The 71,345-nt window shown below is 49.6% G+C and overlaps 2 protein-coding genes and 1 long non-coding RNA gene across 3 annotated transcripts in view; 1 reads left to right on the forward strand and 2 right to left on the reverse strand.

The window, feature by feature from the left end:
- Positions 1 to 7,491: 7,491 nt before the first annotated feature.
- LOC135968678 (uncharacterized) lies at positions 7,492 to 12,601 on the reverse strand. The gene is made up of 4 exons (XR_010583616.1): positions 12,396 to 12,601; positions 10,672 to 11,656; positions 10,091 to 10,265; positions 7,492 to 7,715 (listed from the first exon to the last, which is right to left on the reverse strand). It is a non-coding gene; the product is annotated as an uncharacterized lncRNA (long non-coding RNA).
- A 30,202-nt stretch (positions 12,602 to 42,803) lies between these two features.
- On the forward strand, positions 42,804 to 44,826 carry KCNA10 (potassium voltage-gated channel subfamily A member 10). The gene has a single exon (XM_005542407.4). It carries the CDS (start codon positions 43,194 to 43,196, stop codon positions 44,727 to 44,729), a length of 1,536 nt encoding a protein of 511 aa, XP_005542464.3. The 5' UTR covers positions 42,804 to 43,193; the 3' UTR covers positions 44,730 to 44,826.
- Positions 44,827 to 68,321: 23,495 nt separating this feature from the next.
- LOC102124530 (chymosin-like) overlaps positions 68,322 to 71,345 on the reverse strand; it is a 9,100-nt gene continuing 6,076 nt past the window's right edge. The window contains 4 exon segments of the mRNA XM_065536508.2: positions 68,322 to 68,541; positions 69,301 to 69,399; positions 69,950 to 70,112; positions 70,900 to 71,013. Of these exon segments, the coding sequence (XP_065392580.2) occupies positions 68,404 to 68,541; positions 69,301 to 69,399; positions 69,950 to 70,112; positions 70,900 to 71,013 (514 nt within the window). The 3' untranslated portion in view covers positions 68,322 to 68,403.

A 71,345-nucleotide genomic window follows, 5' to 3' on the forward strand; every position in this document is an offset into this window, starting at 1 on the left:
CATGGGCATTAAGCAGAGTTCTTGAGGAAGTTAGGGGTACAGTTTCCTCACTATCAGGAGGACCACAGGTGACCTGAGCACCGCACCCTGCTCTGACTCCTTGAGGTGCCCAGTGCTGGTGAGGGGGATGCGAGCAGAGTGACTGGAGAGAAGCCCAGTGGCCCCAGACTCTCTTCAGTAAGCCCAGCTGAGCCCTCTTCTCCCTCATTGGCTGCCTCCCAGACACCCCAGGACTGGGCCTACCAGGGCTTCGCTAAGTTCCTGCTAAGTTCCTGCAAGCTGCTCAGCTACCTGCCGTTGGCATAGGTCTCTGCTTCTTCTGAGAAGATTCTGGGATATTGTCTCTAGTCCTGCAGGGTGCCAGTCCAGAATCAGCCCTGATGGGCAGGCCTCTTCCACACAGACCTCCACAAACATTCCCAAGGAAACGTCCTCTGGGTCAGTTTCTCCCTCCTCACAGATGAGCAGCACGAGCTCCTGCCTGCAAGGAAAGAACTGGATGGTGCTGCAGAGGAGAGAGCACTGGACAAGCAGTCAGAAGACTTGGGTCTGAGCCATGGCACCACTAGCCAGGCAGGGACCAGAGCCTTCATTTTCTTGTTTGAAAATGAATCATAAGGGTGGCACCTCCCCAGCCTACTCCACGGGGCTGGAGGGCACCCCAGGAGATCGCACAAAAATGAGCTCTCCACACAGAAGCGTCATTTTCGCCAAATCCAGTTCTCCCACAGCCCTGGCTGCAACCAGGACCTCAGCCTTCTTAGAAACTGACAACTCGACAGCCAAGGTGACAGGCCAACCAGCCGTGTGATCCATGTGATCCGGCCCCAAGACCAGAGGCTTTTTATATTTTTACATTTGTCCTTCCAGGACATGTGGTGTTGGGAGCAGCAGCCTCTGCAGGGCTCCCTCCCCACCTGCCTGCCTGCACGTGACAGCTCTGATCTGAGGTGAGGGAAGGAACCAAGATGGGGGTAGGAGTGGGAGGATCTGGAAGCCCTCGCTGGACCCAGGCAGCATCTGGGTGGCCGCCCACCTCATCGCTGAGCTGGGAGCCTCACCCAGCACCGGCAGGCTCCTGATGTTCTGCTGGGAGGTTCCCAAGGGCCTGAGTGATGGGCACATGGGAAGCTTCTCCCCCATGCGCTCTCCAGAAGCCCGCCTCCTCCAGCCCTGGGATCCAACCTCTCGCTGCAGAATGGAGCCAGATCCACAGACAGACGGTGTTGCTACTTCTCACTTGCTGGCCACCTTCCTCCCCATGAGAGAGCTCACGGCCCTCCGCAAACTTTCAAAGTTGGCAACTCTAGTGTCTTCCAGAGGAGAAGAGAGGGAAGGGAGAGAGGACAGACCTAGAGGTCTGAGTGTGTGGAGGAGAACAAGGCTGGAGACGTTGCAAATCATTAGCAGACAATGCTCCCTTTGAGTAAGCCCAGCATTTCTCAAAGGAGCGCTGCTTGCCTCTGGAGTGAGATGACTCTTGGCTGTGCAGGCCTGGCCTTCCTATGGGATACTTAGCTTCCCTGGTCCCAGGCCTTTCATGCAGCACTGCCCCTCCCCTCCTCCCTCCCTGCTGTACTATTACAACCACCACCCCCCATCCAAATTTCCAATCGTCTCCAAGGGTACAGTACTGACCCCTGAAGAACCAACCAGTGGAGCCGCCCCAAGCAGGGACCCTGCCTTGCTCTTTAGTACTCATCCCATCAACCAAGTGCACTCAGAACGCACCCCTACCCACCAACCAGCTGACTGACCCAACTGTCTGACCCCAGTGACTGTTGACAAACCTCTGCCTATCAGCCAGGCTTTTTTTTTTTTTTTTTATAATTTTTTTGGGACAGAGTCTTACTCTGTCACCCAGGCTGGAGTGCAGTGGCATGATCGTGGCTCACTGCAACCTCCATCTCCCAGGTTCAAGTGATGCTCCTGCCTCAGCCTCTTGAGTAGCTGGGACTATAGGTGTATGCCACCACGCCTGGCTATTTTTTGTATTTTTAGTAGAGACGGGGTTTCACCATGTTAGCCAGGCTGGTCTCGAACTCCTGACTTGAGGTGATCCTCCCACCTCGGCCTCCCAAAGTGCTGGGATTACACACGTGAGCCACTGTGCCCCACCTATCAGCCAGACTTTAACTGACCAAGTATCTGCTTACCTGACTGGCAGAAAAAAAGCCAGATTTTTCCAGAACAAGAGTTCCCTAATCCTGATGCAGATCTGCACTCAGCCATGTGCTCTGGGGCGACAGATCCTCCACCCTCTCACAAGGTGATCTCACTCGCCCTGATTCCCCTCGGGAGTTCTCTGCCAACCCCCTTCAGGAACAGAGATCATTACCTCTGGCTCCAAGTCCCCAGGCTTTCTCCAATAAAGCCCCACTCACCAATAGCCCATCTCCTCCCCTGACTCAGCACCCTGCAGCACCTCCATTCTGCTGCCTCTATACTGACTTCAGGGATGTGTCAGAATGAGTAATGATCCCCAGCACCTCCCCTGCAGGTATGAACATGCGGGAGCAGCACTTCCTGGGGTTTCACTGGGCAAGATGGGAAGCGCTTTCTTCAGGTGCCCCTCCCCAATTCAAGCCTAGTTGGCTTGGCCTTTGTGAAACATAAAAGCCCTCTCCTATCTACCTTCTCTCCTGCCCAGACCCTGGCAAGTCCTGGCCTTCTTCCACACATGGCAATGTTCATCCATCAATCCCTTTCTCCACTCATCTATCTGTCTACCTATCTGCCTGTCTCATCAACAGTCCATCCATCTCTCCATATATCAATTCATTCACCCAATATTCAGTATTTTTTGTGCAACAATGATGCCACACCTGGCCATGGTCAGTGAGTCTCACTCAACTTGTCCCTTAGGAGACTCAACTGGTCCCTTATTTAAAAACTTTAAAACACATTTTGTCAAAATGTATCCCTAGACACCTATTTCTTCCATTTATTCAACACACATTTATTAAGCTCCTACCATGTGCCAGGCACTGTACTAGAGGCTATGGGTACAAAAATAAAGGAACATGGTACCTGCTTACCAAGAACTTACAGATTGCTGAGAACATAAACAAGTCAACAAGCCATTGAAACAAAGCATGATCCATTTTAGGATCATGCACAGCACAGTGTGCCAAAGAATGGAGTCGCAGGGAGAGCTAGCACCTACCTAGAGCTCCCCACGTGCCTGGTACTGTTGTGAGTACTGTACATGCATTAACTCATTTAATCAGAAGAGGGGCACCTATTCCAGGAGGTGGGGAGAAGTGATAACTGAACTGGATCAAGAAGGACAAGCAGCAGCAAGTAAGGGGAAGGAAGGGGAGGGGGCAGTTCCAGACAGAGGGAACAGTCTGTGCAAAGGCAAGGATGTCACAGTGACTGCAGCATAGAAAACAACTGAGGGAGTGGCAAGAGATGAGGCTGAGGACAAGGGCGAAGGTCACATTCACTCTTTCCCCAAACATTCCTTCACCACTGCGCAGAACAGAGAGAACCCCAACCTCAAGGAACTTACAGTTTAGTCTTAGTGGAATGGCAGAGGTCAGTGCACATCGGAAGCTCCTGTGAGTGGTTTGAAAAAGCCCCTGGATGATTCTGAGATGTATCCTTCTCCCAGGCTGAGGATGATTGTATTAAATGGTCTCAAAACTCGCTTCTACCTCTAACTTTCTATAAAAGGTTATATTAGAGAAAGAGATCAAATCATCCTGCCCTAGAAGAATCTGAGGGGCCAGCATTGGTCTCAGAGGTTGGCCAGGTGCATCGGACACTGCTGGGGGCCCTTCCCTGCCTCCATCATGGGCGCATCACCCAGACCTCCCCTTCAAAATGAAGGCACGCACTCCCACAGCTGCTGGGAGTATTGGCTGCTGACAACTCACAGCTGAGTCCCTCTCTAGGCACTGCCCTCCACTGAAGGGAGCAGCATCCCCTAAGTTTATACCCCAAGGGCAGCCCACATCTAATAACTGATCAATTAGAGGACATAAAGGCCTTGACTTCCCAGCCTTAAATAGGAATCTCCTGGAAGGGCCATCCCAGCTCCAAAGCTCCTTGTGAGATCAACTGAGACCTCTGCTGCAACTGCATCACAGTACAACCTCCCCCTCTGCCCCATCCCACAGATGATGACACCAAGCGCCCTCCCCTACAAACCTCCTGCTGCAAATCTCTGTCTCAGAGCCTGTTTCCCTGGAAAACTGACCTATGACCAGGGGCCATACTGAGCTGGGCCCTATGCTGATGCAGCCTTGACAAGCCTACTTGTTTGTTTACCCTCCCAACCAAACTCCAGTTCTGACTTGACAGCCCCAGGAAGGAGACCTGCTCACTATTTCTTACACATCACTTATTCTTTCAGGATCTCTATATACCAAGCACTACCACCAAATCTCTCCTACTTTCCACTGGTTATAAATTTGGCTGTCACGGTCTGAAGCTCCATCATCATCACCACCACCGTAAACCTCTTTCCTAAAAAAAAAAAAAAAAAAAAAAAAAAGCTGATTCCTCCCTCAGGAAACCTTCCTAGACTACCTTCTCCTAAATTTGAGGAATTTAGAATCCTGGAGGACTTGAACTTCCAGCTGTTGTTTTGAAACATTTATGTGTTTATAGGGGATATTTAAACCATGCTTGTGGGTTTCTTGAAGCCTATATTTTTATATTTCTATGTCCTCAGGAATGTGTACTCTGATTCTCCAATAAAATGAGGAGGGGTGGAGATCCCCCAAGATCAAGGTCTTCCTTCATCTGTGTCTTCCCAAATCCTTCTGCTTGGCAACCACTTGGCTGCTTACAGAAGTGACCAGTGCAGCACCTGATGACAGCTCAATCACAGGAACTACAGCAACCTACGTTAGCCCTTTGTTCCTATCAAAGGCTGGTATGCACGGCCTCTGCAGAACCTCTGGTAGGGGGCAGGCAGGACAACTATCATGATCTCCATCTTACAAATGAAGATCCTAAGATCAGAGAGGTAAAGTGACTTGCTCAAGAACCCAGGCCTGCTGACTCCCCACCCAGGGAGTGGGCAGCCCAGTGCTGGCGAAAATGGCAGCACGTGGGAGCTCAGGAATCTGGTCTGCAGTCACCCAAGGGCTGGGAGATGCTGGCAGGCACTTGCGGGGGCACCCCAACTGCCACTCTTTTCCCAGATGGCCATGTACAAAGAGCCCTTTCAGTAGACACAGTCACCAGGGAGGCCTGGGGAGCTACAGCTGCAGGAGGAACCTGCAGAGTCCCCTAAGGACAGCATCAGAGGCCCGGCCCATCTGCAGAAAACAGGGATGTGACCAAGTACATGGGACATCACGGCACTACTCAGCAAAGTCTCTGGCCCTTTTTGGCCTTGTCCAGACCCTTGGGAGGACACTGAGGGGCACCAAGGGCTTACAGCATCCCTGGCAGCGGGACTCCAGAATCTTACTGAGCTACGAAGAGGGGCGGGAGAGTGCTGGGTCAGGACCATTCTCTGGCATGAGGCCCAGGAGTGGGCAGGCATTTGGCCCTGGCTTGTGGAGGAGCCATCAGAGCAGCTTCTGAGAGCTCAGGGCTCTCATCTCTGCTGCAATAAGGAACACTGAAGGCTCTGTAGCCTTGTCCTGAACTTGACTTAAGGAGCCTCACCTTGCCTTTAAGGACTTTAGATAGGACTGGAAAGACACTAAGGTTAATAATAATATAGTTAACACTTACACGCAGCACTGACCCTGTGCCACGCTCTACCCGAGCCTTTATACACAGCGAAATTCATGAAACTCATGAAGCTTCGGGGCAACCCCATGGGGCAGGTACATACCCTCCGGTGTAGGCGAGGAACCCAAGAGGCAGGGAGGTGGGATAACTTGCCCAGCAGTGCCCAGCTGCGCCCAGCTACAGGGGGAAAGAGTAGGGTTCAAGCCCAGGCAGGCTGTTCTCTTCTCGTGGTCTGGGGTATGCTTGCCCTAAAACTCAATGCCTAAGGCACTCTCTCCTCCCCCGGCTGCACATACAGGTTATGGTGATGAGATTCGGACGGCAATATGGATCCCCCCGTCCCAGGCAGCAGAGGCCCCCGGTTGGTAGCCTCTGGTCTGGCCTGCCCCGGCTGCCCGCCGGAGTCCGTGACCAGTAAAGGGCATCCCAGGCGGGCTCCGTAGAGCGGGCGGGGCATCCCAAGAGTGCCGCCCGCGGCGTCGTACTGCCCTGGCGCCCTCCACACCGCGGCGGCCGCCCACTGGCACCCCGGCCTCCCTTTGGTTGCAGTAGCCATGACCTGCTCCAGAAGCCCAGCCCTCGGAGGACTGCGGCAGAAGGCAGGCAGCTCCGCGGGGACGCGGGGGCGGTCGCCGGCTGGGCTCTGCGCGGGTCGGCGCCCCACTCTTTCCCACGCAGTGACCTCTGCTGGTCCGACTGGGCCTGTGCAGCTGGGAAGGCGCCTCCAGGGCCCCCACAGCCTCCCGCCGATCTCCTTCCCCAGGCCAGCGAGCGAGGGCCCAGGTTTATTTCTGCAGGGCTGCAGAAAAGTGGAGCCACGTGGAGAGACTCAGATATACCGGCTTCCGCAGCGGATAGGCCTGAGTTCCGACGGCCCCAAACAATACAAACGCTTGTGGAAGCCTCTGAGAGCATCGGTCCACTATTCTCTACAATGGGAATGATGATTCCTAAGCCCAGGGTTATTTCAGGTTGAATGTGGCGAGGTTTGTTAAGGTTCCGACTAATGCGTGGTGGTCATCCCAACACAGGCAAAGACCTAGCCCAAAGTGCGGGGGCTGCTGATCCAGGCATATGGGGCTTCCAGTCCTCCTGCTCCTACAAGGTTTCCTCCCCCTACATAAGGGTACCCAGAAGGCGGAGTCCTCAGACAGGTCCTCCCAGGAAGGTTCTCTCCGCACTAGGTGGACCAATTCTCTAGATGAACTTAGGTAAACTAAGTTCCCTCTCTGGGTTTCTCTCTCCCCATCTCTTAAATGTGGGGGATGGATTTGTGGTTCCCAGGTACTAGACCATCAGTATCCAAAATGCCTCTAAGCTCTTTACTAATCCAGATTCCTAGACCTCCACCTCCTGGGATTCTGATTCAGGTGATGGTTGTGGAGGCTGGGAATTTGTATTTTAACACCCTCCCCAATTTACTCGGATATCCAGCCAGATTTAAGAACTGATTTAGATGTTCATAAGGTCTTCTCCTGCTCTAAGATTCAATAACCTTAGACTTAAAGAAAAGGCCTGGATTGATGCCCAAGCCCTAGTCTCCGACCTAGAGCAGGTCACCCTCCTCTCAGAAGGACAGCTCAAAGACGTTTCTCCCTGTCTACTTGTCCTTGGGAGGATTTTGGAAAATGACCCCTAATTAATAGACACTCAGTTGCCCTCGCAAAATTCGCTTCCCTTGCCTTTCTTGGTGAGAGAATTCCAGTTTTGTTAAACTATCTCTTAATCAGAGAAGGTGATATTAATTCTGATTTATCTCAGCCAGTTGTGGTAATTCCATTTCCTTGCCAGCTATTTATTCAGCAATCATGACGTGAACCAGTTTGGGCCAAGGAAACATGAAGGGAAGTTTATGGAAAGGGGTGGGGATTAGGAAAGGTTACTTTAAAACAGATACAGGCCAGGCACGGTAGCTCAGACCTGTAATCCCAGCACTTTGGGAGTCCGAGGCAGGTGGATCACTTGAGCCAATGAGTTTGAGAACAGCCTGGGCAGCATGCAGCATGGCGAAACCTTCTCTACAAAAAAAAAAAAAAAAAAAATATATATATATATATATATATATATATATATATAGAGAGAGAGAGAGAGAGAGAGAGAGAGAGAGAGAGAGAACTTAGCCAGGCATGGTGGTGAATGCCTGTGGTCCCAGCTATTCAGGAGGCTGAAGTAGGAGGATCACCTGAGCCCAAGGAGGTGAGGGCTGCAGTGAGCCATGATCGCACCACTGCACTCCAGCCTGGGCAACAGAGTGAGACTCTGTCTCAAAAAATAAAAATTGTTTTAAAGAAAAAGAAATACACTCCCTCTTATTTACTCAGATAACTCATCACTGGGCATGATGTCCAGAACTTCAGCAGTTATCTTTCCAGAGTGTGGGGATAGTTTGAGGACAAAACCCCTAAGCAGAATGGAAAACTGGAAAGAGCCTATTTCTTTCATTGCATTGTAAAGCTGCTGACTTAGCCAACATTGGAGCCATTTTTCCTCCGAGGCTGGGTTTTCTATTACAACAGAAAGATCCTCACTGATGTACTCATCTTCTCTAAAATGCTTTGCACAGTAATTTGTGAACAGGTTTTCTATACTAGGAATCATTCATTCTTCATCCAATCCATCTCATTCTCAAAGCCTATCCATTTATCTCCTCAATAATTCTCAAATTCATTCATCTTCCTACATCTCCACTAACACCATCACTCTGGGAGCCATTGCACTGGCCTCACAACTTGTCACCAGTGTGCACCCTTCCCTCTTCCCAACCATTGTCCACTCCAAGTCAAAGTGTTGACCATGTCACTCTCCTGCTTCTAACCCTTGAATGGCTTCCTGTTCTTCTAGGACAGAATCCATACTGTCTGCAGCCTGCAAGGGCCTGTGCCATCTGCCTCTTCCCCACCTCTTCAGCCACACCACTGTGTGTTGTTTCCCCCTCAGTCTCTGCCTTCCAGCCACACTAGCCTCCTTAGCACTTCCCAAGCCATCTTCACTGAGGAGCCCCTGACGCGAGGTACCCTCCACCTGGAATTCTCTTCTTCACTCCAGTCTGCTTCCCCACCCCTCTCAAACATCACTCCCTTAAGAAAGGAATCCACACTAGACCAGGGACCCCTGTTCTCCCTGCTAAATTTTCTCTCAGCCCCCTGAACTTTGCCTTCAAAACATTCATCCCAGTCTGAAATTATCCATCTGCAAGATTATTTGGCCAAATTCTGTCCCCTGTCTAGACTATAAACTTCACAGCTCCAAGGACCCTGTTTTTCTTCCTGGTCATTTAACCCTAGCACTTCTCACTCTACCTAATAGCATAAAGCAAATACAGAATACATGCTTGTTGAGTAAATAAACAACTCTCACTTTTCCAAACAAGGATGGTGCTTATTTTCAAACTCCACCCCAGAGCTGTAGGCAAATAAACTCCTCTTCAGAACAACTCTGTTCTATGAAATCAGAGAAAGTAACAACTGAGACGCAAAGGTTTTTCAGATAAGCAGACCAAGGTCTCAAATTTTTCAGATAAGCAAACCAAGGTCTTGGGCAGTCACTGGATTGTCAGCAGTCCTTATGCATGCTCTTTCTGCCAGGTGCTGCTCAGAGCCGAGGGTCTATCGATAACTAGGGCACGGTCCCTGCCCTCACAGAGCTCCCGTCTGGTAGATTTTCCCAATGCTTTCCTCCTTTCTGCCCTCCCCTGACCCAGTTCTCCATCTGTCCTCAGAGGCACTAAAGGCAAGGCAAATGTGACATCAGGACATCATGGGGCCCTGTTCCCGCTTGAGGGCGACTTAGGGACCTGCTGACACTCTGGTTTGGAAGGACAGAGAGGTGTCCACTCAGTGCTGACAAGAGGCCAAAATGGGAGGCTTCTGGCCACCCCCTCTTGCCTGTTAGCCAAAGGAATAAGGCATCACAGAGTGTTTCTGATGTATAATGGATGTATCATAATTGCCTCAGTTTCTCCAGGGCACCTTTCTTCCTCAGAAGCAGGGATTTCTAGGAGATAGTAGACGGAAATTCAAGCTTCATTTCAGAAGAAGATAAAAATTCTATAGCGTGTTCCTCAGTCCCCACCTTCAGTGCCTCTGTTCTTCCGTAAGTAGGGGCCAACTTCACTGGCCAGAGTGGAGCCATCAGAACCCCTCAGACTGAGGTCAGAACGACAGGAAGACTGAGGAGGAGCTCAGGCAATGGGTGGGGTTAAAGAGTGACGCTGAGGTCAGACAGCTGGCTGGGTCCCACTCTCATGAGGGAAGTACCAGGAAAGGGTTGAAGATGTGGAGCTGAGAGATCCCCGGACATCTCCCAACCATAGACTCTTCAACTGGCGCAGTTACCCCAGCCTGGGCACCACAGTTCAAGCTCCTGAGTCCACCAGGGACTTTCTTTGCCCTACCTGCCTCAGATGTCCCCAAGGAAGATGCCCCATCATCAAAGAAGCCTCCCACAGATCAGCAGGCACTGAGGGCTGGAACCAAAGGGAACGTGACACTGGAGAAAACGCCATGGGCTCCTTTCCTTGAGACCTCAGGTGATTAATCACTGCAAGGTGAGCTGGGGGTGGCAGCCAACTGGGAGAGAAGGAAATTGGGAGAGAAAATTCATTCAAGAAAAGAGGTGCTCTGTAATTTCCTAAATGTATTCTCTCTCCTTTCTCCCTCCTCCTCCCTCCCACTCCCTCTTCCCCATCTTTTCTCCTTGCTTCCACTCTCCCACCTTACTCTTCCCATCTCTCCCTTCTCTCTCTCTCCTGTCTCTTCTCTCTCTCAGCTTTCCCTTCCACACAGAAAGTCTTTATACAATTAAACTAGGACGAAAATGTTTTTCAAGGCTTTAAAATATCCTTGTTAAAGAAATTCACTGGGAAGCAGAAATTGTGCTTAATTTCTTAGAAAATAAAAAGCATATGGTAGAAATTGATGTTGTTTCTTCCCCTCCTCCAGATCCCATGCCGAGGAGACCACATCTCAGGCTCACCTGTCAGCCACATCAGGCAGGTGGGGCCAGGATGGTGATGGCCAGACACAACTTTGTAGTCTCCCATCTGCCTTCTATCCTGCAGTCTGCTTGACAGGTGAGTTCAGGGACATGGAAAATGACTTTGAACATCTGTTTGCTAGAGAAAGAAAGGAACACTGCCTCCCATCACCTTCAGGTAGTCCTTCTTCCCTCACCCTGGGCCAGGGCTTCAGTTAATCCATGTGGGGCTAATTCATCATCTCAAGGATGGGTGTTGCCACTCAAGCCCTGATCCCTAGGCCCATAGAGCAGCTGTTTGCAGGGGAGAGGGCAATATACACACCGTGTACAAGGACCCAGTGAGAGGCAGAATAATGCCACGTCCAAAGACGTCCACATCCTGATCCTCTGAACCTGTGAGTATGGTACCTACATGGCAAAGAGGACTTTCCAGATGCAATTAAATCACAGATCTTGAGATAGGAAGATTAGCCTGGATTATCCAGGTGGGTCCAACATAATTAGGAAAGTCCTTCCAAGTGATAGAGGAAAGGCAGAAGAGTTGGAAGGATGCGAAGGGACAACATTGCTGGTTTTGAAGATGAAGGGAAGGGCCATGAGCAGAGGAATGCTGGCAGCCTCTGGAGGCTGGAATAGGAAAGGGAATGGGTTCCCACCTAGAGCCGCAGGAGTGCTGCCCTGCCCGCACCATGAGTTTAGCCCGGTGAAACCCAAGCCAGACTCCTGACCTCCAGAAATATAAGAGATTAAATCTGTGTTGTTTTAAATTGCTAAGTCTGTGGTAATTTACTATGGCAGCAATAGAAAACTCACTCAGCCCCTCAAGGTGCTGGACAGAGCCAGGAGTGGGAAAAGAAGGCAGTTGGCAAGAGGGGTTGCAGACGCAGGACATGGACAGAGCCTTCTACCAAACTGTGACAAAACATGGAGGAATCCATGGTCCTGAATTTGAACATGACCTCCCAGGTTGTTACAAAGGTACCTGTGTCAAGATAGGAAGTGAATGTATTTTATGTAACAGTTTGTTAGCTTGACTTTTAAATATTTAGACATATGGTTCATAGGCCACCATGTTCTCTTGCCCTAGGCCCTGAAATTGTGTGTAAGAGTCCCTTTGAGGAAAGGGTGAGGACTAACTCCCTCATGGCCATTTGCATGTAGGCCACCACCTTCTATTAAAAAGCAAATGCTCAGCACCAACACTGTGCCATTAGCTATCAATGACCACATGGGAGAATGCCTTTGACACTCAGAAGGCTAAGGCTGCCTGGACAGGGTGTAATGTCATAGCCACCTTAAACTCTAGAGTCAGGCAAAATGCATATGCAATGAACTTTATTACCATCTCTTGGATTTATGATAATAGGCACAAATGGTTGTATTTTTCTTGTATTTATACAGCTATGCCCCTTCTTATAGTTTATACCTTCTTACTTTGCTACATCTCCTTTATTTATAACTGGCATCGAAGGAGATGGTATTTTCTCATACTAAGCATAATAGAATCCTCATCCTATACTAATATTCACATGCATTAAAAGATAATGCTCCTTTCCATTTTCACAGTAGCCATGCTTGCCTGCATCTTTCATGCCTCCTTCCTCCCAGCCCCAACTTCTATCATGGCCAAGCCCTGATATTCCCAAGCTCTCTACCTCTCCTGCCCAGTTCTCATGTCCCTCCATCTCGCTAGCCACCTGCTCCTGCTCCCCACCTCCTACCTTGAGGGCCTGGCTTCCAGACAACAGGAGGCAGGATAAGAGCTAAGCTCTTCAAGGGGGCCCAGAACAGCAGCAGCAATGTAAGGACTGTGGGGAGAGGTAGGGTCACTTCCCAGGATGCCTTCCCCTTCTGTTCCATCTTCCTCTCTCTTGATGAAGTCCTTATCTGCCCAGGACCTTCTGGGTTCTCCATGGCTTTCTGTGCTTTGCCCTAAAAATGATGTCAGTTAGTATTTACTGAGAACTTTCTATATGCCAAGTAGCTTTCACATACACTGTATCTTTTGGTCTTTACAGTAAGCCTATGTAGTGCATCCTATTATATTCACTTCCCAGGTCTGAGGAGGATATGCCCTTCCCCACACATCTGATCAATTGCTGTCAGATTCCTATTCAGATGAATCTGCCTTCCATCCAGTCAGCTCCCCACTACTTCTTATTAACTGACTAAAGACTTATCATGAAATTTCACGCTACAGCCTGCCAGGTGGATAAAGCATTCCAGGGCTCAGAAAGGTCTTAGAGGCCCACTGCAAAGATAGCTCCTTTCCATGCCCTGTGAATACCTACTGAGGGCAGCTTGTGCTGAAGGCTCTTGCCAAGGCTGTCCATGAGAAGCAGATCCATGTGGGCTACTGTCAGACCCCAGGTAATGTTACCAATCTCATAAATAAAAATACAAAATGTCCAGTTACATTTGAATTTCAGATAGGCAATGAATGACTTTTTTGTACTTCTACTAAAAAATCATTCATTGCTTACCTGCACTTCAGCTGTAACTGGGCATCCTCTGTTTTATTTGGCAACCTTAGGCCCAGTCCACTCAGGTGCGGGCTCCAACATGACCAGTGGAGAGAAAGCACAGTTGCAGTTCCTTCCACTCACCACAGGTGGGCAAAGAAGGCCTGAAAAGGCCAGGAGCCTGCGCTGCTCAGGAGAGAAAACCAGAAGCCCATTTACTCAGAGCTGCCCTTCTCTCCCCTGCTGATTCCTTGTGCTCTAGGTCACCTCCCACTCCCTCTCTCTATCCTTCTTCCAAGCCACCACACCCACCATTTCCCGCAAAGCTGCCACAGCCCAATGGACTCTTCTTTGCTGACCCCAGCATGCCCAGGTCCGTGATCCAAATAATGCAGGTCAACCAGGGCCACCTTTTTTTTTTTTTTTTTTTTGAGATGGAGTCTCGCTCTGTAGCCCAGGCTGGAGTGCAGTGGCCGGATCTCAGCTCACTGCAAGCTCCGCCTCCCGGGTTTACGCCATTCTCCGGCCTCAGCCTCCCGAGTAGCTGGGACTACAGGCACCCGCCACCTCGCCCGGCTAGTTTTTTTTTTTTGTATTTCTTAGTAGAGACGGGGTTTCACCGTGTTAGCCAGGATGGTCTCGATCTCCTGACCTCGTGATCCGCCCGTCTCGGCCTCCCAAAGTGCTGGGATTACAGGCTTGAGCCACCGCGCCCGGCCCAGGGCCACCTTCATCTGCGACCTGAGGGGCAGAAGTGGGAAGGTGGCCAGGTCCCCAGGTCAATGCACTCTCCTTCCAACACTGGAAGATACCTCCATGACTCACCAGAGCCTGGCCCTGAGAAGCTAAGGGCTGTCCTTGTTGGTGGAAGGCTCTGGATCGGAAGTTAGGACAAGCAGGCCAGAGGTCCCGACCTCCCTGCTGCTCTCCCATTCTTTCCACCTTGGTCCCTGGGGAATGGAGGTTCATGGGTGAGGGGACATGGGACATTTCCTATTTCTCAAAGGAAACTGTGAGCAAATAAAAGCAAGTACTTTTTATGTTTGTCCTCCTTGAGTAAATCTTTACATTAGAGGAGGGTCCAGTTAAGTATCATTTTGGCTTAAACATTAGGTCAGCAGATGTTTGAGGGAGATAAGAAAAGTTTGCAGAGGGACTGGGACAAATAGTGAAAGGCCAAGGACAAAAGACTATCCAGAAGCCCCCAGAGGTGCCCACTGGAGGAAATGACCCAAGAGTGTAGCCTGGCTGGGCCAAAGTCCCATAGCTTCTGGGGTTATAAATCAAGGCCAGCAACATGTCACTTGCATGGCTATGGTGAGGATCATGTGTAATAATGCCGGGGAGCAGGTAGTAGGACGTAGATGCCACAGATGTTATCATTGGAGGACAACCTCTCGGTTCACCATCTGTGTGGCTTGAGGCAGGGTACTCAACCTCTCTGAGCCTCTCGTAAAATGGGGGAAAGAGCAGGATCTAGCACACAGGCTTGTTGAGAGGATGGAAGAAAGTGATACGTGGAAGGCACTTAATCAAGCATCTGGCACATTGTAAACTGCAGTAATCAGCTGCTATCCAGTGATACCTCTTCATATTGCCCCAGATCAGAGTTGTGAGTACTACAGGAGCCTCCTATCAATTGCTGTTATAAAACTATGAACAGTTGCTGCCTGGCTGGCTCTGTAAGAAATCTCTTTCCTAGACCTCAGGCTGCTCAGCCTGCGTCTGCTCAAGCTGGCCACAAGAGCGACCAACTCCCGCTGAGTCCCTCGACCACATGACAGCTCCCAAACACAGGGACAGAAAACCACACCCCACACCCTGACAGTGAAGCCTAGTGGTGGAGCACACGGGCTCAGACCCAGACTGCCTGGAATTAAATTCCAGCTATGTCATTACTAGTTGCGTGAGGTTGGGTCATTTGTTTAACCTATTTGTGCCTCAGTTTCTTCATGTACTAAACAGGGCTCATAAGGCTGTTGTGGGAATTTAAAAAGTTAATAGATGTAGTAATCTTAGAGTGGTTCAGTAAACAAATATTTATCAAATGCCTACTCTGTGCCAAGCACTAGGAGTCTAGCAGACAAAACAGGGGAAAATGCCTGCCATCGTGGTATAAACAATTACAAGACAAACGCGGTAGTGATAAGTGCTAAGGGATCAATAGAGTAGTAGGAGAGAGACAGGCTAGAACGGGGGCTGCAATTTTGAGTAAGTAGCCAAGGATGGCCCTGACAGAAGTGGGCTAGGCAGACATCTGGAGGACAAGCATTCCAAACAGGGAACAGCAAGTGCAGAGGCCTTGAGGTGAAAGGATGCAGCCATGTCTAAGGAACAGCAAGGAGGCCATTATGGAACAGAGTGAGCAAGGGGGAGAGTGCTGGAAAGAAGTAATGGGGCTGGGAGACATAATGCTCGGCATCATTGAAAGAACCTTGACCTGCACTCTGAGTGATGTGGGAGCCATTGGAGGGTTTTGAGCAGAGAAGACATGAGTTCTGTTTTTACAGGATCACTTTGGCTCTTGTTTGGAGAATTTACTTCAGGGGAATTGAGAGCAAATTGCAGGGAGACCAGTTAAGAAGTTACGGGAATAATTCAAGTGAATGATTGTAATGGTTTGAACTAAGGTGGAACAGTAGAAACGTCAGGATGAGGACACATTCTGGCTATATTTTACAGGTCAACCAATGTGACTTGCTACAGATCAGATGTAGAAAGTGCGAGAAAGAGGAGTCAAGGAGCACACCAAAAATTTTGGTCTGGGCAATTGAAAAAATAGAGTTGCCGTTTACTGACATTGAGGAGATAACCAAGAAAAGTGGGTTTGATAGGGGGTATCAGAAGATTTGTTGTGGAGGCCAGCCGTGGTGGCTCTCACACCTGTAATCCCAGCACTTTGGGAGGCTGAAAAAGGCAGATCATTTGAGGTCAAGAGTTCGAGATCAGCCTAGTCAACAGGGTGAAACCCCATCTCTACTAAAAATACAAAAGTTAGCCGGGCATGGTGGAGCATGCCTGTAATCCCAGCTACTTGGGAGGCTGAGGCACGAGAATCACTTGAAACCAGGAGGCAGGGGTTGCAGTGAGTGTAGATTGTGCCACTGCATTCCAGCATGGGTGACAGAGCGAGACTCCGTCTAAAAAGAAAAAAAGAGAGAGAGAGAAGAAGATTTGTTGTGGAAATGTGAGATTTAAGATGCCTGTTAGACATCTAAGTGGAGACACGAGGTCAGCTGTGAGATACACAAGCCTGGAGTTCAGGAGAGAAGCCTGCGCTGAGATAGTTTTGAAGTTGTGAGCATGTAGAAGATATTTAAAGCTGAATGAGATAACCAAGGGAGCAAACATGGATAGAAAAGAGGTCAAGGGCTGTGCTCTGGCTCACTCCTACATTAAATTCAGGGAAGCTGGGAGCAACCAGCAAAGGAGACTGAGAAGGAGTAGCCAGCAGAGTCAGCATGATCTAGATGCCTGTAGCTGTTATTGTCTGTTCTTGTTGTTGTTGCTATTGTCACTGGCTGCATCAATGCAGCACTGGTCCTCAGGTCAGAGGGATGCTGTCTAAAGCTAAAACAGGGTGGTCAAAGGATCTGAAAATCAGAAATTGTCCCAGACAAATTTTGTCTTTAAACCAGAAGATCAGAACCAAAGAAACACAAACTCAGTTATGTAGTGATAAAAGCTGGGGCAAGAAGGAGGAAGGATCTTTGCAGGGAAAAATAGAAACAGGAAGACATATTACCCATGTATAAAAGGGAAAAGAGGAATAAGGGGGAAAGTCACACCACTTCCACCCCCTGTAGCCGCCCCCTTCCATCCAGCTGAATGACAGAATAACAGGAGACAATGAGAAGACAAGCATTTTTCAAACTGCTGTCTTCATTTTAAAAGATCAGCTATAATCATATAATTAGGGTGCCTTGTTTGATGGAAGAATAAAAAGTCATATTTGATTAGGGCAAGAAATAATTAAAGAGGTCTTTTGGGAACTGTGTTTCATAACTAGCTGGCCCCTTTGACTTGTCCCCTGAAGGCATAGAGGGAATTGTGAATGTTTGCCAAAGGTGTTAGGGGTTGTATTTAGATTTGCAGAGGATGGAAGACATCCCTGAAGATGGTGATGGGGTACATGTTAAAACAGCCCTTTGCTAAGGTAACCCTCCAGGTATAAAGCCAACAAATCTGTCTGCACCAGTCAAGATATAGATCAAATGTCCCAAAAATCCATGTGCAATCACCTGGAAGATGACAAGATGTGACAAGATCACTAACACATCCTGGAGGGGGAGCAGAAACTGCAAGACCAAATTCAACAACCTCCTAGTCCAAGAATACAGGAGGGAGATGACAGATAGCATGGATCTTAAATTACTTGATTCTTGTTCTTGAACAAGTCACATGTTGTATATATATCAGAGAGCCACCTTTTATTGAGCACTCATGGCCACTGAACTAAACTCTGCATAAGCTCTGCTGGAAGACAGTTCCAACTTAATAAGAGTGTTCCAACAACAACCTTGTGAGTGTATTTTGGCCTAGGAGGGGTCAACTGACCTGCCCAAGATCACCTAGCTATTGAGCAGCTAAGTTGGGCCTTGATCCTGGGACTGGCTGGCTCTAAAGCACATACTCATAATCTTTACAACTGCCTCCTTTGTTGGGGTTTCCAGGCAATCATCCTCCTGTTCTCTCCCAGCCATGTCCACCACCTTCTTTATGGCCACTCCTGCCCACTGAAGCCCTTACTGCCAGTAAGCCCTCAGTTCCTACATACCTCATGATCAAGGCACAATGATAGGCACATAATAGATGCTCAACAAACACTTCCTGAATTAAATATCTGGGATCAACTTGAATTGGATTCTCCAACATGGAGAGTGAGGAAGCTCGATCCCAAAAGGTTGAACCAAAGCCATTAATGAGCACAGAGGAATGCTAAGGTGGGGACCCTTTTCCACATGGCTTTGAGGAATACTGAAATAGAGCCACAGGTTGCTCTTGGGCCATCACTGGTCTCCTGCCAGCATCAGAAGACTGATTCCTTAACTGTGTGACAACCCCTATTCTGTCACCACTATTGTGTCAACACAGTGGTGTTGTGTCGACAAAGAGACAGGCCAAGTAAGTGTGTTGGGGTTGGGGGAATGATCACCTGGGCCCTCAGTGCTGTGGAGACAAACAAATCTCACTTATCTTATGTTTTATCCATTTTAAATCTTCTGTGATGTTGAGAAGGCATGACCCATGCAGAAATACTCTTTTGCTTTCTTGTCCGAAATATTGGGAGTTCATATCATAACCTAGGCATGCCCTCTAGTCAGGAACGTTTTTGTTTTAATGAGAAAGGAAGAGTCCTGGAAAATTGTACAGCTCCATCCAGAGGCTTTATAATCTCAACACAAGGCATATCAAACAGACTACACCTATACCAAAGCCATATTCTCACAACCAAAACCTGGACACATGGTTGGAAAAAAGATTTTTAAATTACTTCCAAAACCAAGACACACCCTGGGGATGTAATATAAATGACACAGTATAGATGATACAATGGACATTACAGTGATTTATGGAAACATGTGATAGCATATTTGAAATTGGAACGGTACCCATAAATCCAGAATATATATGGTCATGCCATCAAAACACAGACTATTCATGAAAGACATTTTGCCAAACCATCCTGCTGGCCTGGAGTTATAGCTCAAATTTTTTAACAATAGATTTATGAAATATCTTCAACCCTAAGTTAATAGACTGATTATTAGAGCATTACTTTTGGACCTAAGTCCTACAAATTGTCCAAAAATTCAATGGCATCCCATTCTGTGACACTGATTCTTCTTTCCTGAAGCTAACCAGTGGACAATGAGGCAACACCCAACATCTCAGCACCAAGGACAGAGCTCAGTTAATCAGGAAGTAATGTCCAGTTTCTCAACTCTGCAGTCAAGAAGTTTTTGTTTTGTTTTTGTTTTTTTGTTTTGTTTTTGTTTTTGTGTTTTGAGATGGAGTCTCGCTCTGTCACCCAGGCTGGAGTGCAGTGGCGCAATCTCAGCTCACTGCAGACTCTGCCCCCAGGGTTCTAGCGATTCTCTTGCCTCAGCCTCCCAAATAGCTGGGATTACAGGTGCCCACCACCATGCTTGGCTAATTTTTGAATTTTCAGTAATGACGAGGTTTCACCATTTTGGCCAGACTGGTCTCAAACTTCTGACCTTAGGCTATCTACCCTCTTCAGCCTCCCAAAATGCTAGGATTACAGGTGTGAGCCACCACACCCAGCCGTCAATAAATTTTTGTAAATTCAAAATGAAACCACAGAGTATTAGTGCTAGGGGCAAATGAATAGCTCAACATTTTCATTTTGCAGATAAAGAATCTGGGTCCCAAAGAAATCAAACGGGCTATTTAACATCCCAGAGCCAGGGCACTAGAACTCAGGCCTTCTAGCTCCCAGCCTTGTACTCTTTCTCTGTACCATACTGAGACCTGGAATCACATCGAGATCATTCCATTGCCCCTAAAGCTTCCCAGAGCTGTCAGGACTCATTCAACATTAGGTGCAAAGAGTGAACATATTTTGGAGAAGGGAGAGAGGTAGAAAATACAAAGGAAAGAAGTCTCCATGGCTCCCCAATCAGGAAAGCTTTTCTTATCACATTTTGGGAGTGTGACCAGTTGGAAAGAGAGTACAGGTAATGAAGCACAAATAAGTGGATTTCTCCTGCCAAGATCACAGCTTGAGAGAATGGATGGCAGAAGGGAAGCCCCAACCAGCCAAACCCAGGACAGAGGAACAGGGTTTAAAGACCATTCCCCAACCCCAAATATCAGCCAGCAGCACATGCTGAGACCCCAGTGGGCATACACAGCACCAGGCTCTTGGTGCTAAGTACAGGCATGGCACTTGCCCTGAGGATGTACTGAGGCCATTGGCCGTTCCACAGTGAGAATGAATCTGTGGCTCTCCTGTATGGAGGATTCAGGGGCTATGTGAGTTTGGACAACTTACATAAACTCTCTAAGCCTGAGTGTCCATATCTATAAGGTAAGAAGGTTGGAGTAGATGGTCTTGAAAGACGCTTTTTGAAACAACATCCTAAGATTGTCTTTCTAAGTGAGATATAGAAGACTGGAAAGGTACCATTAGATAGCATGTCTTTGAATATGTGGGTAAAGCTTAGTGCCTCCCCTCTCCAATTTTTTTTACTAACCATGAGCAGTCACTCACCTGATCTCACCCAAGGCTTGCATATGCCTGGATAACAACGTTAACTATAGAAATGCAAAAAAAAGGTGGATATTAATTCAGAGGCTACATGAGGCCAGCTGGCTGGACATCAGAAAGCAGCTTTTATTCTGATGAGCTCGTTGCCAACAAGGTTTTAGCTCTCATCCTTGCAGACTAATAAACTCAAACTCTATCAGGATCCCGAATCAAATTTGATCAGATTTAGGAATACTGATGCACACTAACAAAGCTGCGATGAAGACCAATAAATAAGACCAGAATGTCAATTAAATCACAAAGAGAAATATAACTGTCAAATGGATTGCAAACTTATTCAAGCTGATCACAATCTCTCCATGGGAGCCACATCATAGAAACATTGAAGAATTGACTAAGATGAGTTAATTAAAGTATTTGATTGCTTAATGCTATTGGGCTTTTCTAGCTGCCATGCGCATGTTAGGGCTTACTCATCAACAGACGGGCTCGTCCTAACATTTGCCAGATGAGCTCCACCCAGACAGGAGTGATAGGCTCAGCTGATTTTACCTGACTAATTCTCCTTTCTTCTGCTTCAATTTCCAATGAATTTCTCTTCTGACTGGTACAGTCTTTATGTATGTGTAAACCCTCTATTCATTTACCATTGAGTGTTTTTGGTCTTGTTCACATTCCCTTTCTTTTACCTTTGTGTCTCTGCTCTGATCCATCATATATTAATCATGTAGCTTGACTATTACCTTCTTGCCAAGTTTGGGAATTAGAGGACAGATATTATATCAGTTAGATATTGTAACGTTACAGACCACCCCCAAAGTCAGTGGTTGAAACCACAATCATTTATTTTTCATGCACCTGTAGGGCAGCTGATGTTGGCCAGGTTTGCTCCTCTATCTGAAAGTCTGCTGGGAGTCAGCTGATCTATGCTACAAGGAAGGTTGAGAAATATGGTCTTTCTTCTTGCAACTTTATGCCTAACCAAAAGTTATGGGGTTTTTTGCGTTGTTTTGTCCTGTTAGATTTTTTTTTTCCCCCAGAGACAGGGCATTGCTGTCACCAAGGCTGGATTTGAGTGCAGCAGCGCAATCATAGCTCACTGCAGCCTCAAACTCCTGGGTTCAAGTCTCCTGGGTATCTGGAACTACAGGCATGCACTACTCTGCCCAGCTATGTTTTTTGTGGATTTTTGTAGAGAAGGAATCTCACTTTGTTGCCGAGGCTGGTCTCAAACTCCTGGGTTCAGGCAATCCTCTTGCCTCAGCCTCCCAAGGTGCTGGGATTACAGGCCCAAAAATTATGCTAATAAGAAAGAAAGGAGAACCAATACTTAGGGACAACAAGTCACATATACCATGAAGGGAATTTCGGTTTTGCCCTATAGCAGATGGTGAGTCATTGAAGAATTTTGAGGAGGGGAGTGACAGATCTGATTTGGATACTGGAATAACCCCATGGGCTGCTGTATGGAGAAAAGATTAAAATTGAGTACTAAATCTTGGGCCTCAGAAAAGACCCTAAATTAACAGTCTTTCCTACAGGGCAGGATGACCTTCTATGTAGCCATCGCTCTTCTCCCCTCTCCCCTCTCCCCTCCCCTAGACTCCAGTTTGAGTAAGGAATCAGTGTCCTGGCCCCGCTCAAATGGGGCACTGCCAGTGCCGGGTTACCTAACAAAGTAAAGAGAGTGACCCAAATGGATCTGGGTTCTTCTGCCTATTCACAAAGACCTTGCAGGGCCCACCCAGAACAGGCAAGCAGTTCTCATATTGAACCAGTGTCTACCTAGGGCCATCTTTGGGATGGGAAATACTGGATCAAGGGGTTTGCTTTGTGGGTCAAGGTGTGAGCAGGTGGGTGTAGGGTTGGCGTCACTTGCTCACAGAATGGGGAGTGGGGACTTGTCCAACCCCCAACCCTGCCAAGTCAGCCATATTTAAAATAAATGTTAAGAAATGACTCAAGTTGTTGAGAACGCTGTGGTTGTTTTTTTTAAATACTCTTCTGTTTTTTTGTTTGTTTGTTTGTTTGTTTGTTTACAATTTTTCTATTGTAACTGTGTGTTTCTTTTTAGATAGGAGGAAAATAAAAAACAAAAGACCCAAAATACTGGCCTGATGCAGCTCTGATGGAAAGGTGGACACCCTGACCAGAGAGGAAGATTACTAAGGCTCATCAACCAACCACTGCAGGGAGCTTTCAGATTTAGAGGAGCAACCCCGCTCCCCCTACTAAACCTGTCCAACAGGAGCTGACAGTCATTGCCACTGGCCTGTGGATGTTCCCTTCCTCCTATTGGTCAGCCTGGGGCCCTGACCCACCCCACACTCCAAAATTCTGTTAATTTCATCCAACATTGTTCAGGTGGCTCCTGTGCACCAGGAACTGAGAATACAAAGATGACTAAGCCTTGGCCGGCATCCTGGAGGAGCTCACACGGAGAGACCTATTAGGACTGGCCTGCTCTGGCGGTAGGAATCTGGCTGGAGCTGAATGTTCACACTCTTCTGGCAGATGGAGATGGAAGGGTCTGAGCCAGAAGGGAACGCCTGCAGTGACAGAGCTGAGAAGGGAGCTCAGATTTTCTGTGACCACCCCCACCTCCTGGGAGAAGCCAAACAGAAATAGAGTCCTGGCCCTGCCCTGAGGACAAAGACCCAAAATCTGCCTATACCTAAAGCACCCTCCGCTGTCCACCCTAGGACTCAGGGGCGGGAGGGAGGGAGGGGGCTGCCTCCAGCCTTGCTCACTGCTCCATTGTTAGAAGAGGGATCTGCAAATGATGGAGGCAAGGGTTTGCCCTGCATGACTGCTGGACTGTGTGGGGATTTTTCGTTAGTAGACTCCTTCAGGATGCTGATGCGAGTACACCCCCATAATTACACCCCTCCCCATCTTACAGCTTCCTCAGGGATGGGCCTCCCCCTCCCCATACTGTCACTCTTGACAGGTTACCATGTGGTCAGTGGGTTTCTCTGTGAGGGTCGGAGAGGGAGGCCTGGGCCTGCTGAGAGGACTGAGCTCCCATCTGCCTTCATCAGACTAGAAACTGAGCCATTCAGAACCTGATCCAACGTGTTTTTTTCCAACCCAGTTTGATTAAAGTCAGTATCACCTGAAACCCAAGACTAATATATGTCGACAAGGACTCCCAGGTGGCCCTCTCGGCCAGGACAACTCTCCCTCCCTGCAGCCCTTTGGAAAGAAACTCAACAGGCAGGAGGCGCCATTACCACGGGGCCAGGAGCCGGGCCCTTGCTGAGTGAGACCGAGACGCCACTCTGGAAAGTCTCAGGGCATCAATATTTCATGCCGCTGGAGCTGTCTTTGTTTTTATGCAAATGGCTCAGGCTGCCAGATGGGCAAAGGCTGGCAGCGTCATCCATCACCAGGCTGTTCCCTCGTCAGCAACCTTGCCGGCTGCCAGGGCCCTGCAGTCTGGCCTCAGCTGTGGCCCGTCCTCTCAGTCGGTCTGCACAGCGGGACACAGCCCCATCCTAGACACTGTGGGAGACACAGGGGAAGCCAGAGTCCTTGCTCCAGGGGACTCACAGATGGACGACTCGTAATGAGATGGGAGGCAGCTCATCACTTCATTGTGAAGCTGAATACCTTTCATTTTAACCCACAAACCTCCACCTGTGTGGAGGGCATAGCAGGGTATGATCCCCCAGTTTACAGATGGAAAATCAAGGCTCAGAGAGGCTAAAAGAATTACCAGAGGTTACCCAGCGAGTTGAATAGTATAACTGGTCCAGGATGCGCTCCAGTACTCTAAGGTCTCACCTCTCATCTAATTCTGCTGTGAACTGTGATCTCTGCCCAATAGGGCCCTGCTGGACTGAATGAGTCAATCTGAGACAGAGGGGCTGGGATCAGGAGGCCCTGCCTCTTCTGTCTCAGCCTGCCTATGGTCTGCATGATTCCCAGAATCTGTAGCTTCCTTTCCCCATAGCTGGACTGCCTGACCCTAGTAGCACCTCAGCCAGGCACAACTAACCATTCCCTGGTTCCCAGGGCCTGAGCCCACATCTGGAAAGCCAGCCAGTGGCTGGTTCCTCCTGCAGGAGGCTTAGGGCTGTGCTTTGCTCTTGCCAGTGCTTGCCCCTCAGGATCTAGTATGAGACATACCCCAGTGTTGATGCCTGCTGGCTCCATTATGCTGAGACTCCATCGGGTCTCTGGGCTCTGCCCTGTGGGAATACCTCGCTACCTGTGCCCAGCCTCCAGCACTGCCTTCTTAGCTGAAGCTGCACACCTTTCAGGTTCCTCAGTGTGATACGCTTCCTAAAACTACTGCCAGCCTATCCCAACCCCATCAGTGGGTTTAGTCCCACCAGCCTGTTCCAATCTACCCCTTCTGCCCCAGTCTCCCTGGTCATACAGGGACAAGGCCTCAGTCACAGCACTCAGTTCAGCCTAGTCCATCCCACATCTCCAGATGATAGGAGTGACACACAGTGGAGGACTCTCCAAGGACAAAGCCCTACATCCCAGGAGTACAGCCTGCAGGGATTGGCCAATTCCCCTGTGATGTCACTAGGCTAGAGCCAGCTAAGCCAAAGGCTGCTGTAGAACAACACTGCCAAGGGAAATCAGAAGACCTGCCAGTAACTCACTTGGGTGACCTTGGGCAAATCACAGTCCTCTGCACCTGTACAAGTCAGGAGTCGGATCAGCAGCTTCTGAGGCCCTACTAAGACTCTGCATTCATGGGCCAGAGGTCACTATTCCTAATTGCTCTCTACCCCCTTTTACCTCTCCCCTAGGACGTAGTGAGAGTGGGATGCCATAAATGACTGATGTCAAGGTTATAATGGTCCAGCAACCTTTGCACAAGCCTGAAATGGTGCACAGAGGCTGGAGAATCAACTGGAAGCACTGCTGTAGAGGGACTTCCGCATTGAGAGGGGACTGGAGTCAACTACTCCCGACACCTCCTTTCCAGAATTCCAAGTCTCAGGTTCTGTTCCTCATAGAGGAGGCAGGAGCAAAGTGCCATGGACCATTTCCTGACTGCATGGGTTCATTTCACTCTTGCATCACAACAGTCTAGCAAAATAGACAGCAAACTCCCCTTTCAAGTTGAGGAATTGAGACTCAGAAAGGTTAAGAAATGCACCAGGGACGCAGAACCTTGGTCTGTCTGAGTCTAAAGCAACTCTTCATTATACAATGTTGTGTTGAAGGGATCCTGATGTCATGTAGGCCAGATCCTTCAAGCTTGGAGTTTGCCAGATAAACCTGGCTGACACGCACATCCCTGCCTTCTTTTGCATGTGCCTGGAAGGCTCTTCTCCATATTCTTCTTCCACTCTACAAACAAATCTCTTCTCTGCTTTGGGAGATTCCATTTATTCTATATGACTCAGCTCCAGCTGCTCCCAAGAGATAAGATCTTCCCCTCTTCCCTTTGCTTAGCTCCATCCTCCACCCCAATTGAAGTGCACCTTCCTCTGTGATCCCATAGCAAATACTTCTATTAGTTTCCTGTTTATTTCACAGCTCTGTTTATTGAAAGCCTGCCAGGCAGTAGGCTTAGAGTTAGGTGAATATACATGCAATATTCATCCAGTCCTCTCAGCATTCTATGAAGTGGCTCTTGATGTTTCCATCTGACAGTCCTGGATCTACATGTCTTTTTGCTTTTTGTTCCCCTCTCCCAACTACATCTCTGTCTTCAACACTGAGCACAGTGCTGGAGTATACACTAGCAATCATGTGCTCGTATAAGGAGAACCTGCTTGCACCACTAATGTCTTCAGGTGCCAGGAGACAACATGGAGCGGGTCCACGCTGGCCTGGGGCAGTGAAAATGAATCTGTGACCCTGAGCATTCAGGCCTGATGGCAGTTTGTTTCCTGACCTTGCAGAAAACAGCTCCTTGTTCACCTGCCCCTTTTGACTCACTCTCCCCCTGCTTTTGGGTGGCGTCTCTCTCTCCCTTCCAAGTCTGGTCCCAGTGTGCACTGTTGGGGTGATCGAAGGGTCCCTGAGGTGTACACAGCCCTGTTCCTCCTTTTGCCCCAGAAACTGGAGGACAGGAGCTTGGGTCAGAAGGGCAAGCCTAGACCGAAGCATGAGAGGCCCCGGGATCTGATAGGGGAGTTCGTTTTTCATGGCTTAGTGTCCAATTGGTCAGGTAGAGGCCCTGGGCCTTTGGCCCTGCTCCAGAGCTGATGTTGGTAAAAAACCCAGAGGTCAGAGTAGAGAGCAAGGAGATCAGTTTCTCGAGCAGGGACCAAATTGGGCTGTGTCACTTGGCCTGCATGCTGGAGAGAAGGGGGCCAGAAGAGATATCCAGGTGGAGTCAGAGCAACTGGACCTCTACTAGGCAGCATTGGAAACTAACAACTATAGCCACTAGGTTCCAGACTGTTGTGGGGAGCTAGGGAGGTTGAAGGAGTAGGGAATAAAGGGACCTAGCAGTCAGGGTTCATGGCCCCACCCCACCCCTAATTCAAGCAGAGCAGCATCTCTTTTGTTAGTTTTATTTCAGATTTTCATGCAAAATTTCCTTTGAATAAAGAAGAATAATGATGACGGTGATGATGATGATGATGATAAGAACTCCCCCTGCCTTGGATTGTAAATGCCCTGGGTCTCAAAACCTCAGCTCCTTTTTCATCCTTGGTCACCCAGCCTCAGGCTGAGCCAGATGAGGAAGCTAGCAGCGGGCACCCCAGTCAGTGAACAGACCACACTATCAATCTTCACCCTGTTGTGGCCTGTATAGATGCTACCTAACCTAGAGGCCTCTCTTGCTGAGAACCTCACACTCCAGTCATAAGAGACTCGCTCCTCTGGCCTACATGCCATTGCACTCAAAAATCCTTCTCTCTTAAGCCTGGAATGTTGACTTTGAAAAAAAAAAAAAAAACTTCCTCTCCTTGAATGCCTTCATCACCTCCACCCTTTTCCTTAGCCTCGAGTACTTGTCCTTCAGCTCAAATGCCACATCCTGGGGAGGCTCTCACTGACCCTTAGGCAGAGTTAGCCCCCCACCCACTATACTCACTGCTGTCCTGCACATGGTACACACTTTTAACACAGTTTAGATTCACACTTTGGCACTGCCATCTCAGGAGCTCCCTGACCTTGAGCAAACAAACTTCCCTGGTGACTCAGTTTCCCCATCTGCAAAACTGAGATCATCATAATACCAACTCCTATTGTTGGGGAGATTAAATGAGGTCATGTAAGTAAAGCACTAGGCTCTGTACCTGGCACATTTTATATGCTCAAAAAAATGTTAGCTGCTATGAATATTGTTATTCAGTGAATTTTGGTAACCAATTTTGGGCTTTGTTTCCTGCCCCTTTTCCCTGTCATGACTTTCACACACACAGCTCAAATGCATTGGCATTTTCTTCTCAGTCGACACTTCTGACAAGAATGGCAGGTTCCTGTGGCAATAAGAGTAGAGAAGAGAAGCAACGTTAGGAAGAGGAAAAGAAAGTAGAAAAGTGGGTTTTTTTTTCTAACCACAGAAAGCCTTCTCACCCAGCCTTATGGCACTGTGATATTAAGCTGTGATCCCCACCGGTGCCTGCCATCTTTGGTGAGGGAGCACAGTCCTCTCTGAGAGCACCCTAGCCATCTTCCTGCACACAACAGGATGCGGTTAGGTCCCCCTACCCTGCGGTCTCTGGAGCTTGTCTGCATGTGTCATAGCACAAATCTCCTCATGGTGAGCGTGCCGTTCGTTGCCTTCTTGTTGGGCTGCCTTCTGGACCATAAGTACCTCAAAGGCATCTGCATTTGTTCCCCCTGTAACCCAAGCACCTAGCAGTTTCTTTGCCCAAAAACTGGTTGTTGATTAATAGGAAAATTAACCAATTAATAAGTCACTGGAGGTGCTGAGAAGCCCATGGGCCCCTCCTCCTCATTTCTCTTGGATTCAGGTCTCTGGAGGCTACTTCTCAGAGCCTCCAAGATAAGAGCAGCTGAGCCCCAGCCAGGTTGAGCTCAACTACCCGGATGAAAAGGAGGTACCCTGAGTGCCCGAGGTGAGCCACTCCTGTACCAGGACTCGGAGCTGGGGGGAAAGGAAGGGTACCCAGGCACCAAATGGATGACGTACAAAGTCTGTCAGGAGCCTGGGTTAGAGTGGTGAGGACCGTTTGCTCCCTGTGTTTATTCACAGCTGGAACTGACACTACAGTGCCCACCAGCGGCAGCTCAGCTGCCCTGGCATCTGGAGCCAGGTGTGAGCCAGGTGTTCACATCTCTCCCAGGCCCAAACAAACCCCTTAGTTCCCAGGAAGCTAGACAAGGCCTTTTCTCTGGCCACAGCTATGCTCCAAGATGGCAGCCTGGAGGTCAAAGCTAATGACTAGCTGATACACCTTTATAGTTGTCTTGCAAACGATGATCTATCACTGGCTCAAAGGCAAACAATTTTTAGCCATGGTTATTTACAAAGCACCCCCACCAATTTCTGTTTGTCTCTAAGGTACCTGTGCATGTCCACCTGTTTTCTCCTCAACAAAACAAAACAAAAAACTTCCCAAGAACCCAAGAGCATCCTGGAGGGATTCTGGAAGATTGGGCCAATCCGAGATTCTTTGCAGATGCTGGACATTTAACTCTATCAAACTGGTAGGAGTCATTCCACTCCTACGTATTTGCTCAAAGGAAATGAAAGCATAAGCCCACACAAAGACTAAGGCATGAATGTTCACAGCAGCTTTATTTGTAACAGCCAAAAACTGGAACCAACCCAAAAGTACATCAGCAAATGAAAGGATAAACAACTTGTGTTATATCCATTCAGTGGAATACTACACAACAATAAAAAGAAATGAGCTATTGATACATGCAACAACATTAACGAATCATAAAATATTGCTTCTGAATGAAAGGTACCAGACAAAAAAAAAAAAAATACATGCTGTATGATTCCACTCATACAAAATCCTAGACAATTTTATCCAGTCTGTAGAAAGCAGATCTGTAGTGACTGGGAATTGGAATGAGGGAGAAGTGACAGGCATTATAAAAGGACTTAAGGAAGCTTTTCAGGGTGATAGGGATGTTCACTGTCTTGATTGATGTGGTGGCTTCATGGGTCAAAACTTATCAAATTGTACACTTTTAATATGTACAGTTTATTCTATGTCAATTATATCTAAGTAAAGTTACTCCTACAAATCAGGTAGGAGTAACAATCGCAAAGTTATGTCCAGGGCACAGCCTCAGTTATGCCAATGGGTTCCACTCTGTATCCCAGCACCCAGCACAGTGCCAGGCGCACAGGGGCACAACAAATGTTGCTGAACCTAGTAAATAAGTTGATATTGTCCTATTTGACTCATTTGGCCCAGGAGAAACCTTTCCTCCTGGCTTGATCACATCCACTGTGATGTCTGAAGAGCACTCGCAGCTTTAGGATGATTAATCAGATCCATAGTAACTACCTCAGCAGAACTGTGAGCAGAGTGCTCCTCAACCCACTGCCTCTTCCTCCCTTCTTCTCCTGCTGGCAGCCCTTTCAGATGCTCACTCCTCAGAGAACCCCAATATTGGTCCCAAGAGAAGAGGTAACCTAGATCAGTGCCAGAACTCTCTCTCCCCTGGCACATACGTGTCCCTGCTGAGAGGGGCCTCCCTGGGGCAAGGAAGACAGGCACAGTCCCTGGGCACAGCCTTCTGCCTCTGGGCGGTGGCAGTGTGCCAGGTGTTCTGGCTCCCTCACCCACTGGGGTCTAGTCTTTTATCCACCCCTCACAGGACAGGACCAACCAGGTAACCCTGAGGGGGAAGCAACAGCAAACAGGAGTCACAGGAGGGGAAAAAAAAAAAAAAGAGAAAGGCCGAGGGAGCAGGGAGGGCATTGCTCATGGGAAGACAGTGCACCATTTACTAATGGACTCATCAGCTATTGATAGGAAAGGCCTTTGTGCCGCCCTGTTGCCTGGCCTGGGGAGCTGCGCTGTGATGGGACCTGAGCAATCACGGTGGGCCACAAACAATTCCTGAGCCAGAACTCAGATCTCAACTCAAGGAATTGGTGGGGTGGCCACCAGGCTTTCTGGGGTAGCACCCCTTCTCTAAGATGGAGGCCCACAGCAAAAGGAACAAGGCAACAGGCTGCCCTGTACATAGGAAAACAAGCTGGGAACAGCAAAAGGTTCCTCCATGAGGAACAGCCAAAGGTTTCTCATCCCAACATGGCCCCAAACACCTGCCATTAGAGCTCCTTCTGCACAAAAGCATCTCCAGGTTCCCGAGAAAAAACCCACAATTTCCATGGGATCAGCTGATCCTCACCCAGCAGCTGCAGGGCCCTGGGATGCCAGACTGGATAGTTTTACAAAGGAAATAAGGGGAAGGGATGGGGCCTGATAATAGAGCAGTACCAGAGAAAGAGCCCAGGGCTACCCAGTGAGGAGCAGGGAGCTCTTAACACATGGGGAGGCCCTGAAGGTGCAGCCTGTGCTCCCCAAATACAGTTTTGCCTATTTTTAAATAGCAATATTTATTCCTACATCTCCTCAGCACTTTATAGTTTACAAAGCACTTTAAGTCCATTATCTAATAATGGTCTCTTGACTATGAAAGTAGACAGAGAACATGTAGAAGTCATTGACTCAAAAATATGACAGCTATGTTTACCGAGTGATTTCGCCAGGCCAGGCGTTGTTCTAAGTGTTTTATATGTATTAATTCAGTTAAACCTCACAAAAACCCTTTGAGGGGTATACTATTATTCTCATTCCCATTTATAGATAAGAAAATGGAGGCTCAGAGAGGTTAGGTAATTTGTCCAAGGTCACACAGCTAGTAGCTAAGCCTGAATTTGGACCCAGGCAATCACCTCCAGAGCCTATGTGCTGAACCATTGTGCTGTATTGCCACAGAGAGACTAAGGAAAGTGCTCAAGGTCACCAGCAATTAAATGCTATAAACTCAATGCCAGGTCTTCTAGCTCTTGTACAGTCTTATCCCACCTCTCTGCCTCGCCTTCATATTATTACCCAAATACACCCCCTCAGGATGGTAAGGTCAGAGAGCTGGGGCAGTGTCCTTCCTCTCCACCCCCAAGGATCTGGGACACAGGACTAGAAAGTTTTATAAAGGAAGTAAGGGGGGGAGGGGTCCTCTCCCTGAGGAGGGGGCCCTTCCCAACATTGTCTCTCCTCCAGGCCACAGCCCTCCCAGGGAACTGGCAGGGGTCTGGCTAGAGTTTGAGAAAGCTCTGTATATCAGCTCAGTCAGGCCAAGGTTCCAGCTCTCAGGTCCCATGGGACTGAACCAAGCACCCTTCTTTATCCCCTACCCTGACCCTTCCCGCAGCAGGTGGGCAGAGGCCCATCCTAAACTCTTCAGTGCCAGGCAGGGGCCAGTCACTGAGGAGACTAGGAAAGCAATGCCTGACTTGATCAGCCAGTCACGCAAGGTATCCTATGAGTGGGGGTAACGATTGGGAGACACAAGCCCACCACCACCACCCTCTGCTGCCTGCATGTTATCACTGGCTTTAGGAAACACCCTGAGTCAGTAGCTAACTCAAACCCTGAGTGCATCAGTATCTGATCTGTGCATCTTCAGCCCTGACGTTGGAGGGTTGTACTTTCCTGAGTTCACTTTGCCCAGTTTGGCCCTGAAGCCCTGCCACCCTGTACCCTGCCCACTGACCATGACTGGATCCTCTCTCCAGCTTCCTCCAGAGACAGAGATAGCCAGGGAGATCCTGTTTCACAGAAGGATAGGATTTCTGAATCCCAGGCACCAGTTGGGCAGGCTCCTTCTTGCCAATCTTCCTCTTCACCTCGAGAACAGCAGATCCCCCATGGAGAGCTGACCCAGCCGGAGCACCCAAGGCTCACTCAGGCCGAAGAAGGCACACCTTCTCTTCTACTGCTCCTGCTGGTGAGTTCTTGGACACATTTTATTCCTTTGCCCCACACTTCAATCTCTGCACCTGGTTCTTAACTACCATATCTAAGGGCCCCAAGTGTCTTTCTCCTGGAGTTCCTGGAGCATTCCGGGGAAATTCAGTTGCATGCATGGCAACAAGCACACGCTAGCCAGATCGGTTCATCTCCCAGCAGGCTCTCAGGGAGACACATTATTCTTATGGTCTACGTTCCTGGCTCATTTAGCCCTCAGTCCTCCAAGAACACCAGTTTCAGTTCCCCACCTATGTCTGGACCTTGTCTTTCCACAAGAAGAAAGCAGAGCTGCCCCCACAACCCCAAGCACCATGCCCCTTTCTGCTCCAGAAATTCTGGAGCCTTCTTGGGGTTTAAGGAGGCCCCAGAGCCCCACTATCAGTCCTCCGCTCAAAGCCCCACGTAAGAGTCAATAGAAGAACAGGCCTAGAAGCCAGCAGCAGAAGAACTTTAGCCAGGAGAATAGAGAATGACCTCCGTGGTATTTCGTCAGGCACATAGGCAGCCTCACTGCCCGCTCCACCCACCATAGGCAAATGCCTGCAATTCCACCACGGGTGCTTTGTTCTGTAGCTCATGTCTTTGTGCACCAATCAATTAATTATTCAACAAATATTTTCAGAGGTTCTTCTATGTGCAAGGCAACATATTAGGTACTGGGGTGATACAAGGATATGAATCCTTCCCCCAAATCTCTCTGTACACATTATTATTTCCTCCACTTTATGGATGAGGAATTGAGACACAAAGAAGTTAAGTAGCACGCTTAAGGTCGTGCAGCTTAATTAATGCTGGAACGTAGCTATAGTGTAGTTCTTAAGGGAGGTAACCCCAAGAAAATAACTCAGGATTGGGGTGCTCACAATAAAGGAGAGGCTGGCATTTGGCATTTTGTTGGTCAGTGTCAACACTTACCCACAGGGTTTGCTTGCCTGGCCCTGGGCTGCCTGTTCAGGGAAAGAAAGGCAAGGAAGAAGGTATGGTGGGCGACAGCCAGGTGGAGCAGGGGCCAAGAGCACTCCCCCCTCCAGTTCCCTGGTGGATGCTACATGTGTCCACAGACGCTAGAGTTGGCTGCAGAGAGTAGATGAGGCCAGGGTCCCACCACAACATGGGAGACAGAGGCACACACGGGATGTGTGCCAGGCTGGGTGTGGAGGGATTCACTGGAGGCCTTGTGCAGGGGTGACTTGATCCACGCTGGCTGTGCGGAGGAGCACCCTGGTAACCACATCGGGAGGCCAGAAAGAACTGAGGAGGCCATGGCAGCAATCCAGGCAAGGAGTGACATCTGAACAATGGCTGGCAATGGGACGGAGAAAGGGGAGAGGTGGGGCAGAGATGGGACCTCATGGAGGCAGATCCCACAGGCTTTGGAAACTAATGGGTGTAAAGGTCTGAGAGAAAGAGGCCTTTACCTGAGCAGAGAACCAGACCAGGGCACACTCTGGGGGCAGGAGAAGACACTGTGAGCTCAGACAATCACAGGGGCGCCAAAGGAAGGCTCCAGTTATGCTTTCACAGCCTGGCCAAGGCAAGGCAGCTGTTCCCCAGGGCAGCCAGGCCTGGGCTCCTGCACACACTGTAACCAGCTTTGACATCCTGCTCGTCATGTGTCTGATGCTGTTGTGTTTTACATTCACCCCTTTAATTATCTTGACAGCCCTATGATATAGGTATTCTCATTTTACAAATGAAGAAACTGAGGCACAGAGATTAAGTGTCTTGCACAAGGCCACAGGACTAGTTGGTTACAGAGCTGAGATTGCAAACCCTGCTGGCTCCAGAGTCAATGCTTGTAAACACCGTACTAAATAAACTGCCTCCTGGGAGGATGAAAGGAGGATGTGGGGAAGGGATGAGGCAACTTTAGGTAAATTCATCAATGGTGAATTGCAGCATGTTATTGAGAAAATCAGAGAAGCACCTTAGTTCAGAAAGGCTCCTCATCAGGTGGGCAAACCTGGCTCAGGGATGGTGAATCTATCCCCCGTGTTTTCACGAGCATTCTGACATCTGTTATCTCACATGGGCTTCAGACCTATTCATTCAACACAGATGTTGTTAGGAACCTTCCATACAGAGTATCAGGGGATAGTCTGCAGGGCAGATGTTTGTATGACTGTTTTAAAGATGAAGGAACTAAGATTTAGCAAACTAATGTGACTCCCCTAAAGCTACACAGCTGGTGAGAAGCAGAGGCAAACCTGAACTCATGTCCACAGACTCCACATCCCATGCTCTCCAGCCGATAAACTGGCTTCATGAAAATTGGTGGCTGAGAGCCAGGTGGCAAGAGTGGAGGGTTAAACAGAAATGTCCCCTACCTTACAATTTCATCTAAAACCATTCCTTCTTATATTCTGGGAATGGGTAAAAACAGACCCATATTTCGGGGGATGGGAAGGAGACGTTTCACAGGAACAAAAACCCCAGCACACTACTGCTAATCTGCCTTTCCCCATCTCACACCCCACAGCTCAGCTGAGCTGGTCAAGAAGGAAGCTTGGTAGGGCTCTGTCTAAGCTCCCTCAGGGAGCAGCAGCTGGATACCGGGTGAGAGGTTGAAACTGGGACCTAGTGGAGGACAGGGCATGGTGAGTGTACGGAGAGCGCTCGGCTCAGCCCCAGCTCTCTGCAGTGTCCCTCCTAGCTCCACACCTCCCCAGGGACCTGCTTAGTAAGGCTGACACCCAGAACTCTGCAGAGGGCCAGCCCAAAACTGCAATGAGCTTTCCACTTCCCAAAGTCCAAAGGGTAAATACCCATGACAGACTTGAGCAGAAGCTGCATTGCTGAAGGTGCAGGTACTGATGAAACCAGCTCCTCAGCTACCACCGTGCACAGGCAGAACCTGCAGGAAGTTCCTCAGGTTTCCAGACCCATTACTTCTTTGTCATCTCTCCTGGTATCCAGAAACTGCACTTATTACCATCAGAGGCAGATGCTCCCTTCTCTCCAGAGCAAACAAGAAGGCAATATGGGGACTTGACGGTGAACAAAATCAAGAGGTCCAGGAAAAAGACCCCAGGAGTCCTGCCTCCCAGTTGGCTTCCAGAGCAAAAGTATTTCACCCAGTGCTGGGAGACAGCTGTTCCAGTCTCCATGGTTCATAGCTGTTAAATCGTAAGCTCTTATATTCCCGCAGGAATGAATTATTCCGTGATCGTTCTTTTCAGCATCGCTGCTGTTGCTTGGGTTTTAAATGAAAGAACTCTTGCCCGCATCATTTCATCCCTTTAGGAAGCTAGCTTTGTCCTTGAGCAGTCCGCATAGGGAGAGAGACAGACTGCCCACGCTGTGCCCATCGACACTCTGACAAGGAAGAGAGTCACGTGACCAGCTTTCTGCGCCCCCTCCAGCCCTCCTTGTCTTCTTTCAATTGCTCCAAGTAACAGAACATTCTCCTGTTCTGAGAGGCAGAGAGACTAGATGGGAGAAGGGGGTGTCAGGGCACACCCGGAACAGAAACATCTGTGCAACATGGGTGGTTTTGGGGACTGCAAACTTGTGCATGGGAACCCTCTCATGTGTGCCTGCATATTTACACCAGTACATGTCTATCTCCGTCTTCAGGTATCTTGGTAATTCTATGTGCAGCATGGATATGTCCGTGGCTGTGTGAGAAGACGCACATAGCCATGCTGGTGTGTGCTTGAGTGTATCTGTTGTGGATATTTGTGTGTCTGTTTGTCTGTGCTGTATGTGTGTGTCCATGTCTCTGTGTAAGTGTGTGGACACTGCCCCTGGCTGAATGACATTTGGCCACATGTGGTAGTGGATCTGCTATTGTGGAACTGTGATAGAAACTTGGGTTTGAGACACAGCTTCATAACATAGTGACTGAAGGACTACGGGCCAATCATACAGCTTTCTGGACTTCAGTTGTCTTACTTGCTAAATGGGGGTAATAATCTCCACCTTTCTTAGGGCACATCGTGAGGCTCACATCCTGTGTGGAACCGTGTGGTCAGCAGGAGTGTAGGTAACCAAGCGACCACCTCACCCCTCACGGCAGAACAGGAGGAAGCAGCTTCATCACAGACAGAGGGGCTTAGAGCACGGGCCATACAAGTTCTACCCAGCCTCGGATGGCCCAGGAACATCGGTCCCCGAGGCCTTCCCCTTACTGACCATCATGCCTGTCCCAGCAGGCTCGGCATCAGCATGGACAGCCTCTGAAAGGGCCTGGCTGCTATACTAGTAAGGGTGAAACTCACCCATTTTACTGATGGCAGGACAGGGAAAGGAGGAATGGCCATCCCCACCCCATGGTCCCTGACCAGGCCCAACTAATAGCAGCTGCCAGCATTTGCTGAGCGCCTACTGCATGCTGTGTGCTTTCTATGTGACATCATTTTCTCACCACACCCTTTCCAGGGAGGTGCTAGCAAGGCCACTGTAAAGATGAAGAACCCTAAGTGAAGGGAGCATAAGTAACTTGTTCTCTGTCACACAGACAGTAAGTGGCCAAGCCAGGATTGGGAGCTGGCCCTCCTGTCTGCCCCCAGAGCCTGTACTCCTGACCAGGATGGAGAGCCTGCCTCAGGCCGGATGAGGGGCAGCCCCCACACCCAGCCTGCTGACCTCCCCACTGAATTCAGGTCTCCTGATGGGCGCTGCTCTCAGTTTCCAGCTCTACCCTTTCCATGTCCCTAAAGCTGACATTGCCACCTCTGCTTTCCACTCAGAAAGGCTGGAGGAGCTGGGCACTCGAGGGACCACAGGGGCTACAGTGAGCAGCAGAGCCAGTGAGTCTTGCCTAGGACCCCATCTTACCTTTCCCTGGTTGGGGAAACTGAGGCTCTTGGAGAGTGAGGCAACATAATCCCGACCACGTGAGACAGAGAGGAACAGAATCCACACTCTTCCGGCCGGGCTGTGGCTCAGCATGAACCGAAGAGGTGGGGCTTGCCTCTAAGAGGGGCAGAGACCAGAAAGGGGAGGGTTTGAGAGCCAGTCACTGGGGAGAATCTGCAAGACCTGAGACCTGGCTGACCCTAAGGTGAGAGAAAAGCGGCATCGAAGAGGGAAGTGAAGGGTCCTCGGAGTGGCCCAGGGATTGCTTCCAGTAAGACAGCAGCGCCCTCTTCTGTCCAGTCACAAGTGGTGCCACGGTTTGTGTTTCACCCCCATCTTCCTTCAGTCCTTCACTCACTTGCTCAAGGACCAGAGAGCCAGGCCCAGCTGCTGAACCCCTCATCCTCCTACCTGTTTCCAGCCCTGCGACATCTGAGCTCCCTGTCACCAGGGCCTTGGGGCCCTGAGATGCAGTACACACAGTTGTCTTTGCATGATTACTTATTTCAACCATTCTCTGACTAAGGAACAGCTGCTGCCTCACCTGAATGTGTAGGAGGTGTTGGAGTTGCTAGGCAACCAAAGTTGACCCATGGGGAAAGGCCATGGGATGGGTTCTAGACACTGCCTGCTTGGTATAGCTCTGTGACCTTGAAAAGCCAGGTCCACAGCCCTGGCATTAGCCACAGATGTCTACACGTCTGTTCTGGGAGAAGCACAGGGCTGAGCCCCTCCCCATGCCCTGCCTGCAGGAAGTGCCTGGTCCAGTCAGGGAAGAGGTTACCTGAACCACAAAGCCTCATCCTCAGTCTGGCTGCCAACATGAAGAGCTACAGGGCATAGAAGGGGCAGCTGGGATGGCTGAGGTCTGCGTCACGTGGGCAGGGAAGCTTCCCAAAAAAGATCAGTTCCCATCCTACTGCATGCCAGCCAAAGTGCTGTACACTATCTCATTCTTTCCCCCAAGAAGCCAGAAGAAAGATGTGATTAGACCCAGTTAGAGGGGAAGAAAGCAGGTTCACAGAGGTGGTGATGTGCCTAAGGTCACATACCTGGTGGGTAAAAAGATGGGATTCAAACTCAAGTCCGTCTGGCTGTTGGGGAAGGGCAATGAGCAGAGGTCAGAAGATAGGAAAGCACAGGGGTCTCCGGGATAGTGAGGGGGTCAGCCTGTTCCCACGTGCCAGATGCCGAGGGACCCAAAGATGACAAAGTTCTAGGAGATAAAACATTAATCAAATAAAATGCCGAGAAGGAAATGTAGACATATTCCAGGGGATGCTCAGAAGGGCAAGAGTGCCTTCAACTGGAGTCCTTAGAGGAAGCGTCACCTTCAGGTGAGGTTAGAAGTAAAGAATGCAGGTGGCAGGACCTGCCCACGTGGTGGCCGGGAGGGAGGAAAGTACAAGTATGTTCAGCAGGGAAAAGAGATCTGTTTCAACCCAGTGCACTGTCTCAGCACTGTGCCAGGCAAGCACAGAGATTACATGTCAAATCGGACGTTATGGACGACTCTTGAAAGTGATGATCACTTCAGCTATGGGTGAGAGCTCAGCCTGGAGTGATGGCAATTCCATCGAGGCCCTGGATCACTGGGCAGATCAAAAGATCTAAGGCTCAAAGGGGGTCACGCAGAGCAGACTCCAGGCCCCTGCCCATTGCAATGGGAGCCAGCCCCCAAATACCCACAGCTCTGCAGTTCCAGCCTCGCCAAGTGACTCACCCCAACCAAGGCATCCGTCTCCTTCCAGAGTGTGGGGCAGAGGGGGGCAGCCCAGACTGTGAGTCCAAGGGGCAGAAACAACTCTGATCTTGACTGTTATGAAATAGTAATTATAGTACAAAAGCCTATCGAAAGAGTGAAACCCTTCCACAGAAGCAGATATTTTCCAGTGCAAATAGAGGCTTCTCTCACACCCCTAAACAGACAAAATGCCAAGCACCTAGCTGAGAGAGCCAGCCTGCCATGGCCAGGGGGCTTCCTTGACATTGTGCACATTTCTGAGAGAGGATAAAGTACCCACAGCCTGATCTGCAGGGATATAGCACTGCTGGGTGGTCTCTGGGCACCAAGATTGGCCCTGGGCTTCAGGGTACATTCACTTTTTCTAAACAGTTTGCTGAGCTCTTGCAACATGAGCAGACACGGTGCTGCGCACCGTGGTGAGCACTATGCAAGAGTAAGCCCCTTTTTCCACACGACCCATGCAGTTTACATAGCATCCTCATACCACCTCCTTTGGTCCTTGCTAAAATCTTGAGGAATCACTGGCAAACCATGCACTTTTATTTCTTTTGTTTGTGTGATTGCCTTTTTTTTCTTTTTTACAGATTTGTTGAAATACAATGATGCACATTAAACTTAGAGTGTGCTACTTGATAAGTTTTGACTAGTGAATAGACTTGTGAAACCATCACAAAATCAAAATAAGAAGCATAAACTTCACCCCTACAGTCTTGAGCCCCTTTGTAACTCTGCCCTCACCCTCTCCATCCTCATCCCCAGGCAGTTGCTGACCTGCTTCCTGTCATTCTAGATTAGTTTGCATTTTCTAGAATTTCATATAAATAGAATTATTCTATATGCGTATCCTTTTTATCTAGCTCCTTTGACTCTGCATATTTTCTTATTACAGATGAAAAAATGGAGTCTGGATGAGGTAATGCAAGCAGTCAGTAATCACAGAACTGTAGAGGCAATGCAGGTGTCGTGGCCCTGAGCCCATGCACCAACCACCACCCCTCATTCATTCATCACTCATTCATTCATTCACTTACCAGAGATAAATTGCATGCATAGGTGGGCTAGCCAAGTGGTGCATAAGACAGACATGGTCCCCGCCTTCATGAGCTTACAACTCTTCATTCCTTCATTCATTCACCTACTTAACAAGCAAGTGCTTAGCAAATAATCACTCTACATCCACAGGATACACTGTTTGAAATTGGCACTGCCCCACTACCTCCAACACCACCCTGCCCCTCATCAGCCACCCTCCTACCTGCAACTTTGAGCTGGACACTGGGGTGATGCAGGTGGGATCAGAGGGGAATCATGTCCTCCAAAACCAAGCAGGCTGATAGGAAAAGCTCTGCAAAACACAATCATTTACCCTGAAAACTTGCAAGACAGCTGAAGAGTGAAGGCTGACCCCATGGAAGCTGGTGCTCCAAACTGAGGACAAAAGTGAGCATCTACACAAGCAGACTAGCAGCACAGGGAGACAGAAGGCTCTCCCAGACACTGGCCAGGGCAGGCTTCTGGGACACGGTAGGATCTGAACAGTCCCCAGATTGGCAGGGAGGAATAGATAGTCGGGGGAGGGCAGGGGAGTAGAAAGCATATGAGAAGCAGGAGCAAAACAAGGATGAAGACATGGAGTCGGGACTGGGCCGAGCAGAAGGGGAGAATAGTGAGCTGAGAATTCCTTCTGCAGTTCTTCACGTGAAACATGCTTTCTACGAGCATGTTATATTGGGTCTATGTGTGGAGCAGAGGGGAGGAAAGTGTAAAGGGTGATTTTTGTAATTTTACAATTTACGTTTACAATTTACAAAGTGCTTTCACTGTTATTACCTTATTTCATTCTCAGTATAATCTTTGAGATGGGAATTACTATTATTTTTACCCACTTTATAGATTAGAAAGTTGAGTCATAAAACCCAATTATTTGCTATAAAATATACACTCCTAAGTGGTGGGGCAGAGCCTCATACCAGGTCCTTATCCTCAAGACAGTTCTCCTTTCTCTCTGTTTTAATGATTAACGTTTACTACTAATGGGGCAGGTGGAGCCGCCTGCACAGCACATCTCTATAGACCGCGGAATATGCTGTTTGACCTTGGCACTGTCTGCCACCTCCACACCATCAGACCCTCATCAAACACCCTCCTATCTGTCACTCGACCTGGGGGTGGAGATGACAAAGAGGCACCTAGGAGGCGGGGAGAAGGGAAATGGCCTGGGTCCCAGAAAAGGAAGTTAATTATTTGGCCAGAGAAGCTCTCCCTAATCCCACAAGCTTGTTGCCGCTGACCTCCAGAGAATTTCCTGATAAGGGTGACTCTAGCCTTGGCTAGAACCATGGAAGTGGTTCCCAAACCTTGCCCAAAGCTCACTGAAGGTACTCGTTCCGCTAAGAAAGCGGGACTGATTCACACCTGGAAGATAATCAGCAGGGAGCACCACCTGCGATCCAAGACCCCATGGGAGAAAATGGTGCTTCAAAGACACAAGATGAGCACAGAGCTGGAGTCCCCCACTGACAGCCATCCAGCTGCCAAGCAGTTCAGGAAAGGCCCCCAAATCATTATGCGAATCACTGTGAAGGGATAGCTACATTTCTCCAGGGCTTACCATGTACAGACCAGGATTTGAGCTCGGGTGGACTGATTCTATTCTCAGATTCCATCCTGCCTCCCAGCCATCCTACTGCTCGCTGAGCCTTGCACAGCAGGCTGGCATCTGGCATGCTTGGCAGTGGGCACATCCTTCCTCATTCCACAGCTGAGGAAGCAGTAGCTCCATGAAATGAGGCTGTTTGCAATAGCCACACACTCCTGAGAGGTAGAATGGGTACTCCACCAGTGCTGACCAACCAGACTTCAGCTCATCACTCGACACATGGCACCTGAACTGAGAAAAGGGGTCATGGGGTGGAAAGAGCTCTGGGCCCCTGACAATTCTGTGGCCCTGGCCTACAGCTCCCCACAAGGCTCGGCTCCCATATAGGGACTCCATGGTCTATCGGGAAAGGCCCTGGGCCAGAAGGCTGTGGCCAGGTTTAGGTCAGGACTCCGTAGCACTAGTTATGTGACCTTGGGAAGTCACTTTGTCCCTGTGATTTGCTTTCCCCATCTGCAAAACAGAGATAACATCTAACCTCCCATGATTATTGTCATCTAATGAGGTAAGTGAATGTGGAATCACTTTGAGAAGACTACAACACTACACTGCAGGTTAGCCTTGTCCCTGTAAAGCAAACCTCTCCAAGGCTATGACCACTACAGATTTTGCCTGAAGCTAAGTCTCTTACTTCTCTCCCATTCCAACCCCGAGCCTGCCTGGCTTCGGTTGAAATTGAAGCTAGAATGAACCTGAGGAAAGAAATATTAGTCTATGTGTATAGATGTCCAAGCCCACTGGGCATGATTTCCTAACCCCAGCTCCAGCGCGCGCACACACACACACAAACACACACACACAATTATTTACTTCCTTCCCACCTAAAATGATTTCTCAGAATGAAATTACTCCCTATGGACACCTTGGGCCCAGGCTAAAAAACTTCCAATTGCCGGTAGTTTCTAAACTGCTTGTTATGGGGGAAAGTTGACAAAAAACAACAATAGCTATAACATAGTGATCTTTCTTTCCACCAAGCATTCTACACATGTTATCTCATTTGAGGTACCTTCAAAACAACTCTAGGAGGTATTTCCAGGCGAGGGGTCGTTTAGAGGACACTGTCGATTGGCCAGCCCAGCCTCTTGTTTTTCCTTTCCAAACGAATCCCCACTGGGTCCACAGGTCTGGTTCCATCCTTCACCACTGGGTCCAGGAGCAGGGGTGGAGGTGACGCAAAAGGGTTGAATTCCAGATATATTTTGAAGACTTGCAGACATGACCAAAAGGATGTGTGAAGGACTGGCTGTTGCTGTGAGAGGAAGAGAGGCATTACGAATGAGATTGGGCACGGAGACGTGTTTGGGTAGACAGAAGGCTTCATGCAAATACAAGATCATACTTTTTATTATTAAAGAATGTTAACTTCCTCTTTTAGCATGGCCCCTCTGCCATCACATATGAAGACCATCCTTTGCTGGGGAGAATCTCTCCCTCTTTGCCAGGATCCTTTTTTTTGGCAATTTCTCCTAGTTATTAGTTTATGCAAACTCAGGGGTTCAAAATGATTTCAAGGGAAGCATGTTGCCAAAATAACCATGATGTTCCTTCCCAAGCTACAAATAAGTCATTGATTAGCCCACTGGTATGCCTTACCTCAATAAACAAGGGCCAGTTGTATTCTGCCCTGGATCCTGTATAATGAACTTCTTCTTCTCCATAGCTCACAGGAGGCAGCAAAGGCTGAGGATCTTCATGCTTCTTCCCTGGCTCCCCTAGAATGGATGTGTGTGGCTGGAAAGAAATGGAGGTTGCGCTGGTCAATTTTGATAACTCAGATGAAATCCAAGAAGAGCCAGGCTATGCCACAGACTTCGACTCAATGAGCCCAAAAGGCCGGCCTGGGGGCAGCTCCTTCTCCAACTGGAAGATCCTCATCAGCGACAGCACCAACCATGAGACGGCCTTCTCCAAGCTTCCGGGAGACTATGCTGACCCCCCAGGGCCTGAGCCAGTGGTCCTGAATGAAGGAAACCAGCGGGTGATCATTAACATTGCTGGGCTGAGATTTGAGACCCAGCTCAGAACCCTCAGTCAATTCCCAGAGACTCTCCTGGGAGACCGGGAGAAAAGGATGCAGTTCTTTGACTCCATGAGAAATGAGTATTTCTTTGATCGGAACCGGCCCAGTTTTGATGGAATCCTATATTATTACCAATCTGGTGGGAAAATTCGGCGCCCAGCCAATGTTCCTATTGATATCTTTGCTGATGAAATCTCTTTCTATGAGCTGGGTAGTGAGGCCATGGACCAGTTCCGGGAGGATGAAGGCTTCATCAAAGACCCTGAAACACTGCTACCCACCAATGACATCCACCGTCAGTTCTGGCTCCTCTTTGAATACCCTGAGAGCTCCAGTGCTGCCCGTAGTGTGGCCGTGGTCTCAGTGTTGGTTGTGGTCATCTCCATCACCATCTTCTGCCTGGAGACACTGCCAGAGTTCCGGGAGGATAGGGAGCTGAAGGTGGTCAGAGACCCCAATCTCAACATGAGCAAGACAGTCCTCTCCCAGACCATGTTCACTGACCCTTTCTTCATGGTGGAGTCTACCTGTATCATGTGGTTCACCTTTGAGCTGGTGCTCCGGTTTGTGGTCTGCCCCAGCAAGACTGACTTCTTCAGGAACATCATGAACATCATTGACATTATTTCCATTATCCCCTACTTTGCAACTGTCATCACAGAGCTTGCCCAGGAGACAGAGCCGAGTGCCCAACAGAACATGTCCCTGGCCATCCTGAGGATCATCCGCCTGGTGAGGGTCTTCCGCATCTTCAAGCTCTCCCGCCACTCCAAGGGGCTGCAGATCCTTGGGCAAACACTGAAGGCATCCATGCGGGAGTTGGGGTTGCTTATCTTCTTCCTCTTCATTGGAGTCATCCTCTTCTCCAGCGCAGTCTACTTTGCTGAGGTGGATGAGCCAGAGTCCCATTTCTCTAGCATTCCTGATGGCTTCTGGTGGGCAGTAGTCACCATGACAACTGTAGGTTATGGGGACATGTGCCCGACCACCCCAGGGGGGAAGATTGTGGGCACTCTGTGCGCCATTGCAGGGGTCCTCACCATTGCCCTCCCTGTGCCTGTCATTGTCTCCAACTTCAATTACTTCTACCATCGGGAGACTGAGAATGAGGAAAAGCAGAACATCCCAAGTGAAATTGAAAGAATCCTCAACGGTGTAGGCTCAAGAATGGGCAGCACAGACTCTCTTAGTAAGACCAATGGTGGCTGTTCCACAGAGAAGTCCAGGAAGTGATCAGTCCAGGGCTTCTTGGGTCCATCCTGTCTCTCTTCTCTCTTCTCTCTCCCTCACTTTTTCCCCTCTTCTTTCTCTCCCTTCCTTCTGCCTTCCCTTCCTCCCTTCATTCCTTCCTCTTTCCCACTCCCTTCTCTCACTTCATCTTTCCAAAGACCAAAATGTATCTTTTGTGATCAATAAGTATCTCTGACTACAAGCTATTTTAATAAGCCCATACTTCTACTGTATTTTCTAAATTCTTTATTTTCAATACGTTATAGAAAGATTTGGGTCTCTTTTCCTATGAAGAGATAGTTCAAGTCCCCAGACCAGAAATATTGGTATCACCTGGGAGCACGAAAATGCAGAATCTAGGCCTACTCTGACTTACTGAATCAGAATCTGCAGTTTAACAAGATCCCAAGTGATTCATTTGCACATTAAAGATTAAAAAGCACTGGTTTTGGTCTTCCTACGAGGAAGCATATGAAAAGACCAAGGGTTGCTGTAAGCAAAGAGGAAGAGCTCAGACTTATTTAATTACAATAATAATCATACCTTGTACTTGTGTAGCACTGCATAAATTTTCCAAAACACTTTCACCCACATTATCTCACTGCATCTTAGAATAATCAGTAAAGCAGATTTGATTATTATTCGATTTGATTATTATTCCCACGTTATAGGTGAACAAACCAGGGGACAGCAACTTACCTAAGGTCATCCAGAAACAGTGACAGAGTCCACCAAACTCTCAGAACAAGGGAGTAGAATTGGGATTCCCCAAAGGACAGGGAAAGAAACCTCCACTCTGTCCCTCCCCCATCTACCCGGTCAAATAAGAAGGCCTTGTGCTGTCCTCAGTCCCAGCACCCAACACGTGGCCACTCAAAGACATTTCAACACCAGAACAATGCCTCTGGGTCACAGACCACTGCAGCTCCACTCCACAAAACTCCCAACACACAGTCCTGGCTGTGTCTGTCAGGGTTCTCCAGAGAAATGGAACCAATAGGGGTGTGTGTGTGTGTGTGTGTGTGTGTGTGTGTGTGTGTGTATTTATATGTGTACATATATACAGAGAGAGAGAGAGAGATTTCTTGTAGGGAACTGGCTCCTGCAATTATGAAGGCTGAAAAGTCCCATGTCCACAGGGTGAGTCAGCAAGCTGGAGATTCAGGAGCACCATGGTACAGTTCTGGTAGGAAGGCCAGCAGGCTCAAGCCCCAGGAAGAGCCGATGTTTCATTTCAAGCGATAAGGCAAGAAGAAAACAATGTCCCAGCTCAAAGGTAGTCAGTAAGAAGGAATGGCCCAGTGCTTGGGGTAAGGAATCAGCCTTTTTGTTCTATGCAGGCCTTCAACTGATTGGATGGGGCCCACACACATTAGGGAGGGCTGTCTGCTTTACTTAGTCTACTGATTTAAAGGTTAATCTCATTGAGAAACACCCCCACAAACACACCCAGAATAATGTTTGACAAATATCTGGGCACCCTGTGGCCCAGTCAAGTTGACACATAAAATTAGTCATCACACAGACAGCCACCCAGCTCCACACAATCCTGCAAGACACAGCGCTGCAACCACGGATGCCTCCACACAACTTCCACTTCATAGTAAGTTGGCTGATGTGGGAGAAAGCCGCTTCTCTTTTCTTTTGTCTTTATCTCCTAAAAAGCTGAATTCAGTAATCTTTACATCTCCTTTCCATCCTAATAATCTCAAATACCTTCTTGCACTTTAACCCCAAGCTTAGAATTAAGCACCAGTCATGCAAAGATCCAGCCTGGGCTTCACACAAGGCATTATTGCCCTGAGACCTAGGTAAACAGGCTCCTGTCCCAGCCCATGAGCCTGAGGATTCCAGACTTCAGAGGGTCTTCCCCACAATTTTCTAAGTTCCCTTCCCATTTCTCCCCTTCAGTGTCCTTTCAGGGCACTCTCCAGTTCCCCACCCACCCCTCTCGCCCAAGTGAGTGGGGCTGACCAGATGCCCCATGGAGCTCCAGGCCTCACACCTATGGAGTCCTCTGAGGCCTTATGCCAGGCTCTGGTTCCAGGATGGTGGCCTGGTGAGCAGATTGTCCTCGCTGGTCGGTTTACAGAGCCACACAAACTTGGGTGCCAGAATGATGAAAACATTTTGATTTAGGGTGATGCAAATGCTTATCTGTACAATATAAAACCTACTTGCCCAAGACCTCAAGGACCTGAGGGGGCGCCTTAACACGGGAGCCCACATGCCCACATTCAAGCCTCTGGCAGGCATGCCATCACAATCCTTTACACCAAAACCTCTCCCCTACGAGGGCTATGTGGGGACACTGTGCCCCTCACATCAGCCCTCTGAGGTAAATATCAGCACCCCCACTTTGCCATGTGAGGAACTGGTTTAGAAAGATCCAAGGGCACACAGCCAGGAAGCAACAGAGAAGGGATTCGAACCTAGATCTCTTTGATGCCAAAATGTGCCTCTTCACGCTTCCTAACCAGAGCGGTCTCCATGGGGCAAGCAAGCTGCGGCTGTGGTCATGCAGACAGGCTTGGTGCTCTCCTGGGATCAGGGAGGCTGCTTCTCCAGAGGCCTCTGCCTTCTCCCTCCCACTGACTCTGCGTTCAGCAGCAGGGCCACATGCTGGCCCTACACCATTGCATGTTGCAAACACAGTGGAATAATCAGACCCCAGGATAGGCTGGGCCGGTGACCCCAGAGGCCAAATGGAGTCCCAGGGATTGCAGCCCTAGGCTTTCTCTTCCTGAGGCCCTGCCAGAAAGAGTATAGGCAGAGCAGGGCAGAGAGGAGCCACTTTTTCTTTGGCTAATCTAGTTACCCTTACAGCCTTAGAAGGGCCCGATCATGAGAGTCTGATACCCAGGAAGCAGGCCCTGCCTTCAGGCTGGTGCCAGTGACTGCAGCTGCAGAGGCAAGCCCTCCATTCCCAGTGAGGCAGGTGTCACAGTCTCTGTGCACCAACACTGGATCATCGGATTCTTTCTTAACCACCCAGGGCAGGAGAAGAGCTATGGGAGCCCCTCCCACCATACATCTGCCCAGCCTCCTGTCTGCAGTGATATCTGTTGTCTGTAGAGGAGCACCCAGATGACTCACTGACAAACAAAAAGGAGAGAGGCGGGGAAGGCAGAGCGGGGCTTCGAGGGGCAGTGTGGAGCACAGAGAGGAAGATGTTCCCACGACACATGCGGAGAAAGGACTTGTCAGCAGCCAGGCTGGGACAACCCTGCTTTTAGAAGGAGCAGAGCAAGGCCTGAGGCCTTCATTCAGTGAATTAAGATGTACTGAGCTCCTACTGTGTGGCAGGCACTTTATAGCCCCTGAATAAAGATGCTGGATAGAAGAAAAGGACCCTTTTTTAACTTTTACAGTAAAAATAAGCAAAAAACGTGAGAGAAACAGGACATTTTCAAGGGGTGATACAATTAGCAAAGGGTTTTCAAAACTTGTGTTTTCTTTTCCATCATAATATACCAGCTGTCTTTGCAAAGAACTGTGCCATTTAGAACTAATGGTTGTGCTCTGCTCATCATTCTCTCTTTTTTTTTTTTTTTTTTTTGAGATGGAGTCTCACTCTGTCACCCAGGCTGGAGTGCAGTGGCGCGATCGCAGCTCACTGCAAGCTCCGCCTCCTGGGTTCACGCCATTCTCCTGCCTCAGCCTCCTGAGTAGCTGGGACTACAGGCGCCCACCACCACGCCCAGCTAATTTTTTTTTATTTTTAGTAGAGACGGGGTTTCACCATGTTAACCAGGATGGTCTTGATCTCCTGACCTCGTGATCCGCCTGCCTCGGCCTCCCAAGGTGCTGGGATAACAGGCTTGAGCCACCACACCCAGCCATATTATTCTCTTTTCAAAAGTTGTATAAACCATAAAACATTTTGAAACTTAAGGGTAAAACCTTCTAAACTTGGAGTTGAAGTACCTGGCTAAGTTGGTATTAATTGTATGACTTGGACATCAATGAGCTTCAGTTTCCTTAAGTAGAAAATGGAGATTTAAAAATACCTAACTAGCAGCAAACATGGTCACGTTCTCCCCACCCACTCCACCCCAGCAAGGAGCAGGCCCTGAGTCCCCCCTGTTGTCCTCCCTCACCCAACCTGGCTAATAGGGATCACAGGCCCTCCACAGCCCACCAGAGTGGCTGCTCAGGGCCCACCCTCTGCTGGACTTCCTGTTTCTCTGATTCTCATACTTGTGTTCAACCTCCTTAAGCTTACTTCCAAATCTGGAAACACGGACAAAATTACTTCTGCCTCGCAGGCTGAGGACTCAGTGATGGAGTTTTACTAAAAGTAATTTATGGCTGTAAAGCACTGCAAAAATGAAAGGAACTATGAGTCTTTAAAAGCTTTCCTGTGGACCAATTAACACTACCCAAACAAGTATAGAGCTTACCTTTGCAATCTGAGTCAAGGAATGACCTTAAGCAGAAGGCAGCTGATTTCAAAGACAGCATAAATATGGAATTAATAAACATAGGTGGGCCGGGCACAGTGGCTCACACCTGTAATCCCAGCACTTCCAAGGTGGGCAGATTGCTTGAGCTCAGAAGTTTGAGACCAACCTGGGCAACATGGTGAAAACCTGTCTCTACAAAAAATACAAAAATTAGCCGGGTATGGTGGCGGACACTTTTAGTTCCAGCTACTCGGGAAGCTGAGGTGGGAGGATTGCTTGAGCGGAAGTCGCCATGAGCCAAGACTGCACCACTGCACTCCAGTCTAGACAACAGAGTGAAACCCCTTCTCAAAAAAAAAAAGAATTAATAATGTGGGGCATAGACAGAAGTAGTGAAGAGGATAACATCATATTTAATAAACAGTTATAACATTATAAATGCTTTACACGTTTTTCATTTCATCTTAACAACCACTATAAAGTATTATTTCCACTGGCAGACAAAACCGAAGCTTCAAAAAGTTAGGTAACATTTCTTTGTGGCGTATTGTGGGTGTATTAATCTGTTCTCACACTGCTAATACCAGAGACTGGGTAATTTATAAAGGAAAAAGGTTTAATGAACTCACAGTTCCACATGACTGGGGAGGACTCACATTCATGGTGGAAGGCAAATAAGGAGCAAAGTCACGTCTTAGGGGGCAGCAGGCAAGAGAGTGTGTGCAGGAGAACTCCCCTTCATAAAACCATCAGATCTCGTGAGACTTACTATCATGAGAACAGCATGGGAAAAACCCGCCCCCATGATTCAATTACCTCCCACAGGGTCTCTCCCATGACACGTGGGAATTATGGGAGCTACAATTCAAGATAAGATTTGGGTGGGGACACAGCCAAACCATATCAGTGGGGAGGTCATCCTAGGAATCCCAAATGGAGGGGGCACAAAATCGAGATGATTATACATAGATGGTACCCTAATTGTCCTATGGCCCACCTTCTTGGTCAAGAACCTGACCTTTATATTGCCACCCTCAATTCACCTTCACTCCCAGCCAAACCAAAGGTGCCGATACCATAAAACAGGCCAGCATCATTACCTGAGGTTCTGGGACAGCAGAGTGGCTGAGGTTTGAGCCACCCCTCACTGTATAAGCCTTTTCTGGCCCACACTCTGCAGAGGCCACTTAGAGGAGTTAAGCCACTTGAGATGGAAGGCTCTGCAGGACCTCTGAGGCAATCTCATGGGCACAGACCTGCCAGTGCAATGTGGCCTGGAGCCTTGGCCGCCCAAAATGCTGCTCACACACGAGGTTGCCTTGTGCTGCTCTCACAGGTTGGCCAGCAGCTGGTCTGATGGGCTTGCATAGCCCTCACTCTGCTTTGCGGTAGTTCCCTCCCCACACTCCCTCAGGCATTCACTGAGGATGTACACACTGGTGCAAGAATATATTAGGGAGGACGCATTCAGTTGCAGGTCAAAGAAATCCAACTCAAACTGAAACAGAAGAGAGGACCTTATTGGCCCACGTGACTGAGAAATGCAGGAGAGCCAGTCACCATCCTAGGTCCACTGAGTCTGGAGATCCAAACTCTACCTTCAGAGCTCACATCGTCACCTCTGTCCACTGTCCTCAGCTTGCCTCTGCTGGTCGGCCTTTGTGCCCCTGGAGGCAGGCATCCTTCATGCACCAGGAATGTATATATACACACATACACATACACACACACATTTACGGGTTGGGTATGCCTTATCCAAAATGCTTGGGACCAAAATGTTTCTGATTTGGGGTTGTTGTTTTTTTTCAGATTTTGGAATATTTGCATTATTCTAAGGGCATCATGCAAGCCTTTTTGACATTTTCGACAATATCTTTACACAAAGTAGAGGAAAAGCAAAACAACACAGTGAGTAATGCACGTAACTCTTGGCCTCATGTGGGGCATTGTGAGGAACCTGCCATTGGCATGTCTGGCCTGTGCAAGTGCCATTTTATTACCCTGTGGGCATCCTTGCATCTGAAAAGGGGCACAAAAGATGTGTTGCAGCTGAAGGGTCTTTTTTGCTTTCAGAACACTGAATCCACTGTGTGTCATGCACCTGCATTTTGATGGTGACCAGTCACATGGGGTCAGGTATGAAATTTTATTCTTGTGGCGTCATCTTCTGAATCAAAAAGTTTAAGATTTTGGATTTCAGATTTTTGGATTTGGGATGCTCAACCTGTGGGTATATATAAACACACACACATACACACAATCACTTTTGTATCTAATTATCTATAATTTCTTATAAAAATGTTAACTCCTGAAGATAGGGATTTTTGTCTGTCCGCTGCTATATTTCCAGAACCTGTCATAGCTCATAGGAGGTGCTCAATAAATATCTTTTGAATTAAAAAAATAGTGCCTCTAAGCTCTCCCTCCCTATACCCTAAAGAGACAAAATTAAGCCACCAATATGCCTAGTAAGAGTTCACTCTGCCCTACCCCTAGTCTCCCATCCCTATTCTCCTTTCAAGAGAAGTGTGACTGCAGTGACCCTTGGAGGCTTTATGGGCATGGGCTCTGGAGCTTGGGGCATAGCTGGGATGGGGCACAGGGGAGGCCTGGCCCAGGGCCCCCATATGCTCCTGGCCCACAGTAGAAACCCAGCTCCCCTGAGCAGCGTTGCCCACAGCCGCCCCAAGGATGAAACTCACATGTGCTTTCCAAAATTTTGAGCCAACATTGAAAAGCCTGGAGAGTTCTCATTTTTTAAACCTTATTTTTTAAAAAGAAAGATGAAACAAGGGCAGTAAAATCTTGATAATCATCAAATCCAGATAGTGGGGTCTATGGGGGCTCACTTTACTATTCTCTCCACTTCTATGTACGCTTGAAATATTTCATCACAGGAAATTTGGAAAATATATTTCTGACTTCCTTTGGAAAATCAGAAGATTTGGCCAACCTGAATGACCACAATAGCAGAGGCTGCTCTCCAGGTTACCAACCTCTTTGCCCTCCCTCTGGTGTCTTTGACACTCGGCCTGCCAGCTCCAGAAGGCATCTGGGCTTGTGACCATTGCCCTGCTAGGGGTGACAAACCCCCGCTGAGGCCTGCCAGCTTGCCGGGAGGTCAGGGAATGTATGGGGATGGGAGGAGAATCTGATTTTGTATTAGGAGCTTTGATTTGTTTAGTGATCTGCTGAGATCTGGTCTGTTGCTGTCTTCTCCCCAGTGTCCATCTGAGAAGCGAGGGGGATGGGTTTCTGACAGGGGAAGAAGCCCTCAGGGCTGATCCTCTCCAACTCAGGAGAAAGCTGCCTGCCTTCCTCCCCGCAGGCTGCTCTTCCTGGTGGGCAGTGTTCCAGGAGGGCGAAGAGACCCAGGACGCCTTCCTCTGGGAAACCCCAGCTCCGAAGTTCTCTCAGAAGGCCCTGTCTCGGTTCCAGTGGAGCAACTGAACCTTCAAGGCAGCACTTCTGGACAATCAATGGGGAGGCCCCTCCCCATCATACCCTGACTCTGCTGGGCCTCCCCACCTCAGCAGGCCCCTCCCCAGAGAGCGATGACAGAGTGGAGGCTTCCTTCTCAGTCCTTTAGGGAAGTCCTGCTCAGGCCAAGCTCCACCAGCTGCTGAGGAAGGAGTGCGGCCCCTCCTACCAGTGACAAGGCCAGCCTCCCCAGCCCCACTCAGGAGCCTGAGATTTCGTGCCCTCCCTCCTTACTGGGTCCTGGAGATGGGGAAGGGAAGGAGAGCCCAAGGTGCCCCTGCCCTGCTCGCCAGCTGATTCCAGCCTCCTAAAAAATGAAATACATTCTGTTCAGCCCATGGGGTGGAGTGTTCCAAAGGCCCTTTGAAGTAAGAGGAAGAAAGACGGCCTGGTGTCCCCCGGGAAAGCTATGTTTGCTGTGGCCAGCACAACCTCGAGACAGAAGAACGGTTGCCCTCAAACGCAGGGATGAAAAGGAACTGGGGGTGGCAGGGAGCTGGGGAGATGGGTAAAAGGAAGATCAGAGAATCTTTTGTTATCACATCTCAGGGGAAGCGGAGGTAAAAAGCTGCCTGCGAAATGTCACCAGATAATAAATGCTATTTCACTCCCATCACTGAGGTGCCAGTCAGATGCCTGGGGAGAGAATGGCTGCCATCGCTGGGAATTTTAGATGGGATCTTCTGCTCTTCTGAACTCAAGGGGTGGCTCTGCCATCTCCTTCTCATCTGCCATGTCTCCCACCCTCACCTATTGTTCAACCACCCTCCAAGTTATTCAGGGAGGTTTCATATTTGCCCCAGGTTAGAGTTGATAAAACAGAAATTCTGAAAAGGTCAATGCCTGCCCCAGCTCACCATCTACTCAGTGCTGGAGCAGAGACCCGAGCCTGAGGCCTCTCCCGGTCACCACAGCTGCCTCCCTCTGAGCAGCACCTGACCAAGAACAGCTTCTCAGAAACTGAGAAAATGGGGGCAGGACAGGAGAAGGGACCCTCCCTGCCACCCCAAGGAATATGAGCCTTTCCTGTGGGCTGGATGCTGTATTCCTGTGTTGATTTGCTAGAGCGGCCATAACACAGTAACACAGACTGGGTGGGTTCAACAGTAAAAATGTATTGTCTCCAATTCTGGAAACTGAAAGTTCAAGATCAAGGTGCCAGCAGGGTTGGCTCCTTGTTTTGTAGATGGCCATCTTCTCCCTGTATCTCTTCACACCATCTTCCCTCTCTATGTGTCTGTTTCTGTGTCCAAATTTCTTTCTTCCTTTCTTTTTCTTTCTTCCTTTCTTTCTTTCTTTTTCTTTCTTTCTTTCTTTCTTTTTCTTTCTTTCTTTCTTTCTTTCTTTTCTTTCTTTTTTTTTTTTTTTGAGATGGAGTCTTGCTCTGTCACTCAGGCTAGAGTACAGTGGCGTGATCTTGGTTTACTGCAACCTCCGCCTCCCAGGTTCAAGCGATTCTTCTGCCTCAGCCTCCTGAGTAGCTGGGACAATAGGTACACACCACCACACATGGCTAATTTTTTGTATTTTTAGTAAAGATAGAGTTTCACCATGTTGGCCAAGATGGTCTCAATCTCCTGACCTCATGACCCACCCACCTCGGCCTCCCAAAGTGCTGGGATTACAGCCGTGACAAATTTCTACTTTTTATAAGAGCACCAATCATATTGGATTAGGGCCCACCGTAATGTCCTTATTTTAACTTCATTACCTCTGTAAAGACTCTGTCTCCAAATGACATCACATTCTGAGGTACTAGGGGTTAGGACTCCAGTGCATCTTTTTTGGAGGGGGCATGGGGTGCAAATTTAGCCCACAGCATTAGTGACCTCCCTCTCCAAACGAGGAAACTGGCTCAGAGAGCTTGTCATATGCCTGAGGTCATGCAGCCAGGAAAAGCAGCAGCCACCAGCACTGTCAGAGCCTGTGTGGGCCCCACGACATCATGTTCCCTGGCTCAGCAGCACCGACACCTTTGTGGAACCCACCGTCGCCCATGGGCATAGAGGGCACCCCACCACAGAGCTGTCCTATGACTGTGCCAGGGTGAGAGTGGGGAGCGGAAGCTGGGCTCCCAGCAAGCCTCCCTGACCTCCCCCTGTCTCCCTGCAATGAGGAGAGAGAGGAAGACATGGCAGGCAAGGAGGGGGTGGGCAGAGCGGAATGGGGGGTGATGGTGTTGGGCAGTCCTCACAAGTCCCCAGCACTGGGGTCTACTCCCGTCCCTCTCTCCCCTCTTCCACCTGGTTGGTTTCCAATCAGGAGAGCGCCTGGGTAGGTTCTGGAATGGCTCCCACTGGTGATTTATAAAATGAAGCTGCTTTTATTCAACTACTTGAGTCACCTTTTAGAATTTCTTACTGTCCTGATTCCTACCTTGCACTCTCAGAAAAGGATCCCTGAAGTCAAGAACGAAATCCCCACCACATGACATGCACACCCTCCTCCCCATCCTCCACCCTTCCTCCACGCCCTGTGGTGCCTTCCGCCATTCAGGGAGATGATGCACAAGGATTAGACAAACACGTCCATCTAGAGAAAGGACTTCACTGGAACCTGGAAGTCAGATTGCCACCTTCTGAGACTCAAAATGTCTTCTTACAGTGGCATCTTGTTTAACTTTAAAATGGATTACTGATGCCTCAGAATTCTGAAATGGTTTGAATTCCAAGTTCAGAACCAGCAGGTAGCCCGGCCAGACACCGGCACCCCAGGAGGACTCACTTGGGACATCAGACCTCCCTGCCTGATGGACCCAAATCCTCCGCAAGGTATACGTCTCACCCTCAGCCTGTTTAAAAGAACTGTTGACATCGTGGGAAATATTCATGTCTAATTTGCCACCAAAGTCTTCACGGCCTTGGACAGTGATTTTAATCACTCTAGACTTCGGCTCCTCCCTTTGTTAATAGTAACAATAAACAATACCCAGCTCCCAACATTACTGTGAGAATTAAGTAAGATAATACGCGATATTTCTTAGCAAACTGTAAAAAGTGCTGTGCAAAGTAGAACGCAGGTAGACGCTGGCCTGATCCTTCCATGGATCATCTGCTCAGCCCACACTCTGTGAAAGGGGGCTAAAGCCTGGGATAAAAACCCGCCTGAAGGCTGTGAACTCTTTGAGAGTCATGGTTGTGTCCCTTAAATGTGATAATCCCGACACAGTGTCCAGTGCATAATCCCATTACGGTGTCTGCTGCTCAACAAATATTTGTGGAATAAAGGAAGGAAAGGAAGAAGAAAAAGAAAAAGGGATGACACGAAGATCAGATTGTGCCCCTTGAAAAAACACCAGTAACATATTTATTGCATGCCATGCACTATTCTAAAATAGTTAATGTAAATGAACTAACTTAGTCTCATGACACCTTGTGGGGCAGGATCTATAATTAACTCCATTTCACAGATGAGGCAATGGAGTCACAAAGCAGTCAAAGTAATTTCCCAAGATGCTACAACTAGCAACTTGGCAGAGCCAGGATTTGAACCTAGGGTTTTGGCTGCAGGTCTCCATGCTCCTCTGCCCCCAGCCACCTCCACTAGCAGTGCTGTCTCAGGAGAGCCAGGATGGTTGAGCCCAGGTAACTTTACCCAGGTAGGTAAAGGTTATGGGGTCCCCCTTCCTTTCTATGGCCCCCCCACCTCCATATGCCACAGGTCCCACACTAGCCTGACCATTCAGTTCTATTTCACTATTGCTTGCAAGCTGTGTAAAGATGTACCTTCCCAGCTTTGCCTAGTGCTAACCCCATGCAGAAAAGAGGAACTGAATCTGTCCAACTTTTTCTCATCTGTGATCAGCTCAGTGTCACATGTTTGAAAATGCTTTGCACTGCCCACATTTCTTCCCCCATAGAATACCCTTCATCTTATTTCTGCCTTTTGAAATCCTATTCATCCCTCAAGACACCCCAAACACCCCTTCCTGCATGAGGCTTGCTCTGCTTCCTCCATTCTTCACTTCGCCCATTTGGTGTCTGCCTGCCCCCTGTGAGATCTTGGAGGCTGGGGTCTTGCCTGGCTCATCGCCACAGCTTCAGAACCCCAAGGCACCATGTGCTTGGCGCAGAGCTGATATTCAGTTGTATTTAGCAAACTGAGATTGTAATGATGCTGCAGTTCCTTAATGTCAAGTGACACTTTACAGTGTGCATTAGTTATCTATCACCATGTAACAAATTACTCCTACACTTAATAGCTTTAAACAACACACATGTACATCTCACAGTTTCTGTGAATCAGGAATAAATGCAGGCATAGGTTAGCTGGTTCCTAGAGCTCTCAGCCTCTCTGCAATCAAAATGTTGGGTAGCGCCGGGCGCGGTGGCTCACGCCTGTAATCCCAGCACTTTGGGAGGCCGAGGCGGGCGGATCGTGAGGTCAGGAGATCGAGACCATCCTGGCTAACAGGGTGACACCCCGTCTCTACTGAAAATACAAAAAAATTAGCCAAGTGTGGTGGCAGGCGCCTGTAGTACCAGCTACTCAGGAGGCCGAGGCAGGAGAATGGCGTGAACCTGGGAAGCAGAGCCTGCAGTGAGCCGAGATCACGCCACTGCACTCCAGCCTGGGTGACAGAGCAGGACTCCATCTCAAAAAAAAAAAAAAAAAGAAAAAAAAATGTTGGGTAGGGTTTCTGTCACTTCAAGGCTCCACTGCAGTGTGAGGGGGGAGCTTCTAAACTCACTCACATGGTTGTTGGCAGGATTTGGTCTCTCCTGGGCTATTGGACTGGGGGCGGGCGAAATTCCTCTTTGGCTGTTGGCTGAAAGTCATCCTCAGGTCCTTGCCACAGGGACCTCTTCATAGAGCCTCTCACAACATGGCAGCTTGCTTCCTTACAGCAAGTGAGAGAGAGTACAAGCAAGACAGAATCCACAGTCTTTGCAAACCAAACGCATTGCTTTGGTGTCTTCTATTTGTTACAAGCAAGTCACAAAAATCTAGCCTACACTCAAGAGGAGAGGGTTACACAAGGGCATGCTGACCAGGAAGCAGGCATTACTGGAGGCCATTTTGGAAGGTTGTCAACCAAAGGAGGTAATGCGTGTTATAGGATGTGATCTCAGTTTGCCAGTGTGGAGCCGGACCAGCAGAGGGCATGGGTGAAATGAAAGGGACACATTGGAACAGAGCTGTGAGCCTTTTCACACATGAAAATATAAGGTCTCCCACACTGGGTCAACCCCTGGACCACCCAGCCTAGTTTCCTATCACCAAGGTACAGGCTGTTGGGAGGCACAATTGTCCTCCCCGGCCCCGCCTCCCAGGTGCTGAATGTTTCTCAGCACGCTTACATTCCTCTAATAATAATACTGCTCCTGCGTAGCATATCTTGTACAAAGCACTTTCACGCACATTATCTCACTCCGGGGGAACTTCTTGTGATTCCAATTTAAGTTGAGGAAACTGAGACCCAGAAAGTCCAAGGTCATGTGGCCTAATGAGTGACACGGCTGGAATAGAACCCAGTTTGATATCCTGAAATTTATCTAAACTTTTATTTATTTATCTACTTATTTATTTTGAGACAGAGTCTCACTCTGTCACCCAGGCTGGAGTGGTTCAAGAGAGTCTCCTGCCTCAGCCTCCTGAGTAGCTGGAACTACAGGCACCCAACACCACACCCAGCTAATTTTTATATTTTTAGTTGAGACAGCATTTCGCCATGTTGGCCAGGCTGGTCTCAAACTCCTGACCTCAGGTGATCCACTTGCCTTGGCCTCCCAAAGTGCTGGGATTACAGGCATGAGTCACTGTGCCCAACCTGTCTCAACTTTTAGAAACTTATTTCTACATCCAGACTACCACTATATCCAGACAAAAGTTCCATACAGTAAAGCCAAAGCATTTTTACTTATTTGCCCAAAACGTGGTGTCAAGGCAGTGCCATCCTCCCCAGACAACTGGCTTTGATGACCAGACACCCCCTGCCCATGTGGAATCAAGCCCTCAGGGTGGACTCAGATGTCAGCACTGGACTCCAGGGCCATCCCCAGCTTGGACAGTTCCAGTTTTTGAAGGTGACTCCTCCCTTCTCTTGCCCTCTCCCTGGCTTGGACATCTAAAAGCCAAATCTTCTCTCTCCCTTTGTACAAACAATTCTTAGTAAAGGAAATGGTGAGGCTTGGCGGGCAAGGCATGGGATTTTGTGGGGAGGAGAAGTGTCTAGTTGTGATGGCCTAGCTTCCAACCTTGGCTCTCTGGCTTTTGTGAGGAGATCAGCCTGCTGTCGTTTGGGGTGAGTATTGATGATGGGGGTACTGGGTGGTATTCTAATGAACTTGTCCCACAGCAGCCACAGAGAAAGGGCATTCCCTGAGGATGAAGAAAGGGGGTGCTGTGAATGAAATGGATGCTTGGTGTCAGTCATCCAAGGAAAGGAGCCCGGGGCAGATGGAGGGGAGCACCTGTCTCTACCTGAACCTCCCTCTCTCAGATCTAGATCTCAAAGAGGTAAACTACCTGGAGAAAAGCTTTATGGCAAAGTGCATTAATGCTGAATAACAAGGCTGAATATTGCCCCCCAAAGATGTCCAGATCCTAATCCCCAGAACCTTGAGATGGGGAGGTTAACCTGGGTTATCTGGATAGGTCCTCTATAACCACAGGGGTATTTATAAGAGGATGGTGGGAGGACAGAGTCAGGAACTATGACCACAGAAGCAGAGTTCGAGTGTTGGGGCCACAAGCCAAGGAATGCAGGTGGCCTGTAGAAACTGGAAAAGGCAATGAAACAGATCATCTCCTAGAGCTCTGTAAGGAATGCAGCCTTGTACATTCTGGTCCAGTGAGACTGATTTTGGACTTCCAACCTCCAGAACCATAAGATAATAAATATGTGGTGTTTTGAACCACTAAGTTTGTGGTAATTTGTTACAGCAGCAATAGGAAACTAATACAGATGATGTCTGTCATAAAGAAATTAGCCAGGAGACGGACTGGATCAACACCACAGCTCTTAAGCGGGATCATCTGGGGACATGTTTTTTCCCCTTTGGGTCATCCATAGCCCATGCACTCAAGAATGACAGTAAGAGTTGTGCACTCGCATTAGAACCAGAGAGTTAGAGAGTTAAAGATAGCAGCGCCCCTCAAGGAACCTCATGGTGATGGCAGCAGTGATGAACCAGAGACCCTCCAAGAGAACATGACCTGCCTGCGAGGTTCAGCCTCTGCTGTCCAGTGAGAGAGCTTCTGAGCATTGCCCACCCTGGAGGATCAGGTCTTATGTCATCAAGGAAAGAAGACATGGCCTTTAGGTGCCCCCACCACCACCACCACCTGACATCCTCTGCAATGGCCAGGAGGTCTGATAGGAGAGTCCTTGGCCTCAGGGCTGCAGACATTGGGGCTGCCCACCAATCAACCTAAGGAGATGGTCAGAGCTGCCAAAACCTTCAAGAACAAATCCCAGAGACAGTGACTCTCTCCCACCTCCCTCGCCCAGTTTCAGATGGGAGCCCTGCTAAGCCTCTGTTCCCATCAGCCTGCAGTGACTCCCCTGTCTCAGTCCACTCAGGCTGCCATAACAGAAGGCCACAGGCCATGTGGCTCAAAGGACAGTTCTGGAGGCTGGAAGTCCAAGATCAAGGTGCCACCAGAGTTGGTTTCTGATGAGGCCTCTTTCCCTGGCTGGCAGAAGGCCACCTTCCCACTGCGTCCTCCCATGACCTTTCCTCTGTGCATGCACGTCGCTGGCATCTCTTCCTCTCCTTCTAAGGACACCAGTCACATCAGATGAGGGCCCACCTATATGTCCCAGTTCACCTTAATTACCTTTTTCAAAGTCCTATCTCTAAACACAGTTGCTTTTGGGGTCGGGGCTTTAGCATGTGAATTTGGCGGGACACAATTCAGTCCATAACATCCCCCTTCCTACCAGTTCCCATCACATCACAGCTCTAGACTGCCTCTGGCTTCAGCTCTCGAATCCTCCAGAAAACCCCGTTGACATGAAAAAGGTCACATCCTATCATCCAGGGAGCTTTTGTAGGCTGTTAGGAGGCTGGAGAAGTCCAGGTGGCCTGTCTGGGGCGGTAGACAAAGGAGCGGGTCACAGGCCCTGCTTTGACTTGGGGAAAGAGAGGCTTTCACAAACAGGCAGAGAGCACACTTGGGCTTTCCAGCCATGGGGCGGCAGCTGCTTCTCTTTCTTCCATTCAAATCCCTGCTCTACGTCAGGGGCTTGGAAGCCCCGGCTGAATGGGAATCACACCTTCTGGACTAAAAACTGGGACGCGAGGCCTAACAAAAGATTTTTGTGATGCTTGCTGGCGTAAGTAACAGTCTGACTGATGGAGTGTGATTTCAAGATTACCAGCTTTTTTAGGACACTGCAATCAGTTGAGGGAACTGTGGGACAGAATATTTAAAATCCAAATCCAAAATATGGTCCCTCCCAATAAACCCCACCAAGACCACACTCCCAATAACTCTTACCTCCATAAAACTCTATGAGGATGAAGAGCATGTTTGACTCACCATCGTGGCTTCAGCGCCCAGTGATAGGGATGCTTGGTAAATATTTGATGAGAGAGAAAGAAAGATAATTCATTTGACAAGGCAAATGCCCAGCACATTTGTCTCTCTGACCCCAAGCCAGGGCTGCCAGCTGTGTGAGAAAAAAAGACAGTCCCCTATATCATCCTCTTTCATCTTCCTAGCTCAGGAACCTCCAGTGGGGCCAGTGATTTTCCAGTGTCTGTCTGCTCCTATTGGAGAGACACATCAGGCCCCAGCTAGTACCTGCACCTCTTAGGGCCTGACTAGTCTCCAAGCTGGGGTGTTCCCAACAGGCCAGGGCAACTCCAGCCCTGGGAAAGGGCTACTTTTATGGGCTGGGTAAGGCCTAACGGGAACCAGGGCAGCATGGGGATGACAGAGAGGAAGAGAAGACACCACTCCTAGGACACTGCTTAAGGCAAGAAGGAAGATCCGGATCTCGGTGGTCAGGGGAGAGAAGGTGGCTTGGGAGACATATGCACAAGTGCCCACTGCCCTTTGCCAGGAAGCACTCCGTGGGATGCAGAAAGCCATTTTTCTCCCTCTTGGGTCCAAATGAAATCTTTGAAACCCAGTCCAAATCCATAGCCAGGCTGCCACCCAGTGATCAGAGTGTCCACAGGGCACTTTTTCACCAGCCGTAATCAGTTCACGCATCAGACTTTCAAGCCAAAGAATAATTTCTGAAGATTCTCGGATTCCCAGTCCACTCTCTCCCTGACTGGTCTGTGTCTGGGACTCCCAGGAAAAGTGTGGACTCAGGAAAGCACTTGGAGATTCTCTATGCTTTGCGTATTATCCACTCTACAAGGGGCATGAGCCCAGGTGGTGGAAGTCAGGCCAACACATCCCTTCAGCTTGAGGCCACCTGCCTTCCTGATTCAGGAGCTGAGGCCAAAAGACTGGCCACCAGCGTAACTTGGGAAGTCCCAGGGCACTGATTTAAGCCTAGCATCTGGACAGCCAGTTTGCCCACATCCACCTCATTGTATAAGAGCTATGCTCTCCATGAGAGATGTGCACCCCAGGGAGCGGATATGGGGGTGTGGCTGAGATTTGGCACTGGACTTCCAAAGCTGCAGGAGGTGTGGCTGGCACCTGTGGGCCCAGGACCCTCCCTGACACATGGGACGCCTGTCTCCAGAGACTCCTTGTTCCCTCTTACAGGCCCTAAAAATAAAGCTACCAGGACACAGGTATTCTGGTCTCAATGTTAAACAGAGCCCTGGGAAAGAAAGGGGCTCTCAAGTTTCATGGATGGGGTCAGAGGAAAGGATAAGGACTGGGGAGGCTCAGTGCCGAGGAACGGAGCTTCAGCCTTGGCTTTGAGGATAGCACGGCCACCAGCACAGAGAAGGTGACCAGGGTCAAAAAGAAGGCACAATTCCACCAGCCAGAATGGGGCGATAAGCTGCATGTTATCCAGCCAGCATCAGCCTCAGCTCTGAAACTCCACGGAGTACCTAGTGGACCAGATTCTAGCTGGCTTCCAAGACCCCTCCACTGCTACAGAGCGATGGGCTAGTCTGCTGACCTGGAAAGCTAGTGCCGTTCCCAAGCCCCTCAGGCACACACAGCATGCACATCCTCACCCAGCCAGCCCTAGCTCAAAATGCAATTCCAGTATTACAGATGATCCAGAAAGATCAGAAAGGGGGGATTATCGGAGAGCGAAGATTGAGAAGGAAATGGTTAACCAGAGAGATGTCCAGTGAGTGAGGGATTTGAGGGAAGGGGCCACATATCCTGAGACTGCGTGCTTCGTGTAGAAGCTGCCACTGTGCCCTGCACATAGGAGACTCTTAGTTTTTTGTTTGTTTGTTTGTTTGTTTTTGAAAAGGGGTGTTGCTCTGTCGCTCAAGCTGGAGTGCAGTGGCACCATCTCCACTCACTACAAGCTCCGCCTCCCGAGTTCATGCCATTTTCCTGGCTCAGTCTCCCATGTAGCTGGGACTACAGGCGCCCGCCACCACCCCCTGCTAATTTTTTTTTTTTTTTTTTTTTTGTATTTTTAGTAGAGACGGGGTTTCACCATGTTAGCCAAGATGGTCTCGATCTCCTGACCTCGTAATCCGCACGCCTCGGCCTCCCAAAGTGCTGGGATTACAGGCGTGAGCCACCGCTCCCGGACAACTCTTAGTTAATTCTGTTGCTTGGTTGGCCACTGTCCCTAAGTTCTCCTGGGGCGGGAAGGAGAACTGTTACAGGATGTAAACAAGGTGTACAAAACTGGCATCTGAGATTTGGTCACTAGAGGGCGCTCCAGGACAAGAGCTGATTCCTGGGCAGCTCTCACCACGGCTAAGGGGTTTAGAGGGAAACAGTCTGGAGCTTGTTTATTCATTCAACATACGCTACTGAATAGTTACTCCGTGTCAAACACTAAGTGCTATAAAGGATACAAAACGATTTAGATGCAACTTATTTTTCATTAGAAAAATAACTGGTTTTCATTAGAAAAATAACTGGCATAAGCAAAAAATAATGTATCCATATGTATCCACCTGTAGCTTCTCTTTATTAAACTCTAATGTGTTTAGACTTTACACACCATCCCTGCCCCCATATCTGCATGGCTGACCCATCTTTCATGTCTTTGCTCAAATGTCACCTTCTCACTGAGCCTACCCTTCCTACCTCATTTCAAAGCAAAATGTGTTCCCTCAGCACTCCACTTTTTCCATGTGCTTATAACCACCCAGAAGCCACGTAACTTACGCATCTGTGATCTCATTGTTTGTGTCCCCCCAGGACATAAGTCCCATGACGATGGAGGGTCTGTTTGTGTTCACCAATGTATGCAGTGCCTTGAACAGCATTTTGCACACAGCAAGTATGCAATGCATATTTTTAATGAGTAAGATAGGCAGCAATTCTAATTAGCCCCAAGTAAATCGAGGAACTAGGGATCAGCCAATGAGTACTCCTATGCTTTAGGGAGTTTGGGTGAAGCAGGTCTCATGTACGGTAGGAGTCTTCTCAGAGCGGGTAACACATCAGCTGGTCTTAAAGGATGAAAACAGTTTGCAGGTTAGAGAAGGTAGAAAAAGTCATATCAGGCAAAGGAACAGCACGCACAGAGGCTCAGAGGTGAGCCCTGCAGGGTGTTGAGTACGCCGGCCTTGGCAGAAGGACGGGTCCAATGTCCCTGCTGGTCTTCACAGACCCCACCTCCTCCAGACAGCTGTTGTATGCTCTGGCCAGTTGGGCCCCAACCATGACCGGGGCTACTGGACAGTAGTTGGGCCGTGTCCCTCTGCCTGCTCTGCAGTTTCCCCTCACCCCATGTTCCCGGGGTGTTTCACCCACACTCCTTGCCATCTGGGGCTTGCTGACATGGGCAGCCTCTGCCACTCCTGTCTCTGTTATACTCTCCCTTCTGCTGCAAGAAAGAAACAAACTGCACAGCTCGGAAAACAATCCATCATTTTGTCATAACATTTCCATTTCAAAGACTTCCTTTCCAAGCTTCTCTCTGCCCAAACGCTTCCTCTCATTAGCATAAGAACTGGCAAGGCATTGAGTGACAGGGGAGGAGAGGGGCTGGGAATAGGGCTCTAGAACTGGGGCCTGGGTCTGTATCCACTCAGGGGCAGGGCATGGGTGTGCATGTGTGTACTTGTGTGTGCATGTGTGTGTGCTTGTGCACACGTCCATACCTGGTCTTTGTGAGTCTGCATCTGTCAGCACTCATTACTTGTGCTGCATCGCAAAGCATAAGCCACCCTCGGGCACTGACTGAGCCTCCGCAGCGTTCTAGGAACTCTGCTGGGCGCTGAGGATTCAGGGAGGAAGGACGCAGGCACTGTTCGTCAGCAATTCAGTCAGAGGGACAAATGTGTCTGTGAACAACTATGACACAATAAACCCAATAAGAAAGCGGAGGAGGGGGGACCCTAGAGGAGGTGACATTTAGGCTGGCCTTGAAGGAGAAGGAGCACTTCACAGATTAGAGAAGGTGGAAAGGCATAGCAGGCAAAGGGAACAGGGGGCACAAACTCCCAGAGGCGAGCCCTGCAGGTGTTAGATGTGGCTGTGGCAGAAGGAGAGACGGCAGGCAACACCTGCTGGGTGGACGTGAATGGCCACCAAGGCTTCCTCAGCTGCCCTCTCCCTGCCTGGACCCTACCGGCAGATAGGGCTGGCGGGAGATCCAGGAACAAGTCAGCCCCGCCCTGCAAAGGGACCCCTCTAGCCTTGCAGCTCCTCCCTGGCCTCCAGGTAGGCCCTCTTCACAAGCAAACCACGGATGTGCTGGTGGCCACTTCCCAAAACCTCCTCATTCACCACCTGGCACAGCCCCCAGAAGGCCTGACCACAGAGCCCAGTGTGGCCCCCTTCCCAGAACCTTAAAGCCCTGGTGGCAGTTTGTCCTTCCAACATGCACAGAGGAGTTCCAGGTGGACAGCAAGGGAATGGGGCATGTTCTAGGTCAGCCAGAGGAGGGAGAAGACATGGGGAGTGGACCTGAGTGTGTGCTGGGAAGGGGGGATATAAGGTCCAAGAGGAAAGAGGAGACACAGAAAGCAGTGTGACTCTTGAGGACCTCACCGAGTGACTCATTCCTTCATTCACCCTGCAACACTTGATGGGACATTCCATGAATTGGGCACCTAAGATATCAAAATGAGAGCCTCCCATGCCTGGGAGGCTGAGGTGAGAGGATCACTTGTGGTCAGGAGTTCAAGGCCAGCCTGCATAACATGGTGAAACCCCATCTCTACTAAAAATACTTAGCTGGGTGTGGTGGCACATGCTTGTTAATAACAGCTACTCAGGAGGCTGAGGCAGGATAATTACTTGAACCCAGGAGGTAGAGGTTGCAGTGAGTGGAGATTGCATCACTGTACTCCAGCCTGGGCAACAGAGCCAGACGCTGTCTCAAAAAAAAAAAAAAAAAGAAAGAAAGAAAGAAAAAGAAAAAAAAATGAGAAGTACACAATGTCTGTCCTCAGCGAGCCCACAGGCCATGAGGAAGACCAACAGGGAAGTAAGTGGTACGATACTAAGCCCCCGGGCTGGTCAGGAGCATCCTGAAGCGATGTGGACTGAGTTGAGGTTTGAAGGTTGATTGAAAGTCAGAGGAGGTGGAGAGTAGAGAACATTCCAGGCAGAGAGTGCTCTGTAGCCAGGAACATTGCTGAGGCCACAGGGGTGCTGTGCTGCAACACCGAGTTAGCCCCAGTGGGGAGCTGCCCCCCGTGCCAGCCTGGCTGTGCCCTCACTGCCCTCCCAGGGGTCGCCACCACGGCCAACTGGGCAGGGGGTAAGACCGAACCATTTGGTCCAAACCTCACATTTGTGAAAGTCATCATATTTAGACTTTCTACATTATCTCCAGTTGGGATGTGGGTGTTTAAAATACAGTTGCTAAATGTAAACCATTGAAATCTATAACCATTTTTGTAAGCCTATTTGGCATTTTTTTTAATATACAAGAAGTATAAAAATAATGAAAGTGGCCCAATTCTGTCTCGTTCTTAGCAAACAGGCAGTATTGGTCCTAGATAAGAACAGCGAGGCTTCGAGAAGCTTCCCAAAGCCAGACTGACTCCTTGGCAGCTCGCTCACCTCGCTGGCCCAGTGAGATTCAAATGCCAAGGCCTGCCCATTGCTGGCACCACCCTCTGTCCTTGAAGTCCTGGGATGTTCTCCTGTGGCCTCTGCGCCATCCCATGCCCAGCTCCTTGGCTGACCCAGGGATGGCAGCCTGAGCCTTCCTGCTCCATTTCACCCCCTCAGCCCAGCCTCTCTTCCCTGCAGGAGGCCACAGGCTGCCTCTGTGGCCAAGCTGGCTGCACAGCCGCAAACCCAGACAGGCACCACAGGCAGCATCTCCACTGCCCTGGGCCCCTCATTTCTTTCGTCCTTGGGTACCACTAAGAAAGGCCCCAGGAGATGCCCCCAGATGGCTTGTCAACCAGATCCCGTTAGCAGCTGCCACTGGGAGAAAGAAGTCAGAGCCCACTCTGCTCCCGCCCCCCACCTCACTGCTCATGAAGGGCAGTCTCCTTTGCGAAGTGTCACTGCCAAACTTGCAACTTCCGGCTCCTGGGGACACGGGCGTTACTCACCTGCTCCAGCTGTTTGCAGAGCAGGCCTGTGGACAGCCTGAGGTAGGGCCAGGGGCTAGATAGCAAGACAGCCCCACCCCCTTCCCAAGGCCTTCTGAGGGTTGAACTACTGTAAAGGTGTGACAAAGCCCGATCACTATATTTGGGGTAGGTGATGCAGAGGGGACAAGACTAGCTATGATTTAGAAAACAAAGCCCTGTTCAATTGTCTTCCCCCGATGGAAAAGGACTATCTAAAGCGGGGAGTGCAAAGAAAAAGAGAGGAGGGCTGGAGAGCAGACACTTGCAGCTCCCAGCAGAGCACTGTCCAGGGAGTCTGCCAAGCAGACTCCAAGTGCTGTGATCTACCCAAGAGCTGCCCACCTCCCTCCCAAGGTAGCTGAGGGGCCTCAAAGTAGCATCACCGACAAAAACTTCCTAAAGCCACCTGAATCCCCTTGTGTGACCCGGTAATACTTGGATCTCCTGCGTGGCTCTCCCCCATCAGAATGTACAGGGCTCTGTGAGCCTGGGCGCTCACAGGAACTCTGAACACTGGCATTTGGCTTTGACACATCGACCTCTGAAAGGTTAACACGAACTTACCATCGGCAATGGCACTGCTCTGACCACTGCCAGGGCCTGAGCCCCTGAGCCTGAGGATGGGAGTCTGGACTGTGGCTCTCCCCCAGGGTGGATGGCAGCCTAGGACTCAGATCTTTCCCCATGCTCCCTGCTCACTCGTTCATCTGGCTTCTTCCAACAGCACTGAGGCCCCTCTCTTAATACAGCTAGAGACTTCCTCTCCAGGGGCCAAGTGTTCTCTATACATCCCCACACCACCATGCCCTTACCTCTCATTCCCCAGGAACAAACGAGTCTTATCATGTGAGGGTCTCCCCTCTTGTGCCCTTTACCCAGAAAGCTCTAGAGTGAAGGACAGGTAGGTAAGGCACACCTTGGTCTTCCCTGACCTGAGCTTGAAATAGTCATTGCCCTCGAGGTAGTCTCCACCCACCAACCCTTCCCACTACGTAGTTTCTGCTGTGCCCACACACCACCTGGCAGTCACATCCACCCCCACAACGGCGCAGGGTTTCAGCCCTGGTGACAACAAGGGAAGTCAGGCTTTGCAGAAATGTGGTGTTTATTGGCAACCATCTGCCTGCACATCTCGTCTATGTGCGTGTGTGTGTTTGGTCACATTGAGGTCCGTGGCCAGTGATGCAATCAGACAGCCTTCGCCAGCCCCACACGGTTATTGGCCCTGTCAAAGATGCTGTAATACTCCCGGATGAAGACACCCCCCAGGATCCACTGCTGGGAACTATTGTCACCCTGGAAACCATTGGTTCAGAAGCCCTGGTCCTGGGGAAGGCAAGGCGGAGATGATGCTGGTCCCAATCCCATTTGCTGTGCCTAAAGATAGGCGTTTATACCCTACCCCCAACTCCTCCTCCTCTGTGACTTCATTTTATCCTTGAAATGACCTTCCCAGATAAACAAGTATTGGATTCATGTCTCAACAGATGAAGAAATTGAGATTCAAAAATTAAATGACATAATGCAGGATCACCGGGTAGGGTCCTGGCATCCTGAGTCCTGTTCCCTGCACTGGACCCCACTCCCCATCACTCATCCTCCCCAGCCCCTGCCTCCTGCTCTCAGCACCTACTGCCCTGATGACCAGCCAGGGCAGGCCTGGGGGTGGAGGTCAGTGGTCAGTGGGGCCAAGGGCCGGGCCCCACAAAGCCCAGGCTGGCTAAGCGAACCCTGCACAGAGCTCTAGGCCCCAGGACTTAGAAGTTTGAGCAGCAGAAGGCGGTTCCCATGGGGAGCTGTGGCCCTGCCTACCCCACCCTCCCTGACACCTTGGCGCACCGCCCCTGCTGTTCCCCATTTTTCCCAGGATGAGGCTGAAGTGGCCACAAATGAGGCCCCAGGACAACATGGCCACTCAGAAGGGCCGGTTGGTCCAAACGCATGCCCCTCCATTCTCTGTAGAGTCCATACCACTTCTTATCACCACCACCACTGCCTCACCAGGGCCTGACTGGGGGGTGGGGGAGGCAGCTGGTGAAGAAGAAGGGGCAGGAGGAGCCCGGGCTTCCCCCCTGAGACTCATACCTGGCTGGTGTAGGCGGAGGGTGTCAGGGGGTACTTCTTGCCGTGGATCTCAAAGACAACGGTGGACATGCTGCTCAGGCGCCTGCAGTCGATGTCAAACTAAAGAACCAAGGGAGGTCCTCTTAGAAGCGGCGAGGGTGGAAGCTGACTGGAGGAGGCCCAGAACCCCTCCTGCCATCCCATGATCCATGGGGCAGGGAGGGGGCCCTGCCCACACCTCCGACCACAGGGAGGCTCTCAGGGTGAGGCCCGGTCCCGAGACATGGTTCTCAAAAGAGCCACAGAGGTCATGAACCCAGGGGCAGACCCAAGCTTGGGACCCAGGGGGGTTGCCTCTGTGTCTCCGCGTCTAGGCCCAGCCAGAGCTCACAGGGACGCTGGGAGCACTTGGCTGTCGAGGGGAGAGGGACAGGCTCAGGGTGGAGGAGGAAGAAGGGGCACAGCACAGGCCAGTGTGTCAGGGAGGGCACCCCTCCCAGAGGAACGGGTGGTCAGACGGCAACCGCTCCAGGAGGCATGGGGGCTCCCACAGCAATACAGCCAAAGCCAAAGGCCCCAGCAGAGGCCTCCAGAGAAACCCCAGCCTCAGCTGGGAAATGGGCTCCCTCACCACCTCTGCATCTTCTCGCTTGTGTGAAGGGGCCTCTACTTCAAGGGAACCTTGTGGGGCGGTGTACTGGCCCGCAGTGGCTCCAATGGCCTGCTGGATGTTGAGGAGGTCACTGCCCGGCCCCACCAGCAGGAAGATGCCGGTGTCCAGGATGGCCTGACAGCCACCGTCACAGGCCACCACCACGCCATCGATGGTGACACTGCCGAGCGTATGCAGGACGGCCTCATCCAGCCCTCCCTCCCCAGGTCCTTCCTACCCTCCCCTGCCAGGATCCGAAGTAGGAAGGGAAGGCCCCCAGCCCTCAGCCCCTTCCCTGGGGCCCCTTCCTGGAGGCCCCAGTACTTTCTGAGCCCAGAGAAAAGATCTAAAACCATTTTCTTCCAATTCAGTGGCTAAATCGAAGACATCCCACTTTTCATGGGGCAGAAACTTCAATAAAACAACAAATTCACCCACATTAAGGGGTAGAACGAGTACTGTACTCATTGCCTGAGATCTGGTTTCAAGTTTTTGATCTGCCATTTACTTGCTGTGTGTCTCCAGCAAGTTACCCAACCTTTGTGTACTCAGGCTTCCCGTCTACAAAATGGGTACATTAATAACCCCTTCCTTGACTTCCTCCAGGGGTGGTCTTGAGGTTCAAACTCGATGTCAGTCCATTATAAAGTGGGGTTAATAGTAGCACCCACCTCATGGGGTCTCAGTGAGGAATAAATGAGACATATAATCATTCAGCACAGTGCCTAGCAGGCGGTAGGTGCCCCAGAAAAGCAGCTGGTCTTGTTCATAAAGTGCAGGTGAATGTGTGGCACTAGCACCGACAAAGGTCACCGACCTTAAAGTGTCTAGTTCAGATTCTCAGGGGTAGTCTTACGAGCTACTGTGCTGCAGTCCTCAGAGTGTGGTGGCCTGACGCCCAGGCCCTCACATGCCCACACCTGGATCAGCCTCTGGCTGAGGCCCACACAGGGTGGCCGCTCACCCACCTGTCCGCAGTGAACTGCCAGTATTCTTGCACAGGCACGGGTATCCAGTGCAGGGAGCCTGTGTAGTAGGACGGGTCAATGGCCCCCAGCGTGAGCAGGCTCCCCTGGTCATTCCTGAAACCAAGGTGCAGCATGCTGTTTCAGCGAGGCTCGGAAAAGTGGTGCCCAGCCCCACCCTGGGGCCAACGCCACTGAGACCCAGCCCACCCTCCTCCGCCCCACCCCACCCTCCTCCGCCCCACCCCACCCTCCTCCGCCCCACCCCTAACCCACGCTTCAGATGAGGTCTCCAGCCTCCTCTGGCTCCTCCTCCGCTGGGCTTGCTCTGATGTCAGCGGCAGCAACCTTTCTTCTGAGCACTGCAGCCCGCAGCCCGACCCCAGAGGAAGTAACCCACCCCACAGGTCTTGGGACTGCCAGCCTGTGCCCCAGCCACCCTCTGGTGT

Source organism: Macaca fascicularis, chromosome 1, assembly GCF_037993035.2.
Source record: "Macaca fascicularis isolate 582-1 chromosome 1, T2T-MFA8v1.1".
Taxonomy (NCBI): Eukaryota; Metazoa; Chordata; class Mammalia; order Primates; family Cercopithecidae; genus Macaca; species Macaca fascicularis.

Excerpts from the sequence above, each read along its gene's own strand:
- KCNA10 (XM_005542407.4), top strand. The coding sequence starts at position 43,194 with ATGGATGTGTGTGGCTGGAAAGAAATGGAGGTTGCGCTGGTCAATTTT.